Source organism: Typopeltis vanoorti, chromosome 20 (assembly GCF_054136105.1).
Source record: "Typopeltis vanoorti isolate ZY-2024b chromosome 20, IOZ_Tvanoo_1.0, whole genome shotgun sequence".
Taxonomy (NCBI): Eukaryota; Metazoa; Arthropoda; class Arachnida; order Uropygi; family Thelyphonidae; genus Typopeltis; species Typopeltis vanoorti.
Genome location: NC_143568.1, coordinates 63,860,313 through 63,932,401, shown reverse-complemented (window position 1 = coordinate 63,932,401; position 72,089 = coordinate 63,860,313). Strand labels below are relative to the sequence as shown.

At 35.2% G+C, this 72,089-nt stretch overlaps 2 protein-coding genes across 2 annotated transcripts in view; both read right to left on the bottom strand.

Moving 5' to 3' along the window:
- LOC150095502 (cytochrome P450 3A8-like) overlaps positions 1-3,032 on the bottom strand; it is a 46,880-nt gene extending 43,848 nt beyond the window's left edge. Inside the window, exons 1-2 of the mRNA XM_090410004.1 lie at positions 2,829-3,032; positions 1,015-1,111 (exon numbers count right to left, since the gene is read on the bottom strand). Coding sequence (XP_090266130.1) covers positions 1,015-1,111; positions 2,829-2,911 — 180 coding nt within the window. The 5' untranslated portion in view covers positions 2,912-3,032. The remainder of the gene's footprint in view (positions 1-1,014; positions 1,112-2,828) is intronic.
- Positions 3,033-19,783: 16,751 nt separating this feature from the next.
- Positions 19,784-70,450, bottom strand: LOC150095501 (cytochrome P450 3A8-like). Its single transcript, XM_090410005.1, has 14 exons — positions 70,279-70,450; positions 68,390-68,486; positions 65,852-65,904; positions 51,630-51,726; positions 48,379-48,495; positions 43,666-43,754; positions 41,687-41,832; positions 40,729-40,844; positions 38,315-38,441; positions 36,081-36,241; positions 34,070-34,158; positions 30,147-30,290; positions 26,939-27,101; positions 19,784-20,176 (listed from the first exon to the last, which is right to left on the bottom strand). The coding sequence occupies exons 1-14, from the start codon at positions 70,359-70,361 to the stop codon at positions 20,072-20,074; spliced, it is 1,587 nt and encodes a 528-aa protein (XP_090266131.1). The 5' UTR covers positions 70,362-70,450; the 3' UTR covers positions 19,784-20,071.
- Positions 70,451-72,089: the final 1,639 nt, after the last annotated feature.

Genomic DNA, 72,089 nt, shown 5'->3' with positions numbered 1-72,089 from the left:
GGTATCCTATGACTTTAGCCTGTGTGTTCATGGGGCCGATTTTCTTGCTTCGGGATGAAAAGCCCTGCTCCCTATGCCCGAGATCGTCTAACTTGGCTATGGCAGATCCGTGAACTCCTCACGTCTAATGTGTCTTTTAGACAAACTGCTCTACAATGATTCTCAACTGCAGAGGATCTTCCCTTCTTCATTTTAGTCCACCGAAATTTAGAGGTGTTACCTTTGAGTTGTCATTCTCAGAGGACCATCAGCTACATGAGGACCAATTGAGATAAAATCTCTGAAATATCTCAGTCGTTGACGGGAAACGAACCTACGACACTCCTTCCCCAGGAATATGGATGCGAAGCGCATAGCCACTAGGCTAACCTTGCGGACGACTTACATTTGCATTGCTATAATTATTAGCTATTCATTTCATTATTGAAAAGTGATAAACTGTTCAATTAATGTAGGAACCTATTGCTGACTTTTTCCGCTTAATTAGTGGTAAAAGGCAATTACTTCACTTCAAGAGATTTCGAAGTCTGAATTCTGAAAGTTATTCAGCATGTGATTCATCTGAGATATCTCTTTAGAGCATTAATTCGATGAAAGCACAATAATTCCTACTGCCCTACTTAATAGATCTCTAGGAATTAATGGTAATTGAATTTATTAATATAACTGAAACAATATTTTCCTAATTTAGATTCCAGTCAGGTCTAACTAACCTACTCACCCCCCCCCACCGTAACATTCATACATATACGTATAATTGGGGCATATACCGTAGGTATATAACTGTGGATTCTTTTAAACGCAAATCTCGTATCGCGTCATTTACTGTTTATCACACGAATATTCTTTTTATCATATTCGTTTTCACCACTTGTCTGCTTCATGAAGTTTAAGTCAGTCAATTTTTCAATCAAAACTTTTATCAACTTAAATAGTTTTTTTTCTTTAATCAAATAAAAAGCAACATTAATCTTAAACCGTTAGGACTTCTCGTGAAAACATCAGGCATCTTACCTTTCCAAATATTTCAAGAAATGTCCCAACTAGTGGATAAGGTTTCAAACATGGAATGCCTTTTGACTGCCAGTAGTTATGGGTCTTGGTAAGATAACTGAAATAAAATAGAAAAACGACATCTGAGTAGATAAATCAGATTAGATTCGAATTATCTAGCGTTTGACGCTTGTGGTTTTGTTATCAGAGAAAATTCTAGCACTCAGCGAAGAAGAAAATTTTCAAATTTACTGACGTTATTTTTGTTACTTAGTGATATGTTGTTTCTACTGTAAAACACTGCTCGAATTTTATTCTGAATTTTGCACTCTGAACAAGTAAACGTTTAACGTCAACCAGGTAACTGTTCTTAATTGTGGGTTTCATGCTATCACGGTAATTGGCTTACTCTTTTGTAAATAAGATTTTGTTTTAGTGAGATATCCATTATTTTTTGAAACGAAGTAGGTAAAACAATCGAGGAATAAAATCTATACATTGATTAAATGATGCGACTTATAGAGGTGTCTACAGGGGCTGTGGTTGATGGTTGTTTGGAATTACGGTCGAAACAGTTATGAGGAGTGTGTTATGGGTTTCTCTGGTAGGTTTCTCTATTTCGCAAGATAAAAATAATTGTTTCCGAAAGGAAAGACTTTGACAGCTCCAGATCCGACTGGTTTAGTTTCATTGAAGATTTCTTCATAAAATGTTTCGCCCTAAATGGGTTTCTAAATCAGCTGTTTAGAACTAATGTGTCTTTTAGTCTAACTGCTCTACAATAATTCTCATCTGCAGAGAATCTTTCCTTCTTCATTTTAGTCCACCGAAATTTAGTGGTGTTAGATTTGTTGTCATTCTCAGGGGACTATCAGCTACATAAGGACCAACTGAGATAAAACTTTGGTAGAAGTTCAGCTGAATGAGGCATGTTCACGATGTGTCAAGGAGCACGAAGAGAGGAAGGTAAGGAAGAGAAGGAGATGGAGGAGAAAAAGCCTTGAGACTGCGATTGCAGACAATCATAAAAAGGTGCAATTAGTTTCGTAAATTCAGTCTTCTATATAATAATATTTTTCATTTTCACTCCGCTGACCCAGAGTTGTTTCAGTCTATACATTAAAGACATAATTTTGTTTTGCACAATTTTTCTATTAAAATGGTTCAAATGAAATGAAAAAAAAAAAAAAAACATAACTATATTCTAAATACTTGCCCTTAAATTTCAATATAAACTCGAAAAGTATGGCATGACTAATAATATTGAATTCCAATTCAAATTATAATATTTGGAACAATTTCGACTTCATTTTTATTAATTAAGGATTATTAATTTGCACAGTGTTGAATTTGCAATAGAATTAAATTCAATATTATTTTACCCACCACCAGAGGTCAATACTGGGACATTAAGCGAACGCAATGAAAGGTCTGAATTACTGGCTGAAGTAAAACCACAAAAGAAGTGAAATATTGATTCCTAAATGATATCATGGTTTGTCGTATTTGTATAGTATTTACAATAGAGATACAGTTTTATGAATAAGAATCTTATTAATCTGTTCCAAATTGGGATTTTCATCTTTACGTATTTTCATAATCCTTATTTATTAATTTTATTTTGGGTAAAGCAGTAGACTCGTGAATTATAAATGACATTCATAATTTATTATTAGTATTAGCAGTACTTCATACCTGTTTATATTATGCTTCTGAAAGTTTAGAAGGAATTAGGGGATGCGGTCGGTATTTGCTTTTTTTTTAATATACTGACACACATACGTTTCGTTATAGTAACGAAGAGAATTAACTGTAAACAGGAAGCTTTTACTTACAAGTATGACGCAATCAGAGTCGCCAGCTGAACAACTACTGCATATAAAAGCCAGTTTGGAATGCTAATTTCGAATATCTCCATTGCGAAGGCTGTCGTCCAACTCCCTGTCGTGTGTAAAGAGTTTCTGGGAATAGTTAACAATTCTTCGCCACCAAATGAGATATCAGGTTTGTGCTTATCCACCCGTGACAGCTGTAGTGTATCACTTGCACACTCGATTTATATAGCGTATGTGTGCGCTCTGTGACGTCACTACGTACAACACACGATAGTTGACATCGCATTTAAGGAAAGTTGCATCACATCCCTTTTTTTGATGTATCAATGTGGAAATTGCGACTGAGTTCCTGCTATGAAATTATCAGTTGTGATAATGTTGTCTTAGTAAAATATCCAAAAAAGGTGATATTATCGTTTCTTATACCATTCCAAATGAGATAAATTGAGAGTATCACCGAGTATAATGGTAAAGAAGTGTTCCTTGGACTGTCGGTTGTCAGTACTTCTCCAGACGTTTTTTTATTTATTTTATTTATTTTTTTATTTTAATTATAGGTTTATGCAACTGTTTTGCACAATTTCTGTAATATCAAGTTTCAAAAATAGTTTGCAAATAAGTATCTTCTTTGCGATAATTTTCGGCTTTGATTTAGACAGATCTTTCTTCCGAGTTTTAGGTGTGTTTAAAAAAAAAAAAAAAGAAAGAAACAGTGGTCCCCAACGAAAATAATTTCCCGCCTACATTAAAAAATAAGTGATGTGAAAAACCACTATGGAAGATTGGATTTTGTATTAAAAATGATGATTCGTATCAAACGGGGCATAATTCTTTGATAATTTTCTTAATTTCTTGGAAGAATTCACTAACATTTCTGAAGGCGAGTCGATAAGTTGCTGTTTTACTTAAGAACACTGCACATTTTTCTTCGCATGAAGACAAGTGCACTTATATCACAAAGATGTGCTTCGATGAATTTGTTAAATTTGTAAAAGATTTATTATAGCGGTAATGGAGAGATTGCGTGTTTAGTTTATCATTATTGAAGAGTAAAAGGGAGTATGCACAGAATGGAGGATGGTTTCGTATAGCTAGACGTGATCGTAGGATAATGTCGTTTATCCCAATTGTGAAATTCAAAACAAGAAAAAATGGAAAGAAATTAGCACGTCTGCCTCAATTAGATACTTTTCTACAACACTGTAGCAGTATTAACTCAAGCATCTAAAGTAACTGCGAATTTCAGAAGCACTTTGTATTAAGGTAGATAAGAAAGGGTATTTCAGGAATATAATGCACGATAATCTCTTCAGATCCAATAAAGTAATCGCTCGATGGACAAACAGATTACCTCCTGATATCGAAATCGACGCAACAGTATACCAGTATACAATATATATATATATATATATATATATATATATATATATATATATATATATATATATATATATATATATATATATATATATATATATATATATATAAGAGAGAGAGAGAGAGAGAGAGAGAGAGAGAAAGAGAGTAATACTATTAGTTCTAACATCAATTTTTTTGAAATGTTTAAAACAAGACCTTTAGGCATAAAATATAAAAATAAATAACTTACTTCAATTACGCCAACGATCGACTAACTGGGAAGGGGCTCTGAAAGGCGTAGAAAGAGTTCTGTAGTCATCAGTTGCAATCGAACCCGTAATTGGCTTTCTTCTGGAGTTCTTATTATATTTGTATTTTATTATTATCTAATTTTTTAAAATTATTATATATGTATGTATATATAAATCATAGACGTAATTAGTTCGTACGAAATGCAAGAATTAAATTAGAATGTGACTGTAAATTACTGTATACGAAAGGTCGATACAACGGATCAAAGAGACGACTGTTCCTGAGGCGAAATTCTTTGTACATCTGAAAGATGAAGCTTTTAAGACATTTCATCTCCTGTGAAGAATATCGCCGACAGTAATTATACACGACAAGCCCATTTCTGATGAAGATTCACTATAGTGACAGTTAAGCTAAATACTGTATTAAGTGTTTGTGATTCTATTATTACAACAATCACTAGGGTTGAAATGTATTTGCAATAACAATGTAGAACAGTATCAATTTGACATCATTATTCGACTGAGTATTCAACAATTCACATCTTTTAAAATTTGAATAATAATAATAATAATAAATATATTGCAATTTGAATTTCAATACATATAGAAAAAAGGTTCCAATTTCTTTTATTTATTTGGTTTTTTTTTTGTATTTCTGATCTGCATCATAGGAATGTATATAAATCGATTTAAATATTTAATAAATGTAATTAAATAAGTAATAATTTATTGCATTTTTTAATTAAGTATCTAATTAAGCTATAGGTATTTAATTAATGTAACTACTCTCATGATGTTTGCTACAAATTTGCATTACTCAAAAAATTATACTGAATGATTATTTTAGCAAAATTACGAGGAATGTATCGAAAGGTAGAGTTGTTTTAACAATAATCCGCTTTCGGTATATCTTCTCTAGTGTGGTGTAGTTTGGCGAAGCAACTGAGGTTATGAAGCTGTATTATGTCTATCGATGAGGTGAATTCCTGTAGTACGGTTTGGTTGGCTCGAGAGATGAAAACTACCCGTTTTCGAATGGAAAACTTCAATCTCCATACGAGACGAGGAAGTGACCTCCAGTTGAAAACGTTCCCTATAAAGGTTCACAGATTCTTCGCGTTATAAACGAGATTCTAATTTAGATCTTACAGGGTAAAGGACATCGAATATAAATAATCGCTATATTGCTTTAATTGTGACGGAAATCCTCACTTTTGATTACTCGAAAGAAGTCAACACCAAAGGTTACCGAGATGGACAGGATCACCTCAGCAAACAGTTTTTCGCAACGCGTGCTGCAGCCCCAATGTGTGGTGAATAATGTTTACTAATAATGTTAAGATTCATTCTAAGGCTACAGTATCAGTGCATTGGTGATATAGAAGACCATCTAGAAAGCAAGTGAATACGGCATAAAGTGATCACACACACACACACACACACACACACACACACACACACACACACACACACACACACACACACACACACACACACACACACACACACACACACACACACACACACACACACACACACACACACACACACACACACAAACCTACTTTTCCATGAGTAGTTCAGTTGTTTGTTGAAATTATTCTAATGTTTACAAATAAATTTCATGTTAAAAAAATTTATTTATGTCACAAAAAAGGAAAGTTTAGTTTGGAGTGTTTCTTTTAAGAAAGTCACTAACATTAGTGCTTCTACGTGTGCCTGTTGCCATTTCTGAAATAAGCGTTGTCTTAGAAACATCAGGAAATTAACCTCTCTTCGCCCAACAACAGGCTGAAAACTGTGATTACTTTCTCTGCTATTGTGAAAGAAAAGAAATATTTCCCTAGAAGTGCATCTAAGAGGACAAGCAATAATAGCATAATACATCAGCAATTTTTTGTTTCGTTTTCATCCCCGTGATTGGCTGATTATTATGATGTGTCATTATACGTATATTATACGCGTACTACAAAGCATTTTTATGTCATGCATGATTTCTTTATACAAACATAAAACGAAAGTATGCAGAAAAACTGAAATAAGCAAAAATGGCTACTTATGTTACTTTTTTTTCATGGCAAAGGAGTCAATGTGTTCTACTGGTTCCTGTGAACTCGGAATCAGTTATAGCGAAATAGCATTATTTATGTAGAAATAAACATGAATCAGCATGATATTTGCCATCAGCATGATATGAATTCCTGTGTTAGCAGACAAAATAGTTGTTTTATATCTCATATTGCAGTCGTGTTCAACCTTTTTTACTACGCGAGCTACTTTTCTACAAAAAGTTATTCGGCGAACTACTCTCTTATATAGATCACGTTCCCCCCAACCTGATATCTGATTACGCACAAATAAACAACTAAAAATTTTATTTGTGTATTTAAAAATTTATTTATCACTTTTAATTATTTCGATACAGCAAATATTTTAATACAACAAAAAAAAAAAAAAAAAAAAAAAAAAAAAAATATATATATATATATATATATATTAGGATAACCAAGCAATTTTATATGCTTGGTTATTTTAGCTCCTAATCCCAAGTATGCAAACAATTAAGTTTGCGCCTGAAGTTTGCATACTTGGGATTAGGAGCTAAAATAACCAAGCATATAAAATTGCTTGGTTATCCTAATATACAATATACCCAAGTTAAAAATTTATTCCCATATATATATATATATATATATTGGAATAAAATATTTATTTCTCTATTTTGGAAAACCAAAGTTAGAAAAAACAACAGATTGATTACAAACTCACAAGTTACAGGAAATGCTGCTTGATTAAAAAAAAAAAAAAAAAGTTAATGTGAAATTTGGCATTGTTTGGACCTCGCAATATTTTCATAGTCAAGTTGATATGAAGAAGTGGCCAATCGCGGACAATCATCCAAATGATCATTTGTAATTTGGTTTCTTAATTGATTTTTTATGACGTTCATATTTGAAAAAAGCGGATTCTGACAAGTATGTCGATCCGAAACACGACAGAATTTTTCGTGCAATATCAGTTAATATTGGGAATTTTTCATGTGCATACTTCCAAATGACTTCATTGTTTATTGATTTTAAATGTAAACTATTCTGAATGCTTATTATCTCAAGTTCTACTTCAGCTTGGTTTATATCAAACAGCCCACTAATTTTATTTGAAATTTCTGTGATGTTCAAGTTTTCTTGAAATGGATTATTGATAAAAGATACAATCATTTCAGTTTTATTAAAATCTTTAAATCTTGAATTTATTTCTTCCTCAACTAATTCTATTTCACGAATAAATTCTTTTAAATCATAGCGAAGCATTTCTTGATTTTGTTCAAAAAATGTTAATAAATATGGGAGATGTCTAAATTCGCGGTCATTTATATTTTTCTTTAATAAAAGTAAGTATTGTTGGAAAGTTTTTATTGAACTTAACATGTCAATTAAATTTTTATCTCTACCTTGTAAAACTAAATTTAAATTCTTGCTTAATTTCGCACAGAAATCTACTAAAAATGATAAGTGTAATAACAATGTTTTATCACTCAATTGTGGATAAATATCTCCTTTTTCATCAAGAACATTTTTATATCGTTAATCAATACAAGAAATCTTTCTAAGAATTGACTTCTGCTGAGTCAGCGAACATTATTGCACAACAGAAGTTCCCTATTATCATCTGCCTGTAATTTAAATAGCCGCCGTTGCAGGGATTTTCCTCGAACAGAATTTACAATTTTAAATGTAATATCCAAAACATCTTTTGTGTTTAATCTTTTACTACACAGTACTTGTTGGTGAATAATACAGTGGTACGTTAAAAAATCTGGATATTTGTCATCGTTTTTACATAATGAAATGAAGCCTGATTTATTACCTATCATTGCAGGAGCACCATCAGTAGTAATAGACACAAGTTTAAAAAGCGGAAGTTTGTGTTGTTTCACAAATTCATCAAATACCGAAAAAGTATCTTCTCCCCTCGTCCTTCCCAATAATGGTATAATTTTCAAAAGTTCTTCTTTACTTGAATAATCTTGAAATACCATGCGAATAAATACCATTAACTGAACAATATCAGTGAAGTCGTTTGATTCATCAAATTGTAATGAAAACGCAGCACACTGGTGAATGTCTGACATTAACCTGGCCTGGAAACGTTTCTCCGGCAATTGGAACTCTTCCTTTCGGCAATTTGAAACCTTGTCTGCGGCATAGAAGTAGTCTCTCTTTCTAGCGACGTCTCGAACCGAGAAGCTCCTTTCTGGAAGCGGGAAACTCCTCTCGCAAGCAACGTGGATTCGGGCAGTCTCCTGCAACTGCAACTTTTCATTTGAAACTCAAAATTTGGATGATTTCTCAAACCCTTAATTTTTTTTAATAACGTCTTTAGCTTCTGCTATAACATCTAATAACATCTAGTCTTAATAACATCTAGCTTCTGCAAGATGATAGAACAGCTATGACTTCAGGGTGTGTTGGAGGGTACTTTTAAGACGTTCATAAATAAAGGAGGGCTATAAATCATGGAAATTAGGTGATTTCCATCAAAGACCAACTCTCACAGATTTCAAGAATTGCACCTATTTATGCATTCTCATAGATTTACTACTGATACTTCAGATTTTTTCTTACTTCTTTCTTATAGAGGGCATTTTGCCGCCTCTCTGTCATTCACCTTTATACTCTCTTATTCCACTGGTCTCTATCATATGAAATTAGCCCACATGCAACCTATTCCTAAGAAGGATGACAAATCTTTACCTTCAAACTACTGTCCAATTTGTTTTAACTCAGTTCTTTCTAAACCAATGGAAGGAACCATGAACATCCAACTCCTGTGCTACCTTGAATGCTCTCAACTAATAAAAAACAGTCAATATGAAGTTCATCAGCGGCAAGCAACATGGGACCTACACCGGGGGAAAATGTGACACATTTCAAGTGGTTGTCCTTGATATCTCCAGAGTTTCTTGACGGAGTCAGCTCAAAAGTCTGTTAAGAAAAGTTCCATATCTGGACTTTACTTAGTGTCAGCTTTCTCACTGGAAGCTCAGTTCGCCTGATGGTGAATGCTCCCTATCTTATAACTACACAGCTAATCCTGGCATCCAGCTCCTTTAGCTGACTACAAACCCAAAACACTGTTTTGCTGATGACATCAAGTTGCACTCCAACTTTTCATTTGACGAATCAAACCTTTCAATTCACAAATCTACAAAATTCTCTTCTTCAAACATTCATCAATGGGATTTGGATAACTTTTTTTTTTAATTTCAAAGCTAGCAAAACACAACTCTGTTTTATTTTCCATAAAAATTGAGAACCACAAATCCGTCGGACCACAAAATATTGTTCTCAAATCTGGGGAGGTCTTGCTAAGTGCTTGCTAAATTACAGGATTCTATACAGATAAGGGCATTTAGTTTGATTAATAACCCCATCTTTCACCCTACTCACTTTTTCACCAGAATTCAGTTTCAATATAAATACTTTATAAATATATAAATAGTATATAAATATAAATTCAGAAACTATATAAATACTTGTATATTATTCATCAAAATTGGCATTAATAATTCATCCACTTTGTCAAATCTGCCCAAACGAATGAAGCAGGCGATCTCAGAAAGTGTGCACATATCTTATTTTCTTAATCTGAGTAAGAAATAAAGGAAACCAGCATATTCAGGATATTTCACGTTTCAAAAGAGTAATCCAATAATATATTATACATGTACATACGGACGTATTTAAGCATTTAAAAACTCACGAATGGCAGCCAATCGTTCCAATTTCACCATTCTTTTCATCATTTCTTGTCCCTTTAAATAAAAAGCTTGATACAAAACACAGATTGCAGAATATTTCAGAATTTCATGTTATGATTCATTTTGAACTGATAGATGGCGTTTAGTTACCATTAATCGAAACATGTAAGTTTTTTTCTAATTTCGAAATGACGTGAATAAATTAATACGTAGCAGTACCATATAAGCAAAGCACCTCTGGTCCAATAGGTACTCTGCTGTCGTTTCATTAACAACTGTTTTTCTTAAGTAAACGGAGAAAAGCCTCAGAGCTGTTAGAGTATAAATGTGTACACTGGAAAACAGTTTTGTGCTAAAAGTGATAATCTATCATAAATCACCAGAAACGATGACAAAAAACAGGTCTTTCATGTATCATAACGAATATTAAATGAATATGTTTTAATTACTTGAACATATTTAAGTGTTTAAAGCCAGTGAAGTCGTAAATAAGATCAAACCTCGATCTGAGCATTTTAAAACAATTTGTTCTGTATCTGATAAAGAGATTGACACAAAGCAAAGAACGCACGGGATTTCAAAACGATTTCATGTTGTGGTTTTTGATAACAAAACTATCTGGTAGCAGATAGTGCTTTTTTCCTGATAAAGATTTCACATTTCGTTAAATGTTTTGTTTTGTTTTCTAAACCACATAATTTTGAAGTTACTTGCTAACTTATTTATCAACACTACATATTGTGAATAAGGCTTACTACCGAATTCACTCTGCTGTTGTTTGTACATTAATTGCATATTAAATATGTAACAAAATTAGTTGTGCGCATTTATACCTCTATTGAAAAGAAATTTGTGCAATCAATCAATTGTGACAGTGTGAAAAAATACAGTGTATCGAGTAAAATGGGTTTGTCAGGTGCTATTCAATAACGCTTACACGACATGAAATAGCAAAAGTTTTTAATTTTTTTTGAAATCACTTGATTACCTTATTAATTAGTCATGTGCTATTTAAACGAAGGAATCCCACTGCAATAGCCACTATCTGTCATTAGTAAAATAAATGCCTGTTAATTTAACACACGCATATCACTGAATTGGAAAGAAACGTCGTAATAATCAGTGGTTTCTGTATAGACATGCCATTGCCAATATTGATCCTCTCCAATTCTCTGCGTATAGTGTGAGAGATGCGTCGGGAACAGCCTTCCTTAAATGCTTTGGAAAACTGATGCACACAGAAATTCTGTTTGTCCGCACCTTTTCAGACGATGGCGAGATCGTTCCCGACAGATTGTCTTAGGACTACAGTTAAGCCGCTTAGACAAACAAAGTTCATTATTTTTCCACTGATTAAATACCTTGGTATCTCATCTTTTGAGTAACCAGTCAGCTCTACTGTTTTCAAATTCGTGGCTCTAGTCAGACGTCACCCACAATACGTCCTTTATTCAATTCCGAAAGATCCTTCATTTTTCCCGATGTGCTCAATACTATCGATGATTACTGACCGACAGCATTCTTAGTTGCCTAGAACACGTGATGACACACGTGGCCAAGTATTTTACATATACGCTGCGTATATGTAAAATAATGTAAGTACTCGTACGTAAGTGATGTTTACGTACGAGTACATCTGCATAAAGGGTTTTAATACATACGGACGCTGAATCACTCGACAACTCCTTGAAGAAATGTCAACTCTGTGAGTATGTTTTTAGTAACACATTATTTTATGAAATGAGCAAAATAAATATCACGGAATAATCTCATTTTTCATTGACTATGAATCATTTTCCAATCGTATACCATCCACTGCACATCAGTGTAATTTTGATATAAATGAAATTATTGTTAATACCGATTCCCTATGATTTGGTGAGAGTATTTATCAAGTGTGAGGGTATTTCGTCTACTGGAGTGAAAAAGGTATCTTTGCTGCTTTCTTCTCTTCTAAGAGAAGAAAGCAGCAAAGAAAGAAGGGGAGGGACCAGTCTACAGATAATATAACAGATGTATATTACATGAAGTAAGGCATGGTCCAGTATCAGGTACCTCTGGTTTGCCATGCCCGAGATTGTTGTTGATTTTATATCCATTTATTTTATTGTCTGCTGGTTGCTTTAAACTATACCTTTCTGCATGCTGGATATGTATTTGATGATCAGTACGCATTGTTGATGTTTGAATTTTATCTCGTACTTAGGGAATAAATTGAAGTGCAGGAAGTAGAAAAGTATTTCAAATTATTCCGTAAATTCTCAGTATAAAAATCATTCTGAGAGCATTTATAAGTAATATTCCAACAATTATATTTAAGTGATGCAGTTTTAATTTAAAACAATCTTAAAGCATAAAAGAAATAAAGTTCTACAATGATAGTTTGATTTTGCTAATACGAATGATGAGAATAGGATATGGTGACGTAAATAAAAAAAAGAGGATCCGTTAACGGGTCTCATGGGAGAGGTGGAACAGAACATTTGGATGATTTGAATAAAGTGGCTATGTGGGCTAACTGGGGGGTGTCAATTTAACATCAACATGTTAAATTCACATCCATGCAAGTATCATATTGGAGACGTTGTATTAGAGAAGGTGGGGAAAGCGAGAGATCTTTTGATATCGTATATAAAGAATTGAATTTCAAGGGACATATTGCAAAGTTGATAATCATAGCACAAAGAAATGCCAGTATGTGCATAGATTCGGTCATCTGCGTTCCTGGGTGAGAAGTAAGCTCTGGAAAACGTTCAGAGGCAAATAACAAAAGCAATGTCGGGATAGTGGAATACTGACTATGAAGACAGGTTGAGAGAATGTAAATTACAGGCGCTTGTCAATAGGCGGAAGAGGGGATATGATTGAAACATATATTGCTAACGGGTACTTATCAAATAGATCTATCTATCTATCTCTCCCTTCCATCTGATTCAGACGGATTGGGTCTCCTCCTAATGAGGAGTCATGGCGAAATAATGCAGCCGGCACGCCACTCCTCTGCTACACCTCTATTGGGGGGGGGGGGATTCATGACTGTAGTCCGTGTGTGTTCAAGGGAGGTTTGCATGCTTGCGGGATGAAAAAACCCCAGCTTAACTGGGGGAACCCTACTGCCTGCGCCCAAGACTGGCTATCTTGGTTATGGCTGAGGAAGCTCAATCCTTGAGCTCCTCACATCACCGAAGGGAATCGAAACCTAGGACACTCCTTCCGCAGCTATATGGTTGCGAAGTGCACAGGCACTAGGATAACCGCTCGGACTATCAAATTGATACTCAGGATATTTTTCAAACGGTTGAAGGAAGGATGGAGAATAGAGACAAGAGGCCTTTCTTAGAAGTTGTCTAAAGGTGTGGTGCATAAGAGAGTGCAGAATGACTTTTTTGCAAGGAAAGTGATTGATGAGTGGAATTTATTGCAAAATGAGGTGGAAAGTGCGCAATACTTGAACCAATTTATGATAAGGTATGATAAACATTATCTCTGTTATAAGGAATCTTACTATTGCCGCCCTACTATTACTACTACTACTACTACTACTACTAATAATAATAATAATAATAATAATAACTAGAAAAGTTACAGTAGAAATGAATATGGCTATATTAGAATAATCATGCAATTTAGAATTAAATTAATTAAATCAATAGTCCAAATGCCAAAAAGCAAAATATAGATTACCAACAACAATATTTTTTTTTCACTTTTTGTAAAACAAAAGTTTGTACTAAAAAGTTTATCAGTTTCTAATAAAAGTAGAAACTGATAAACTCTTTACATTTTTTTTAAAATTTAACTAAAAGAATTAAATACTGTTATCTATTAATAAATGAAGTTTGAAAAATTATAGAAATCATAAAGTTTTGAAAATAGCACTTTTTATATCATTCATTCATTCATTAGCTTCTTCTGGAATTTGTCACTTCTGCTCTTCTTCTACCGAAAGAAGTTCCTTTAACTGTGATGGTGAGAAATGACGTGCCAGCACCTAAAGAAACCAGAACGCGATGAATAATACACAGTTATCGAAATAAAGGCTGACACTCATCAGGCCCACCATATTAAATAGTATTTCTGTATCTGATATAATATCATATCCAATGCGTGGATTCCCATATCTCGTACCGACTTGGAGAAATTGCAACAGAAGTGGCTTAGAAGACAGAAACATAAGACCTGATAATATTGGAGTCTTGGTATTTAACAGACTGATTTGGAGGAAAATTGTAGATAGGAAGTTAGTAATGATGTAAATTTTTCATGTAGTACTGTCATATCCTGTACACTCCCTGAGGGTACATGGCAGGAATTGGATGATGGTGATGACGATGACGAATCTCTTTAGTGTTAATCACCCTTCTGTTTATTTTTCTGTTTATTACAATAAATATTTCGAAATATTTATTGTAACATACGTCTCATTTTGTTTTTATTAACGAATGATTTTAATTGTTTGATTCAATGGATTTTGACATTAAGAATGTCATTTTTTTAGTTTCTTAAAGTAAGTTAATTTTCAAAAGTGTATATGGAAGTCATTTTTTTATAAAATTGCAAATTCATTACAACACACTGTAAAGAAAATTCAAAGCATTAAGGAACTTTTGAAATTTATCATTAGCTATTTAAAACCTGGTATAATTTTGAATAAAAAATAATAAGAATAAATAAATTAAAATAAAATAACGCAAACACACTGCTGCCCACAATAAAATGGTATTTCAAATTTGATTTCCTGTTTGTTTGTTTTATCTTTTTCATATTGTTATTTCTCCCCTTTTTGCGTAAAATAAAAAAAGTAATATATTTTTAATACCGATCAAGAAATCGTAAAACATCACAGGTCAGTAATGACATCGAGTGAGTTAAAAATACTCACTATTCATATTTTATGAATACTATGTACTTTAACCAAGCCCCGTCTTACCGCATTGCTTGGCTAAAATAAGCCATCGTCCACCTTGCTGTTAATGCGCTCCATTTTACAAACATAGCTCTGGTAATCCAAGAAACCACTGTCGCTAAGGAAACCTTAGTCTAAACAAATTCCCTCAGTTTGCATTTTCAATTTGAACAAATTTAAAATGCTTCCTTTAATGCCGTGTTCAGTCTCATAAAAATCACTCCATAAAATCTGCCACATGCATGGCCGTGGCAGATTTCATGGAGTGACGAAGCGCATTTTTATTTGAACGGCGATATTAACACACGCAACTGTCGCATTTGGGCTGCAACTAATCCGCACGTGTGTCTGCCTATCCACTCGCCCAAAGTCACAGTGTGTGCGGATTTACGGCATCTTTTATCATCGGTCCATACTTTTATGAGGAAAATCGCCAAAATGGACCAGTAACCTGTTCCGTCAATTCTAACAGATGGTGCACCATCTTCATGCAGGATGGTGCATCACCCCACATCAGACTTCAGGTACAGCGCGTTTTGCGCCAACATTTCTCTGACAGAAGAATCATTAGTCGTGCATTTCCCAGGCCATGGCCACCGAGATCGCCTGATCTCAAGCCTTGTGACTTTTGGCTGTGGGGATTTCTTAAAAGCCTTGTGACTTTTGGCTGTGGGGATTTCTTAAAAGCCTTGTGTATCAAAGACATGTACCCGATATTCCAACTTTGAAAGATCGATTACACGTGAGAAAAATCAATTCCGATATGTTCCGAGCCACTGTGCAAAATATATATATATATAGTAGTATAGTTTGGGAAATTGTTATCCTCAATTGTATAAAATAAATTTATCAATTAGAATTTAAGTTAATTTAATTACAGCCGAACAGTTTTTCCTTAAACACGCTATTGTATGCATTTTATTTTAATGTTGGACCGGGCCCATATACGATAGGTTGCCTGGTCAACCTGTAGTACTTCGGCAACGTACATGGGTGTGGGATGGGAAAGGAGGAACCTGTTAACATTCGATTTGAAAGCCTGTATATTGTATTCCTTGGGACATACCTCAGGGTGGGGGTCTGTTTCACAGTACAGCAGTAGTAGGGATGAAGGAGGAGGAAAAGAAACTTGTTTGTGGATTTCAAGGTGTAATCTGAAGGGGGTGTTGGGAGGTGGCTGTACGTGTTCCAATGGGTTAAATACAGAGTGGGAAATTATTGATATTGTTTCAGATGAGTATTTCCCATGAAATTATTTGTAGAATATGCAAATTGCAGAGACCAAACGTCTATGTGAAAGTGGGGGGGGGGGGGGAGAGTGAGTCTGTAAGAGATGGATCATTTATCAGTCTAATTGCTCTCCTCTGTATTAAGTCAATCATTTTGAGGAATCTTTTAGGAGCCCCACTCCAAATATGAGAACACTATTCGATAGCTGGGCGGATTTGTGATTTATATAAGGGTAACAGCTGTTTAGAAGTGAAGTAACGTATTGAGTGAAAGAGAAAGCCTAGTTTTTTGGAAGCTGAGTATGCAATGGTTGTGATGTGTTCATGCTAGGAGAGGCCTGATGTCATGGTAATTCCGAGAAGAGAAATTTCGTCTTGTCTGGGGATGTGAGTATTATCAAAAATAATACTGGGGAAAATGGTTCTGTTTGGTGGGAAATAAGACAGAACTGGGTTTTACTAGCGTTAAAGTTGACGAGGTTATCTGAACCCCATCCGAGGATGTTTTGGAAGTATGAGTTAAGGGAAGTTGTGGATATGGAGCCAATCACCATTGCACATAGTGTGCGTCCAGACAGGAAGCTGGTAATCCATCTTCAGAAGTCTTGAGACAGTCCAAATGATGGAAGTTTGCTTAGTAAGCCTTTGTGCTCGACCCGGTCAAAGGATATAGAGATATCAAGTACTTGGGATTCGTCAATTTTTTCCATCGTATATGTCCAGAGATTTGTGATATATGAGAGCAGGTCACCTGTTGATCGGCATCGGCGGAATCCTTACTGGATTCTGCCGACTGGTCGCTTAATATCTGGGTACCTTCAAGGTAGAGTAGTAGTTGAAAATTGATGGTTTTCTCCATCGCTTTAGATAGGATTGAGGTGAGTGAGATAGGGCGGTAGTTAGATGGCAGCGATTTGAATCCCTTTTTGGGAATGGGTTGAATATAGGTCAATTTCCAGGCTTTGGGATATATATATACCAGTGGAGTAAGATAGTGTGTACAGACAGCATAGGATAGGAGTCAGTTCTGCTGTACAGACCTTCAGGACAATTGGAGGAATGCTATCAAGGCCAGTGGCTTTTTTTGTGTCTAATTTTGACAACAGGTTTATGATCTCTTTCTGACAAAAGGATACGGCGGGGGGGCATTGTATGCTGGGCAGTTGGAATGACTAGGGGCATTTGCCATTGTCGGTTATGCGTGCATTTCAGGCAAAGTGTGAAGCCATGATATTAGCTTTTTCTGTGGGTGATGTTGCAATTGAGCCATTTGGGTATGATAGGGGTGGAAGTAGTGTAGAGCAAAAGTTGCGACCAATTGCTTTGTCAAGAGACCAAAAGGCATGGCTGCCGCTAGGAAAAGCTGCAAGTTTCCTGCTTTTTGCTCGTTTAAATTCTGTCTTGGAAGCATTGATATATTTTGCATCTGTTTCGGGCTTCAATATAGGCACTGAAGGAGAATGGAGTTCTTAATTTGAGCCAGTTGTGGTATGCCTGGTTTTTCATTAGTACAGCCTTGGCACATATTTTGGAGAACCAGGGTTTGTACTGGGGACGACAGTTCAGTGTGGTGTGAGGAATGTATGTTATCATTGCCAGTGAGGATTACTTTGGTGATGCGTTCAGTGCATATGTTTGGATTGGAAGACTGTGGAAGACAACCATGGGAATGAAGCATAGTAGTCTCGGAGGCTGTCCCATTTGGCACTTTTATAATGCCAGACTACTCTTGTGCAGGTGTGACTGTGTGAGCGTTGTTGCATTGGACAGAAGATGAGCACTAGGTTGTGGTCAGAATTACTCAGGGGGCTCATTACATTCACTGTATATTTGGAAGGGTCATTGGTAAGGAAGAGATCTAGGGTATTTGGGGAGTGATTTGGGTTATCTGTTATTCTGGTGGGCTTGTGAACTATTTGTGTAAGGTCGTTGGTGATGGCAAATATTTCGGCGTCTCTGCTTGCAGGATCTGTTCAACTGGAAGAAGAAAGCCTGTTGGCGTTATGGACAATAAAATCACCTAGGAGGATGGTTTCACTATTGAGATAGTGGGACTGAGGAAATCAACTTTTGAGGAGAGGAAATTAAAGAGCTCGGAGTGTTTGGTATTATAGGGAGAGCGATAGCGACAGCAGATGAATTTTACTGAGTGGGGGAGGGATATTTTAGCCAAAGAAGGTCAATTGTAGGTTAGGTGCTCTCTGGCAGGGTATGTTAGAGTGGATATATGCGCACACACCACCCTTTGGTCGAAAGGATTTAAATAGTGAATAATTTGGATGGTTGAGATGGATGCTGCTAGGGGAAGGTGAAATTTGAGTTTCTGTTAAGAAGAGTGGGTGGGGTTTGTTTGACTGTAGATGATAGTGAACACTATTAAGGTGGGAGTTGAGACCACGGATGTTGGTGTAGTGGATATGCAAAAGTCTGTGGGACGTGACTTTGACCACAAGGGTCTTGCCCGTTTCCCATGCAGTGCCTGCATACTGGTCTCCTTGGTGGCTACTAGTGGCGTCACTTGCTTTTTGCTCTAGTTTGGTTTGTTTGTAGTCTATGGTCCAGCTGTTGTCTCAATTTTTGGCGTTTTTCTTCTAGCTGTCTTCGGAGTTGGCGTCTTTCTTCAAAGGTTACGTCAGGTCGAGCACGTACACGCGATTGTTGGCAACTGTCCTTTAGCTTGCTATTTATCCCCGTTATTAATTTGGAAGTGTTTGTCGGTGTATCACAGATCACTTTCACTAGACGTGGAAAGTTCGTTCCGTCCTTTCTTTTGTTTATGGAACCGAAGCGATTACATTTGATGATATACAGTGCCTGAGATCAAAGTTGCATTCACCTGCTACTTTACTAACTTCTTCTGTTAAAGATTTACCGTTTTCCTCCGGAAAGTTCAGAAGAATGGCGTTGAGTCTCCTGTTTTCGATCTCGAGCGACTCGTGCACCATTGATGGGATTAAATCACAGAGATAAATCTTCAGTAATGTTAGGTATTGCTACCGAACGCTTTTAAATAGTAGTTTTCAAATAAAATGACTTTTAAATAAAAATTATGCTCGTCGTACATGGGATTCCAACCCAGCTCTTTGTAATTAAAGGACTTAATTTATACCGACTTAACTATGCAGGCCCAATTCGGAGCTACAAAGAAACAGCGTGTCGGAATTATATATTACAATAACTCTCTGACATAGCGTAATTAAAAGGTTTCGGTGAATTATTCATCGAACGACAAACTAGATGATTTGTGGTTCGATGAATTGTTTATTCGATGAGTTGCCTTTTCGAAGAATTGCCATTCGTTAAATTGCCGTTCAGTGAATTGTTTATTTGGAGAATTGCTTTTTCGCTAAATTGCATTCGATGAATTGCTTTTTCGCTAAATTGCATTCGATAAATTGTCTTTCAATGAATTGTTTTTCGGTGAATTTTCATGGAATGTTCACTCATAACATTTCTATTCGTTCTTTAATACAAAATGAAACACATAATTACATACATATTTCAAGACATAAAGATGATTAAAACTTGTAGAGATTTATTGCTATTAAACGTTTTTAAAGTTGTGCATTTGACATAAATCAACTTGTAATTATTAAAAATAATCAAAAACCACAGTATGCAATTAAAGTCACTGGTAATTACATTATATTACATAGAAAAATATATTTCATATCGTGTGCTTTCTGAGTTCATTAACTCAACCTTTCGTTTGCTAACTCTGCATTTTTCAATCATTACATTGATGTTTCTTTAGTTGATGGAACGTCATTTCGAGCTTTCACGGCTAAAGGTATCGCTTTTGGTTGGAGAAAAGCAGAATTGAAAAATTCCGGAACAACCTGTGAAAGGATGTCAAAATTGCTGATTAAAAAACTCTAATTTTTCTATAATTTTCAAACTTGATTTATTAAAAGGTTAATTAAAAATGCATTTATTTATCAGTTGCTACTAAACCACGGATCGTTGTTGGTAATCTGATTTCTTTGGCCTTTGAATTAATTTAATTAATAGATCTAGGTTATGCAAATACAATTGTACCACATCGCATAATAACGTCTTTGCAACTGGATAAAGGGATAATGAATATGAAAACAGAAAAAGTCATCAGTATAAATCCTATAAAACCCCCTTTAATAATTTAAATGCTTCTATCAGATTGCCTCTCTTACACATATCAGCTAATTTTTGAGCCCAAGACGCTCAATCTTTCCTCATATGAAACATTCTGCAGACCTGCAACAATCCTTGTCACTCGCCTCTAGATCCATCCTCTCCACAACTTCATCAACAAGGAATCAAGGTGACCAGAGATGTGCGCAGTAGTCCAGATGTGGTCTTATTAATGCCTTATAAAGTGGAACGATTACTTCCCTGTCCCTGTTTGCCAGTATGTTTTTCAACTGCCATGTAACCTGATGTGATGTTTTGCCTTCGGAATATGCCTTCTAAACTTAAGTTCTATCTCCACAATAACCTCCAAGTTCCTTGCCTTCTCAATTTCTTGAGGTTCATTTCGATTAATATAGTACACATTACATCCTCCAGAAATGTATCACGTTACACAGCCACGATAAACTGACAGCCCGCTACCTTATCGCTGTTATTCCTTAGCCCATGCTGCCAGTATATTTAAGTCATCCTTCAAGATATCTACATCAATTTCATTCACTATCGCTCTTCCCAAGTTTGCGTCATCAACAAATAAGTCGATTTTCTTTTCAAATTATTTCCAATATCATTAATGTGCAAATTAAACAACAGAGGACCAAGTGACGAGTCCTGAATTACACCACTAGTCACATGCCTTCTACTGGACTCAGCTCCTCCATAAACCATTCTTTCATATCTGTCCACCCTCTAATATAGATCACAAACTTCCGGTACATTTAACAGAGTTCCTTGTGGAATCCTGTTAAATGCCTTTGTAAAGTACAGCAGTATCACTGAGTAAGAATTTCCTTTGTCGAACTACACTGTTACTTTATTATAGTAATATAATATAATATAATATATAGAATTATATTATATTTTAGTAACTATGTTAGCAGGGCAAGCATATCCTTCACAAAACCATTCTGTCCCTTATATTTCTATATAAGGGACAGAATGATTTTTTTCTGTTTCTATCCCCCATTCCGGATTTCTAATTTTTATCAATTTCGCCAAAAATTTAACCACCACTCCTAATATTCGACTTTTCCTGTAATTTACTACTTCTATCATGGAGTCTTCCTTATGCAATGGAATTATTTTCCCTCTTTCCATTCTACTGGAACTTTACCAGAAATGAGGCTTAATGAAAGAAAACAGCTTGGTCAAGGGAGGTGCTAATTCTATTGCACATTCTCGTAACACATGGGCCAATATGCCAGCTAACATTGTGGCAGTGTTCATTAAGGTTCTGTAATATACTAAGCACTTCTGTTTCTTCTATTTTTAGACTCTCATCAGTTAGTGACACATTCGGCACTGCAATATTACAACCAAGATGGTACACGTTCGCAAAATGATCACTAATTAAACTATTTGATTTGCTTCCATTTCCTACCTACCTACCATCAACACTTTTTAAGGTCAATCTTCCATAGTTATTCTCATTTTACTTGCCACATTGCGAAAGAACTCCTTAGGATTTCGTTTGGACTCATCAGCTAGATTTCTCTCATAACTTTGGCCTTCCTTGCCATACAGGTAACCCACTTTGCCTGTACTTTATACTGTTCATGGACATGCTGATCACTTACTTCTTCTTTATACTTCTCCGCAACTCTTTGTCTGCAACTCCTGCGAAATAATACTATTCACACTTGATTTCTCCTCCTGAATCTGAGAATACAGTCTGATACTACTTTCCTTAGACACTCTGTGATAATCTTCCCTGCTCCATCAACATCTTTCTCCAACAAAATTTCCCATAGCACTGCTGAAAGCTGACTTCTCCGTCTATCATAAACCAGACTTGTAACCACATATTTACCCTTTCTTAAGAATATTCAGCACTCCTTACAATCTTGGTGAAGACTACATTATCGCTTTCTCCAAGTGCAGACAGTTTAACTAAATTAGTTATTGATATGTTCTTCGACGCTATGACCAGATCCAACACTTTCAAACCTCTTGTCCCTTCCATTACATCCTGTCTCAGGTAGTTATCTCTCAAAAACTATATAAACTCCATTTACTTCCTTATTATCATTCCTTCTTTCAGTCTATGTCTCCCATAGTTAAAATCCCCAGTAATAATTACTCGACCGTTATTCATCATGCTAATTTCCAAATGCATACCATCTGCATTCTCCCTTATACCTCCTGGATTATAGCAGCAATCGGTTAAATGATTAAATATTTCATCCTGTTGATCTCTACTTCACGCCAAATAGCCACAAATGAACTGACCTCTACATACCTGCCATCTTGAGGCATTTCTATTCATTTTGATTACGCAAACCACTCGGCCTGGTTGGCCGAGTGCTTAGCGTATTTGCTCTCCAGCCAAAAGGATGCGGGTTCGAATCCCGCTGTGGGCATGGATGTTCGTGATTATCTGTGAAAATACTAGTGGTCGTGTAGATGGTGTTGGTGTAGATGATGAAAGTAGTAGCGGAGACTGAGAGTTGTGGGATAGTTGCCCTCCCTTGAAGAGTCATTGCACTCCCTGGAGGTGTCATGTAATAATAATAATTTCATCGTCTATCATTAGCAAAACGCCTCTCCCCATTCTGTGTTATCTGCCCTTCTTAAAATTATCTTTTCTTTTGTTCATTTTATATTACGTTCTTGTCATTATTCTTATTCTGAATAGCTTTAAAATTTCTCTATAATTATGCTTAGTTTGATTAATGATTTTTTTGTATTAAATGCCACCTGGTTGTTCTTAAACTTCCTGGATTGCAAAGCAAGAAGAATACATCCATTAAGAATGTTCAGTCACCAAACGAAAACCTGGGGTGCCATCTCAGTTTGCTGGAGGCCCTGTAAGTAGTCAGTTGGCGACCTATAAGTAACGAAATATGAGTAACGAAAACGGGTTATGAACGCTAACTAGATGTGTTTTTTTTGTGTGTTATTGACTAATTCAATAAACCTTTGATTATATTGAAAAATATGTCAGTCCAGTGTTCTTATAAAAGAGCTTCCGTAGCTCAGTCGGTACAGACGAAGCCTTTGGTGTGTGGAAAAACTTTGGGTTCGATTCCGGTCCATGATGACGTGAGGAATCTTTGTCTGGTCTGTTTCGAGTAAAGGTGATTTAACCTGTCTTATACGGAAGTGAACGGTTTTTCATACTTAAGTTCTGATTTCTGGCACCTCAAAATATGCAAACCGGCTCCGTGAACACACACACACACACACACACACACACACACACACACACACACACACACACACACACACACACACACACACACACACACACGTACAAACGGATCTAGAACCACAAAAAAATGCATACTTAAACCTTCATTAGGAGGGCTCAACTCGTCCTGAGGGACGAGGTAGAAAGGGGAGAGAACCTTATACGAATAATTAGATAATTCTTATAAACTGATTCCACTTTAAGTACAAGCAATAGAAATTTTCATTTAAGCACAATAAATGATTGTATTAGAATTGCATGCAAAGAGAAGTTCATTTCTGCTCCAATTTTTAAAACGGGTTATTTTGCGAACATTTTTAACCTCTGAGCTCAGGTGATCGATGTCTTGAAAAAGTATTTAGAGTATGAATATTTTCAAATAGAAAAAAAATATATATATATATAATATTTACACATGTTCAATAAATCTGATACACTTCCTGTTATGTCTTTATTGTGCTACTGATTTAGTTTCATTTTTGCAATGCAGAGTAAACGTGCAAATAAATTAATAGGAAGAAGTTTATTACCGCGACACTTGTTAATACTTTTTTGTCATGTTCTCATGAAACTTTAGGTTTCTCCTCTTCTACGGAAAATAGCTACTAACGTACCTTGTAGACCAAAGATTTTCAACCGGTTTGCCGCGAGAGGTCTTCAGGTCTACCCCGAGATTTGTGAAAACAAATTAATTGAAAGAAATAATGTCTTAATTTGCTCACTTATTTATTAGTGTCTGGTCTTCCATCCGCACCTGAAGCTCCCTTATTTATATTTTACGAAACTTCCGGTTGGTGAATCGATTTAAAATGGCGTGTTAATTAGCTTTAATCTTTTGATAAGTGTTCACAAATAACTTCATTTAATTATCTTATTTTTAATGTAACTGTAAGAGTTATTTTATTTATTTTTTTTCATTCAGTTAATTTTATTCAAGTTACAAAGATACAAATGCAGTCCATCTTTTTGCTTGAATAGTTTTATCATTTACAAGTCTTTTAAAATATTCAGCCGGTTTTTCGCTCAAGTGAGAATGTTTAGATTGTAAATGTCTTTTTGATTTACTTGGAACCATAGCGTTGTTTGCTAATTTTTCGCCATAAACTAAGCATGTAGGACGTGCTAAATAAATCCGAAAAAGTCCAAGACGCCAGTTACACAATCGCAGAAATCGTTGCTAAAAAAATGAAATCTCACACAATTACAGAATCTGTAATTCTGTCAGCATATTGTAGAATTGTTAATATCATGTTTCTCGAGGAATGTGAAAAGGAGATTTTAAAAATTCCTATGTCAGATAACACGTTTATCGATATTCACGATTTCGCCAAAGATTTCCATTTTTAAGCGGTATCTCACATTAAAGAAGCAAATATGTTTGCTGTTCAGTTGGATGAATCAAGTGATGTAACTGGTAAAGCTCAACTTCTAGCCTTCAGTAGATTTATTTATAAGGAAGATGTTATAGAACAGTTTTTATTTTGTCGATCACTCCGGAAACAAAGAAGGGCCAAGATATTTTTGATGTTGTTGATAATTACTTTAATTGCCATAACTTGTCTTGGGATTCTTGCATCAGTATTAGCACTAATTGTGTCCGCTCGATGTCAGGAAATGTAAAAGGATTTGTTACACTGGCTCAAAATAAGAATCCTAGAATTATTTTTACACATTGTTTTCTCTACAGAGAAGTACTATCGTCAAAATCATTGGTACCTGAACTTTAAAAAGTACTAGACGAGACTATCAAAACTGTCAATTATACAAAAGCCAGGCCGTTACAATCGAGATTGTTTGCAGCATTATGCTCCGCAATGGAAGCTTCTTACACGCAGTTGTTAATACATACAGCAGTGAGATGGTTATCTCCTGGACGAGTTTTATCAAGATTTTATGAACTAAAGAGGAAATTCTAATTTTTTTTGACAACCCAACAATGTGCGTTATCAGATTTTCTTAGCGACGAGCTTTAGTGCAGTAAGGTTGCCTTTCTTGCTGATTTATTTCAATCTTTAAATACACTTAATAAAAGTATGCAGTGATACTGTGAAAACATTCTTACTTCCACTGACAAAATTAACGCATTCAAGGAAAATCTAATACTTTGGGAAGAAAGAATCAGAAAATAAAATGCAGTGAATATGTTTGAAGTGGAAGCTGAATGAAAATATAATTGATCTAATTTTACAAACCTTAAGATTACTAAATACAAATATTAAAAAACATTTTCCCTCACTTTACATATCATTCTTCGATTGGATAAGAGATTCGTTTATCTTAAGCGCGAGTAAATTGGTAAATTTAAAGATTACAGAAGAGGACGAATTAACAGGTATAAGAAATGACAGAGGTTTAAAACTAAAACATTCACCAATAGATACTACTTCGTTTTGGTTATCTCTAAGAAGTGAATTTCCCAATATCACCAAAAAATCAATAGAAATACTTCTTCCATTCTCCACGTCATATTTGTGCGAATCAAGCTTTTCCGCAATGAACATTATTAAGAACAAAAAAAAATCGCGGCTGGAAGCCTAGGAAGATGTTTATTTAATACATTTAATATTCATTTAAAAAAATCAATAAAGATTTTTTAAAATAATTTTGAGTATTGTTTTTCTTACTCAATGTTAATAATATAGTTTAAATTTTTTTTGGAACAAAAAGGATAAGTAATTACTATTATTAATATGTTTTGTGTATAAATCAATCAAAATTATACATATTTTTTGCCTGATCGTCAAACAAAATATTAAAAAAATCTATATTTAGTGTGCTGCAGAATTTGAATAATTAGTCTAGGTGTGCCATATTATGAAAAAGGTTGAAAATCACTGTTATAGGCTGTTTTCGCTACTTCAATATCCACCTTATTCTTATCATCCTTTACTCCTTAATATAGAAATGATTGTTTCATTTGTGGTGTTTAAATCATAAAATGTTATTTGTAGATGCTCTCAGTATGATTTTTTTCATAGCGAACTTTGGGAAAACTTGAAATATTTTTGTGCTACTTGCCCTTCAGTTTATTCCCACAATTTATGAAATCCAACTATCAGTAAACGCACGGTGATCACGAAATGAATTAATTATCCAGAATGATATCGTTTTAGGCGCAGTGTAGGTGATAAAAATTCAGATAAAATCATTAACAACAACTTTAATCTCCATTTATTACCGTTTATGAAATATATAAAACTGTAAACATAGTGAGCTGGTACCAGAATTGATTAACCAGACTTACCTTCGTCTCAGGGCTTACAGAGAATCTCACATAGCGTAACACCTTTGCTAGACACAGTTTTACTTCCATTAATGCGAATCTCATGGCAAGGCAGTGCCTTGGTCCTGCTCCGAATGGTAAGTAAGTAAACGGATGTCGATTGGCTTTGTTTTCGGGTTCAAACCTATAAATGATTTTAGAAATGTAATTTCAACTATCAACGTTCAAATTACGACATTTTCTTTCTAATAAATAATCAAGTTTAAAAGTCACGATTACAACAGTGAACTGAATCTGATTTTAGCAAATAGACTTCCTAATACTTGCTTTCCTCATCTTAACAAGAAAATCATAGTAAGGTTTTTTACGGAAATTTAAATGTTTTAAGGAAATTTCATTTGTTTCTTTAGTCAGTGGCATGTTATCTAAGGATAATTAATTTCCTGTCTCTGATTCCTGGGATCTATCCACAAAACGAAAATATACGTTTGTTATATGTATTTTATTAGATATATTAAAGTTTTGAGACTATCCTTTTGAGAACAGTTCAGCGGGATACGTATCGATGACTGACATATTTTAAATAAGAAAACAAAAGATTCTCACGAGATATTAACCAATTTCGCATAGGGTTTTCATTCATCTTAACTGTGTTTAAAATAAAAGAAATTCCCGGATGGTGATTTCATTTTGGAACCATAAACAAAGAAGGTAGTTCTAAGGAACAGTATTAAAGGATGCGAGCGAAGAAGAAAGAGAAAATCATCGGCAAATTATAGATATCACTTCTGATGAACAGCGACCATGGAAAGATTTGCAGGTAAATATAACATAAACTGAAGGTCACGATATCTCTACTAAGCAAACCAATTTCTGCTGATGAGAGCCGATTTAAGAGAAACATTTATCGTATCTCAGAAGTAAAATATACCTAAATCGACTGAAGAAACATAGCATCTTACATATTGAGATGAAAAGAGTTGCTTTCTTCTTTCAAAAGAAGGCCATTCCTTTCATCAAAGCAGAAAAATCTCTCGGCTTGTGTTGGTTTTTTTTTTTTTTTTTTTGTGTGTGTGTGGTTATAATTATCAGATGAACTTCTATGAAGCCATTGTATTATTAACAGGCAAAATGGCCAAAGCAAACTTGCATTGCATAGAAATTCTGTTATTTTCGTGGCCATTTTTTCTGTCAGAGAGAGATTCATCATGTCCTGTTAGATTAGATTCTAACCAAGATTCGTCCATCTTTCAATCCAAAAAGAAATGTCGCGTTACACTTGCAACAGCAATACAGAGACTCACTTACTTTAATGAATATAAGTTACACATGAGTAAGGAAGAAATTTTTTTTTTTTTTTTAAACCGGGGTAGTGTTACGGTTGTGTTTTCAGGAGCAGTTTGGAAAAATTTCGCGAAAAATGTTTAAAATAGTTGGATGATTGGTATTTATCATAACTCTCATAACCTGTAGCTTTGTTCATTTGTGCAGTGCGATGTTTATCAGATAATAACGAGAATCCGGCATTGTTCTGTCAGATAAACTGTGAAGAGGATTCGCTTTCATTTCTAGAAATTTTTCATAAGTTCTGCCACATGGATGGGAGTGAGAGAGAGAGAACTAAATCTCAATATCTCAGAATTAGATGTGCAGTTTAAGGATGAAGATCCAACACTAACCTCAAGTTGAAAAATAAACAGACCACAGTACGCAACTTTTTTAACAGCACTTTATGCGTAATCTAGAAATTAAGAGAGACGCTTGAGTTTCTGCTTTCGTTTTCAGATGAAGACGTCCATTTCGCCGCATTTTGTGAGAACAAAGCCCCTCTTATTGAGGTTTTAAAAAGCAGTTAAAAGTTCTTCATTTGGTCTGTAGAAGAGTTTCTGAATTATATTGAAGCAATACCAACACAATACTCATGATAGGAGATTGAGAAGCAGGAGCGGAAGTTGTCTGTATAAATTACGAAGTCGTCCAAGATTAAAATTTGACATGCGTATCAGTTTGATAATCGCAGGTTTTGACTATGCATTGACTTGCGGCATTTTAAACATATCGTCTCTCTCTCTCTCTCTCCTTTATTCGAGGCAAAGGAACAAAAATATATTTCGATTTTGTTAACCCGGATAACGTTTTGACCTTTTGTGCCTTTCTTCCCCTTCAATTTGATAAACTCTTTCTTCAGGACACACACACATACACGCACGCACGCACGCACGCACGCACACACACACACACACACACACACACACACACACACACACACACACACACACACACACACACACACACACACACACACACACACACGTCGAAGTATACAGATGACGGACGTTTTGCATGGGAATATGCGGTATGACATCAGGAGTACAAATACGAATTCATCTATTATTAGAGGAGAAAATCGACCGTATAACCCACATTATTTCAGACAGTAACATATCCTGTTATGCTTGGGTACCAAGAGATGGCAGCACTTGTTGGCCGGTCTCTTCACCGGTGGCTCCCTATAATTAGTGAATGACATGGGCCACCTATCTCTGATTCGCTACCGTTGGAGATTGATTATTGAAATTATTCGCTTATACTCCATATAAGCGAATAATTGGCGTTAGCTTATTATTATTATTATTATTATTATTATTATTATTATTATTATTATTATTATTTAGTTTTTTCTAGTGTAAGCTTATAATTTTATGTTCAGTAATCAAGTTCAGCTGGAATATGTTTCATTGCGATGTTATTTTGTTTCACTTACTGAAAAGCACCCCCCCTGCCCACTATATTTACGTAGTAAGGTTGTATGTGAGGGTAAACTTGAATTACAGTTACGGTGCAAAACACAATAAATTTTATTAAATTTTACAGATGAATTATGTGACACATTTCATCTAATAAGACTATCTTAATTATTTAATCACAAATAAAATTCCAAGAAGTAATTCAAGTAATCCCAGAATTCCAAGAAGTAAGTGTTTTCTATAGAAAACCACACTCGATTCTTTGGAAACTACACTTAGTTATGTGATGTGATGACTCGCGTGTGTCTGTCACAAAAGGTAGGTCTAGAAATTGTTCACAGATGTCACTATATTGTTATGCTTCAAAGTTTCCTTAAAATACAGCAGTTAACTCATGAGTATCGAAAGAAATTCTAAATTTATACAGCTATCATGAATCCTGAAATATTTTAAACGCAGGGGGAAAATTTGGATAATCTTACCTTTCTGGAATAAACTCTTCTGGATCAGGATAGTATTCGGGATCGTGATGCATAGCATACACTGGAACACTAACAATCATGCCCTTTGGGATAACAATTCCAGTGTCGCCTAATTTATAATCATACTCGGCTCTTCGTTCCAAACTGTAGAGAAATAAACAACGTAATTAATTTTTTTAATTAAAATTGCACAAACTATGCATAAGAAGGCAGTAATATTGTGAGCTTTTCATTTAATCGTATTACAGTATCCATTACACCTGGTGAAAGTACGAGTAATTTTTGTTTGTGTACGTCATACTTTTTTAAGGGAGTCAAGAATCTGTCAGTTACCTCTAGCTCCTCTACAGTAAACTTGAGGGTAAACTTGAATTACAGTTACGGTGAAAAACACAATAAATTTTTTTAAATTTTACAGATGAATTATATATATATATATATATATATATATATATATATATATATATATATATACTGGGTGTCCCAAAATTTACGCATGAAGTAATTTTGATTGAAAACAAAGGTTTTTAATTAAAATTTGTAATTTCTTATTGATTCATAAAATATACAGTATAGGGTTATGCATGGAATAGCATTTCGGGTAAATGGCCTCCACGGCTTTGCTGGAACATACGCACTCTTTGTTCGAAATTTTCCATGACCGTTTTGCATAAATGTGGCTGAATTTCGTCGATACAACGCTCAATTTCCTCCTTCAAGGCGTGGGTGGTCGTGGGCTTCTTGGCATAAACCTTAGACTTCAAAAAACACCAAAGAAAAAAGTCCAACGGCGTTAAGTAACATGATCAGGGCGGCCAATTCTGATCACCAAAACGGGAAATTACACGACCAGGAACTGACTCATGCAGTAATTAATTGTTTCTCGGGCTGTATGGCATGTGACACCGTCTTGTTGAAACCACATGTTGTCTACATCCATATCTTGCAATTTAGGCACAAAAAACTGGATTATCATGTCGCGATAGCGAGCACCATTAACTGTTATTGCCTTACCAGTCAAATTTTCGAAGAAGAATGGACCGATGATGCCTCCAGCCCAAAATCCGCACCAAACAGTGACACGTTGTGGATACATTTGTTTCTCAACAATCACTCGTGCATTTTCTGAACCCCAAATGCAACAATTTTGTCGATTAACGAAGCCATCAAGATGAAAATGAGCCTCATCGCTGAAGATGATTTTGTTAGAAAAATAAGCATCCACTTATTATTGTTGTTCCATAATCCATTCAACGAACTCTCTTCGCTGTGTGTGGTCAGCAGGCTTCAGCCCTTCAGTCAATTGAACTTTGTAAGCATAAAGATGCAAATCTTTCGTGAGAATACGCTGTAGTGAGCTTCTCGAAATGCCCTATTCAAGACCACGGTGTCGAATTGATGTTCCTGGACTCTCAGCAACACTCTCACGAACTGCTTCGATGTTTTCTGTTAAACGACTTGTTGAAGGACGGCCAGAGTGTATAAGATCACTAATTGATCCAGTTTCCTTGAATTTTTTAATTAATCTTTTCACAGTTGATGAAGTTAAATCACTATTCCGACCATATTTTGTACGTAAATTGCGAATTGTAGCTGCCAAACCATCCTTATTTTTAAAATATTGCTCAACAATGCGTTGAAAATGCGTTGTTCTGTCGTGTAGCGCTCCATTTTTAATAACCCTGAACTGTCAGCTGTCACGCGGTCTTTTTTTTTTCTCGTTGGCAACACAAATAGCGCAAATAGCGCTAAATTTAAATCTTGCATGAATTTTGGGACACCCTGTATATATATAACTGTTATTTCGATTGAGGTGTCATCGGTGGGTTGTCATTTTGGTGGCATATACATACGTGCCATTGCCGCTGAACTGCAGCAAACAAAATCAACAAATGGCGATGCTCTGGCTTCACTAGTGCAGGAAAACACCCAGGGCTGTTGCCGAAAATGACTGACAGTGTGTTCAAACGGCATGCAAAAATTGGCTACAATCGGCACAATCGGATGAGTTTTTGAGTACAAGTAACACCATGCTGAGAACTAACACTGTACGAAAAGAACTCAATTTACTGAATTTCCAAGAGTGAGGAGCGCCACACAAGCCGTCGTACATCACAACAACGAACAAGGCATCCCATATGGCCTGATGCAAAGAGGGTGTGAACTAGACAATTCATCAGTGAAAAATGATAATCTGCAGCAATGGATCAAGATTCATCTGTTTTTCAGTCCAATGGCAGGGTGTGGATTCTGCCTGGTGAACGCTTGTTACCACAGTGTGTTTCGCCCACAGTAAAGTTTGGTGGTGGAGGAGTAATGGTGTTGGGTGCATTCAGCTGCTGTGGAGTGGAACCACTGGTCGTTGTCTGGTTCCATGAAGGTAACTCACTACCTTGATATCTGGATAATCAGGTGCTGCCTACACTGCGGAGGTTTTATGGAACAGACCCAGGTTACTATCAAGGCGACAATGTCCCATTCCACAAAGCTGCAGCTGTTATGGAATGGTATGAAGAGGGACGGGGTGTTAAACTCCTGTGCAGAAACTCTGACTTCCATCCCCAGTCGAACACCTGTATTCGATGGGGATTGAGGCGGCGATTGATGTCCAGAGCAGAATGTCCTCGATCTGTCGCTGAATCAGCTCTTTTTTGAGGAAAATGGAGACAAATTCCATCTGATGTCTGCTGCACATTGGAGGAAAGCCTTCCTCATAGGGGAAGGAGGTGATTAAAGCCAAAAGTTGATATATCCAATATTAGGATTCACTTGCTTTTATCAATTGTAAATTCATAAAGTGTCCGGACAGTTGTTAGTAGATAATGTATTTATTAAATAGATTCGATTATATTTATGCCGACTGCTTGAAGAACCATTCATATCCCATTTTTATCGGACCTTTTCTTTATTTTTAGGAATTCACTTCAAGTTCCTTTGCATAAGAAACGCAATTATACTTTAATAAAAGAACATGCTGTTACTCACCAAGGTAGTCAAATGTTTTCGAAAAAGTAACCAATATAAGCTACAGTTATGAGAAACAACCGCTAAAAGGGTGTGTGTTCTTATAAAAGGGCAACGTAATTACAAAGGAGATGTAGATAATTTAAAAAGCATATGTAAAATAAATTTATAAATTAAGAAGGAAAAAAAATGCGTCTTTAGAATATATAGATCGTTGGTATGAAAATTTTAATTCCCGAAAGAAGAAATGTAAGAAACCTGCTTGATAAACACTTTAGTTTTGGACGAGCTTACAAATCAATAAAGTGTCTCCGTATTTAAAAGAAAAAAAAAACTCAATGAGTAAACTGACGTAGTAGGTGTTGACGTATAAGAGTAACATGATCCTCCTCCAGCAATAGCATCTCAAATTTCTTAATAGTTTTCAAAATAAAGTTGCAATTTTTTTAAATAATTATAATGTCAAAATTTATTATATAAATTACAGTATGTTGTTTTGAAATGTAAATAAGTAAAGTAGCATGAAATTGTGGATGAAAATAATTTCCTTTTGTTTTCCACTAATAATATTCATTTCGTCATAAATAAGCCAACAGTATATAGATATCATATGAATTTTATGCATAAGCTAAAAATCAACTGCATTCATATTGAAAAAATCAAATAAGTAGCATAGAACTTGATAATAAAATTAGAATAGTTATTGCTATTCCATCGGAGCGAATAAGACCATTAATGAGAAAATGCTGTACTATCAGTTCACAGTAATAGACATACAATGTAGACAGTGACTACATTTTTGATGTTTCATAATTTGCCTTTTCTTCACTACTATAATTAGGATCAGCAAAACTCATGTAAGATGATTTGATATTAAAATTTGAAAATCACACTGCCACATTTTTCTGACACAAATTATAATAACAATAATCTCAATACTCAATAAAAATGTAGATTACTTTACTGCAGGAGGAAACACGCGTAGAGTTTCGGAAACAACACAATCCAAATATTTCATTTTGTTGACGGTGTCATAACTGAATTCTCCCTGGAAGTAAAGAAAAATAAATTATTAGTGAATTCTAAAGTTATAAATTAAATCTTATATTTTAGCAGTATGGATTATTAAATTGATCATCATCTGTTTACAGATAACACATATTAAGAATCAGTAAGAATCTTAAGATCAATTGCATTCATTTGCTATAGGCCTTGTGGCCTCTTGTATGTGGATTGTGCATATACAGAAAGTAAATATGACGCCTGCCAAGCTGATCAGACTTTAATGAAGTTTAAAAGTATAGATAAAATACTTTGAATTTTAGACTATTTTTCTAATCTGCCGTTCTTTTTTATGCTATGTCAATTATTGATGCTTTTCAATAAGCACAATGAAAAGTCCTGCATGTTAAATTAGAGCCTAATTATGGCTGCTTTTCTCCAATCCAAATAATAAAAATCTGCTTTGGACAAACAAAAGTTTCGTTTTTTGCTGTCTTCATTTGCTATTATAGAACTGCATCGATGCTAATTTTGTATTCAGAGATACGTTTCCCTTTACCTTTCCATAGGGATTGTCTCTAACCATATTCATAGGAAAGATATCATTTCCTTCATTGCAGATTTATTTGGATCCATTTACAGCTTAGTCGTGTGGTTTTAATTCAACCTGACGAGCAAAACAACTACGGTTGGGAAAAACCTGGATTTGAATCTAGTCTATAACCCCAAGAACTTTTATATGGCTCGTCAAATGATGAGAAGAGTCAGTAGCATATATACGCAGAGCGAAATAATCCTATCAGGCAGGTTTATCACCCCTCAAGACAGGACAATCAGCCAAGGAATAATCAAAAATAACAGACTTTGCAGATTGCAGTCATAAGAGTTCGTTATCCTATTGAGAGAGGAATGATTTTTTAAAATGTGCATCATACACATACACTCACCATTGCTCTACGTGCAAGTGCAAACAGATAATGAGGATGATTTTTCCTATTATTCGTTGATATCTTGCGGAGTGGCATTGCCGTACTGTTTTGATTCAAGCTGAAACTGAAGGTTTCACATTAATTCCCTAAGAAGATTCATCTTTTTGAAGATTCTTCAGTTGCATCTAATCTACGATCTTGTTCGTAGGAAGCATATCGAACTTTTCATGAATGTTTTCTAATGTTGTTGTGATAACAAGTTAGGATATTAAATTCAGGTTTTTCTGGTATTACTTCTCTAATATCGCGTAACGGATGAAAGCTTTTTCTGTAATAAGAGTAGCGTGAGGGAAGACAAAGGATATACTTTGAAATTGAGTATTAGATCTTGCTCTGATCGTCCCATATGATTCGAATTTACATTACTGAATAACGACGTGGCGATGAATAGATTCGACCATAATGATTGAATTGGCTCATAATTCAAACTCCTTCCTTCGCCTGTGCATCAATAGAGTTATGACGCTTCAGAAACCAAGGAGAATTACCTAACTTTTCGGGAAATGAGAAGTGTTTTGATGCACAGCTTCGCATACAGTTGCTTACTTTTGAACACATTGTAGCTAAACAAAGGCCGTGAATAGGAGGCCACATGCTCAAGAATTAGAGAAGAGAAATCAGTTGTATTTGTAAGTTTTTATTTATATATGAGGCTTTTTCAAATGGCTTGACAAGTGCCATGTTTGGTGATTAATTTACGATATTTGTAGAATTTAGACTTAAGGTAAAAACTTGGCTTATTTACTTCTCAATACAATCCTGTTTACCTTTGTAACATTTCAGTGTTTCTTCAATCGCTATTATTGCTTCGAAAAGAAAGTTGTACACTAGTAAAACTAACTACATTTGAAAATGACGAAGGAAGTAATATCAAAGTAAAGTATATCTTTATTATAATCTAGTCAATTAAAGCTCCTTTGATAAGACACTTTCTTTGCAATTTAATTATGCTTGAGGGAAAGAGCCAATAGATACATACGTATTCGTCGAAGATCCTATCCACTTCCTCTATAAGCTTTTCCTGACATTCTGAATTTAAAGCCAAATTATGTGCAGTAAAAGACAATATAGATGTGATATTCTCGTATCCAGCAATGAAGAACAGAAAACAATTGGCCACCAGCTCCTCGTGAGAAAGGTCTGTAAGTTTAATAGCTGATTTCACTGTGTTGCATGCAGCGAGTATAAAAATTGTTCTATGCATCACAATTTTTTTTAAAACAAATACTATATTACTTCATATTGTTTTAACTGAATTAAAAGTAGTATGAACCTAACTTATTTATGACCTATACAAAACGAAGACAAATTAAAAAGTAAATTGATAATAAAATATCTTATAGAATTCGAAAATATAAAATGCATTTTTGATAATTATAAATTAGGAATTATCCTGTTACAAAATTTTAGCCTTAAAAATCCTAGAGAAACGCTGTCAGAGACCGAAAAAATATACCCAGTTCACTACTTATATTTCAATATAATAACATTTCTTAAAAATACGGATTTATAGCTAGTATTAGAGGAAATTCTAAATAGAAAAATAAAATAATACTTAAACGTAACAAACACAAGCGGTTTGATATAGGTAAGATTCCAGCACAAATATCACTGAAATAATCATCTTGGTAATATTATCTAATATTAAAATAAATCATGATGATATAAAATTGATTAAGTTCAGTGGAGTTGCATATAACATGCACTTCGAAATTAAGGACCTTTTCAGAATTATTATGGCAAGTACTAGTAATATAATGAGTACTATTAATGAGCCGGCCTGGGTGGCCGAGTGGTTTGCGTGTCCGCTATCCAGCCAAGAGGCCATGGGCATGGATATTTGTGATTGTCTTACAAACTTTGTGAGGAAAGGTAATCTGCGACCCTACCATTTATTCTTAGCAGAAGACATCATGGCCCAAACCATGTGAGGTACGGTAGTGACCATACGGCATCTACGGACATCAAATGTGAAAATTTAAATCAAGTACTAGTAATGAACAATCTTTTCACCCGCGAAATGTTTACGCAACCCCATGTATATAGGTATATAAAATAGGCATACAAACCAAACATTTACTGGTAATAAATCATAAGAAATTTATTTTAAAACAGTTCTTTGTATACATATAATTTTACCATTTACATAAAGAATTTAAAACTACATCCCCAAATCTAAATTAATTTTTGGTCGCTGAGCATTTACTGGCAACAGTAAAAAACTTTTTACTGTTGCTAAATGTTTTAGCAAGCCCCACATTCGGTTATGCGACCCGATTTGAGGTCGTGCCCCACAGTAGTGATAACATACAGTAGTACAATTTGGTGATTTTAGTGTGTGTGATATTACATATCTACATCTCATAAGAACAGACAGGGATGAAAATGATATTCCATCCCCACTCCTTTAAACTTACTCCTATTTGGTTCTTGGTGCCAGAATTGTATTAAGGGATAAAATTACGAATTGATATATACCAACTTCTAAGAATAGTTATTTATTATTATTTCAACTGAATATTATCACTGTAGTATACTTTGTTAACTTCCATGTTTAAAAGTTCCAACATTCAAAAATTTAGACTATAGTGTTATCTTTATGTAAAAGGTGACTAATCATGGCTCTTATCCTCCCTTTTGATTTTTATGTGGGGTTCTTCTGTGATGCTAATGACATTAAATTCTGATTGAGATTATCAGTTATCAGTTCTGGGTTTTCGAGTATATGGACGAAATGTTTACAGTGTTGGTTCTTAGTGACGGACTTGTATTTTTCAGTATTTAGGATACCTCCGTTTTAGAATGAAAACACACACACACACACACACACACACACACACACACACACACACACACACACACACACACACACACACACACACACACACACACACACACACACACACACACACACACACACACACACACACACACACACACAAATTATATATCCTATTATCGTCTTATCATCCATGGTCTACATGGATATGTATAAAGCAAAGAGATGTTTCTAGAGACTAACTGTGCATCTGTAGAGTTCGAAGGATCGAGGCATCCTACAAATGCCTCGATACTCCTAAGATCTTTCCAGCCACATAATGGATTCTTCAAACTAACTACAGAAGTACTCAAAATAAGGCAGCTTTTATACTTTCAAACAGTACCATGATAGGCGTAATAAAATGTTTTCAAATAGTAGAATAAACTTTTTACCTTTATATTTAGGTTCATAATGAAACTTTGTCTGAAATTTTTCTGCTTCGGGTTCTATGTTTTCGACTTCTTCGATTTCTGTTTCCTTCACTGCTTCCATCATCATCTGAAGGAAGTCATTTTGAGGCTGAAAAAAATAACGAATATGCAGTTTTGCGCATAAAATGAATGTGTATTATTTTAGTTTATTCTTATACGAATCGAACTTTAATGTAAATTTTATGTTAGTCACTGTTATTCAGAACAATTTTAATAAAATACGCTGAATTCAGATACCAAGCGTACGTTTTGTGAAAGGAACGATTGTTATTTAAATTGAATGTTGTTATCTGGATGTTTTGTGAATGTCTTTAAATTATAGATGAAATCAATATTCGGTGTGAGGCCACTGAACTGCTTATTGAGACCTGAATGGTCTTAATCCATGTTTAGCTTCTACATCAAGAAATGTTTTTCAGTATCTAATCATTAGCCTACCCAGAGAACAAAATATACAGGAGATTTAAAACTTTTTATGTGTTAGTCTCGCATAAAAAACATACCACACGAACTTCTTTTTTTTTAAATCCGAATACGGAGATTAATCAGAGTACCTGCAAATGTTCATGAAACCAAATCTTCATAACTACTGCATTTTGGAGATCAATAAGAATGCTGGAAATTCAGATATGAATTACAGATTTAACAGAGACAACAGCAAAACAAGAGATGTTTTGTTGTTTTCTCTTCGCTAATTTGAGAAGTTTACCAGTGCAAATGTACCAGAATACATAACGTTGCAAAATATGTGATGCCCCTCTCTTTGATTATTGGCACTGGCCTTTCTCAGGAAATGAAGGAACTTAATCTAAGATATAGAATTATTGCAGGAAATTTACTTTAAAACAATACATTAAAATATCTAAGAAACAAAATTCAACAAGTAGATTTAATTCTACCGCTCCCGTATGATTTTCAATAGCTGGTAAATTAAATCGAAAATTGGTATCGATAGATCAAAGTGGTATCAGTAATTCAAATTGGATTTAATTTATGTGCGATTCATATAAGTAATGTTAATTCACTCCGATCATTACACCTGCTGCACTTCTAGTTTACTGAACCTTCAAGGTTTTTTGATGGCAGACTGCACTCTTTTGTATTCCAGTCCATGGCACCATTTCGATCTCAGGTAAGCTTTTTTGGATGTTATTCTCCAAATGTTGGCACAGTGTTCTTCTTCTGGTCTCTTTTCTACATGTGACAGTCATCTCAGTGTGCAAGCGTTAATTTAATTAAGGTTTGCACTCTGAGATGAGAGTGATTTCAACTTCGTATAAAAGAATAGGTCAAAATGACTGTCGCGTTTATTTGTATTTTAACTCTTGTTCAAAGAATTTTGGAAGGTGAATAATATTCACCTACTAAATAATAATAATTTTAAAAGATTCAGATCTAATTCTCTTTTAGCCAAAACTATTCGTTACATATAAGTATTTCAAATTTCGATTAAATTTATTATGTTATGAGGTATTCCAACTTTATTTAGCACACTCCAGATTCTACTCCATAAAAGTTATCATGTTCTCGTCTAAAGTCTTGATCACATTTCATTTTTACTAATATTTAGTTTTAGTAGTAATATAAAAATCTTATCAACAGCAGCAAATCTTATCTTCAGAATTCCGTTTAATACTCATCACTGTTTTCAACAGCACATGGTAATATTCTTGTTAGTTTTTTATATTTATTTACATTAATTTATTTATTTTCATATGTATATATTGGTATGATGAGCAATTACTTCCATTCCTCAGAATGGAAGGACATTTATGGAGGTTTGCCGTTCTTTAGTTAAATCTTGATCACTATATTTGATTAGTTTTGCTACTATTCCTCAGCACCTGGCACATTCTTGTTTCTGAGTTTTCTTATACTTTCTTCTTCTGATAAAATGTTTAAATATTTCTTGACGACAAATATGATTGAACTTTTCAATCCTTTATTACAGAAATTCCACACGCTTCTGGTTAATTTTTGTTACCATATATCTAAAGACCTGGAATTTTGTAATTCTTTACGTTTAGCAAGTATTTAATTATTATTTTTAAATATAAACTATTTAGTGCAAAATGTTAATTTACTAGCTAAAATAGGTTCAACCTCGATTTGGATTCAGAATAACAACGGAAGCAAACGTTGACCAAGATAACCAGGAAATATGTAAAAAAAAAAAAAAACGCAGTAACAACTGAAAGAGTGGCAAAGGTACATAATCATTTTATAAAACTGATATTAAAATAAGTCCATGTCAGGAGTTCGTCGAGAGTTTGCAACACGTAGAGATATTGTAACGAGTCGTATTTCGGTTATTTATCGAACAATCTGACTTAAATTATTAATCTGAAATTTAATTTAGTTGTGCCTATCATTACCTTCACTTCTTTTTTCCTTTCATTGACCACTTGCAAGACTACGTTTTGAAAAAAATTGAGTACTTCTCCTGAAAATAAGGACATACCGAGTAGCTTTCCAATTGACGGGAGCAGAACTAAGGGAAGAAATATATTTTTTTGATTAATCTGCATGGCTGATAACTGCAAATCTTGTAATTTGGAAATTTCAGAAAGAATTCAGCAGTAAAAAGCAATAAAAGTTTAATATTTTTATCATAAGCATATTCAACATTTTATCACAAAATTTTAATAATGTTTATAAATCTGCTTTATAAGTTGTTCAGATCAAAGACCAGCACGAAATATAAATACCTTGAAGACTCGTGTTAACTAGCTAATTATGTTCTAGAAGCGCGATTTATGAAGCAAATTCCAGTAAAGTCAGCGAAAACAGCAAAGTCTAAAAGGCTTAATCAAGCAGTTTTTAACCACACACTGTTTGTCTTCCGGACTGCAAACTTTACAAAAGTGTCGAGAGTAACCTCCTGAGATTTGCCAGTGCTGAAATCTCTTTAATCAAGAGTATTAAGTAGCAAATCTTAGAGCTTTTAGAAAGAGTTCTGTGTCATTTAACAATGCAGAACGAAGAAAACCCCTGACGGGATTTGTATTTCTGTAATTCCTAGTCAAGTTCAGAATTTTTTTTTTTAAGTTTCAAAGAAAAATACTATTTGCTTACTTGGCTCTAAAACACTAAGCAAGCTCAGTGTTTTAGGATAAGTAAGATTAAATTAATTATTATTAATTACGATTAAATAAAGCGAAATGAAACAGGAATGAACAGGTGATCTAAATGAATGATACAATCGATTGCTATATTTGTTACGTTTTTCAAAAATACAAATTAATATAACACACAGTCAGAAAATATTAGGCTCATGTTATCGAAAATCAAACTGTTGTCTAATAATACGAAGAAACAATTTATAATTCTTACAAGCAATTAAGAAAGCTGGAGCAATATCTCTGTTGAACATTTTCCTCGCATTTGCGACCACTGGGTTGTCAGGGTCATTGTGAGAGTCGATCTTTACTCCGAAAGCACTGCAGCATATGGCATCCATTGTAAATGCTCCGAATAATCTGAAAAAAAAAATGATTGAAAGAAGTTAAGGGTGTACCGTATGAGCAGGTGAGTAAATAAATTAAAAAAATATACTTAAAATATGTTGATTGAAATACTCAATTTACATAACCTCATTAGTAATGTGATGAGTCATGCACTTGAATCGCAAAAATATTATGAACGCAGGTTATTTTATTCTGCGTGGTTTGTTCGAAATTATTTTAAACGAGTTTGTCTGTTGAGTACATGGGTATCTTTAAGATAACTTTGTCCAGCTATCTAAGCATTTGTTATCGCGGTATGCAAGGACCAGTTTAAATAAAACTGCATGTTCTCTTCAAACGGTGAAATAACTGGATGTCTCTGCTCAAAAAACAAGCGAGATGGATTTGACTGAGCTTTGAAGAGCAGACAACTTACACTCACTACTTGCCTCAGTAGCTAAGTCTATTAATATTCTACTATGAATCTTCTTACGAACCAAGTTTCGAAGATTTGATTATTGTTTTTAAACTCCATTTTTTCTCCATTGATATTTATATATTTACATCTACATTTCTCTCAACCTTGTAAGTTTTTTCAATGTTAAATTTCTTTTATTCTGCTCATGAATTTATTCTGACTTGCAATCGGATGGCGATTTAAATCCTTTTGAGCTACAAAACCAACTCAAGGAAGCCCAAAAGGAATATATTTCATTACAGTACCATTTGGAACTGAAGAAACATCAAATACCAAAGTTTAGAATGATAAAAGAATGAAGAATGTTTATTACAACTAATGCTTGTGTTAAACATAGTTGCCTACTGTTGGTGAACAATGTTATTAGGAGGAGCTGGTTAATCAGGCTCTTAGAATAGCTTACTAGCAAGTATTCAGAATGGCCATCAACTTGATCTGCTGTTTGAAGTGAAATCGGTTGGTGTTTTGATCACAACTAAATATCTAGCAGTGTTGTACGACCTACTAGACGTCCTCACTATAGAAAGAAACTATTTTTGCATGTGGTTCCTTTTCTATCGCACGGTGATTATTAGCCCTTTTTTGGCGGTAGACGGCATGGCATATAATCTAACTACTCTTAAATTAGTCCAACACGTAGACCTCATTCAGTTCTTAATGAACGAAAAAGCATCGAAATTAAGAAAACACTAAATATAGTTGGAGACTAATCAGGAAAAAACAAATTTCCAGTCTCACAAAGAGAAGGAACAACATTTTGGTTAATTATTATGCAAAACGATTTGGTCAATCTTATTTTATTTGTATTCTGCACTTTGTTTATGCTAACTAGATGACACTAGTTCATAACAGTTGATAGATTCAAATGTTTATTGTATCATAATAATTATTTGCAGAGTCCTTTACGCCTCATTAAACGATTGGCCTGGATCGTTGTGTAAACTCAGAAATTAGGGTTAAGATACACTTACAATACATGCACAAATATCCCCCTTTCGGGATATTTGTGTGTGTATCGTAATACATTCATTGAGAAAGTATCTATGCTACCTAGCTCCTCCATGGATTTCACGCTCCTAAATCCAAGGAATAGTCTTGGATTTATAAGGCCATTACCGATTAATCTGGAATGTTCTGATTGTGATTACTGATGACTCATAGCAACCTATTACTGTTAGTATTTTTTATAAATACAATTATTTGTTACTAATTTTTTTCGCCTTTATAACTTAAATTGTATATAAGTATTTTGACTACTGGTACATTTTTAAGTGGATTATTGATTTTATTAACATAAAATATTTCAGAACATGAACTATATTCTGTTAAATAATGTGTATTCATAACATAGACAAGAATAATATAGGGGATATCGTACTTTTACTTACTTCTTACAGTCGATTGTCTTTTCTTTCTTAGCAGCTACCAAGAAATTCCGTGTTAAGGTGTCACTACATTCATTAATAATCAAAGCTATCTAAATGAAAAAAATTAATTCGTAAATGAATATTTTTTCCTACATATATAACTAAATTCCGTGGTATATTTTATGATAGCAGTACTTAAACTAGAGGAAATAAAATCTGTAATATTACAAAAGACATGACGTATGTACGTAATATATTCACTATATTGGAAATATTCGTAAACACAAACTACTATAGATATTATCTTTATATATCCCATTCAGAGATATTAACTCTGAGTCTAACTCGTAATCCCCAACAATAATGAATCGTATTGTGTAGTACGTGTGCATTCTATTGTATTAGATCCTTCTTTATTCATTTCCTGATATGGATTGCCGAGTGGATAAATAACACGATCTGCAACCAATCAGCTATTGGTTCAAATCTCACCGTGAGCATGAATGTGTGTGTGTGTGTGTGTGTGTGTGTGTGTGTGTGTGTGTGTGTGTGTGTGTGTGTGTGTGTGTGTGTGTGTGTGTGTGTGCGTGTGTGCGTGCGTGCGCGCGCGTGTTGTAGTAGTAGTTGAATTTCATCAAGCAGTGTGACACCATCACATCATTGATGATCTTGAAAGTTATGTATTTTGCCTTTAAAGCCCGGTTTTCGAATTATCTAACAGCCTGCCTATGGTATTAATACTGATTTACTATTCATTTACAACCATTCTTTGGTTTGATTCACATAAAATATTGTCATTTAGTATGCTAAAAAAGGGAGGATAAATTTCAAGTTTAAAAAAAGAAAAAAACTTCGTCTACCATTTTAATGACAATCACTTTATTTATTTCTATGACATCCTCAAATGATTATCCATAAATCAAAGCCCTACACCTTCGATTGTAGTTGTTTATTTATGAAGGATAACAATCGGTTATCCGTGCGGTTAGCCTAGTGGCTACGGGCTTCGCAACAGTATGCTTGGAGAAGGAGTGTCCTGGATTCGATTCGCGTCGGCGACGTGAGGAACTTAAGGATCTTTCTCAGCCATAGCCAATTTGGCCGGTCTTGGGCGTGGACAGCAGGGTTTTTCACACCAGTTTATCTAGGGTTTTTCATCCCGCAAGCAGGCAAACCGGCCCCTAGAACACACAGGCTACAGTCATAGGATATAACACGGCCAGGAAGGCTACCGTAAACCACCTTGCTCATAATCATTTCCCTGGATGGCGGCGTACAGTATATACAGGGTGTCCCTGAATTCACGCCCAAACGTGAAGGGATGGTAGTACTCACCGAAACCAGCAATATTCGCCATAGAATATGCCACCGCAAACGCAGTGAGGGGTCGGAAATGAGGGGCAGACAACACAGGTTTCCAGAGTCACATTTATTGGAGATAATTACAACAAAAGCTCCAAATCCGCCCACCAACGTTGATACACGCGGCACAAGGGTGGAGTAGTGATTGGCATACCTGCTCGTAAACTTGTTGCGCACATCGACGGCTGCGACGGACAGTGAATCGTATTGCCCCCTACCGGCACCGGGCTGCGTTTGCGGCCGCATATTCTATGGCGATTGTTGGCGGTTTCGGTGTGTACTATCATCCATTCACGTTTGGGCCATCTATTCAGGGACACCCTGTATAGCTACCCTCAGAGAGCAGTAAGGCTAAATACTATCATCAATCAAACAATCGGTTATTTGGTTGGCCAGTCAGCGATATGAAATGATCCAGGTATGCAAGAGCGGACCTTGCTATTTGGAATTGAAGCAGCGATTGAAGCAATAAGGATGAGCAGGCTATGTAATATGTCTATTAATATCGTATGTTCTTTTACTTTAGTTTCTGGAATTAATGAAACCTACTACTCCATACGAGATCTACTAATTTACGTACAATATCAAAAGCAAAATGCCTTTCTAAAAATTCTAGTCCTGGACAGGATTTGAACCCAGGTCTTTGCAACAAAACGGCATCGTCGATATTGTGTGTATACGAAATCACGGTAAAAGAGCAGGAAAGAATCCTGGCAGATGTGACTGATGGCGTTTAATGTTATTAAACGTATAATACACGCGATTGTCTTGTATAAAGTCTCGCTTGTATAGTGATTGTTCGTTTATTTATGCCACTGTCTACCTTCTTTGTAAAGTAATTAACAGCAGCTGGGAGAGGCGAGTGCTTACCTTTCACTACTAATGTGTAAAACTGTTTATTTTTTTAACTAAAAACAGAAAAGAAAACTCACAAGGATATCTCATCTACAAAAGACTGTGTTTATGTGATTCTGGAAGCAGAATCAGTCTTGTTGCCACGAACACTCCTTGAGAGCCCCCCCCCCCAAAAAAAAACAAACAAAAAAAAAGACAACTCAAGGAGGTCATCTGCAGTCCCGCTGATTAAATTGACAAGGTTTATAAATATTTGCACTGCATCGGGGCAACTTCTAATTTCCAAATAATCGTGTAAATTGGTCTTCAGAGCGGTTTAAATTTGTATGCATACAGATTTAAAAATGCAAACAGTTTCCACTGTTTGTATTTTTTGAAATTTCTGAAATGGACGATTATGCGACATGGTAAGATCTGGTTAACAAGAGGTTCCTGGACAGCATCTGGTAAGTCAATTTTTATATTTCTGTAAGATAACCATACACTATTACAGAATTTTAAGTTATTATTCCACATGTAATAGCCTCAGTAGCTAAGTCGGTTTGAACGAATCCCTTAGGTTGTAAAGGCCGAGGCTCGAAGTACTAAAGGTTTTAAAGGCCTAGGACGGGATGTACTTTTATCAAAACATTTTATTCGACGGAGTGTGCGTTAGCCGATCACATACGATAATGGAAGAATTTTTCCACTAGGAAACTCGGGATTTCGATTCCTGAAACCTGTTAGAAGAATAAATAAACGCAATTTGCAAACAAAAATATCTAAAATATATTCACGCATAAGATTAACCATCTCATCCAGAAATTATTGATACGAAACTGAACTATATCGACGGCGGGCCTTAAAGTCCTGTAACTATTGAAGATTATTTTCGTTATTATGATTTGACATGTAGTTCGGAAACACGAATGACCTAGACCTAGCTGTAAAAGATGTTTATCCTTCCAGGATATAGCTGTACAATAGAGGTCATACCTTCAACTAACCTGGAAGATGTTCATACATATTATTTTTGATGCGATATTGTATAGAGGTTTCCCTATTAAAACAAATTAAAGAGGACTTACCAAACACAGTTTGATCGGTCCTTTATAATCCATAGACAAGAACAAGGATTGCTTAAAGAACTGAATGTTTGTCGCATTACATTTGCTAATGTTGAAAAAGTGTTTGCGCTGATAACTGATCTGTGTCTCCTAACCCACTGTGAAACACTTATCGAGCGGAAAATATTGTCAATATTCTGAGACAAAACAATTTATTAGAATTTGTATTTTGTTCGGTATAACCCAGAGGGAAATTTGAAACTCAGATTGGTTAAACCGATAATAATTCTGTGGAGACCAAACAGTATTTTTGAAGCCCAGTCATAAGAGTTTAAAGTCTCACATAGGGCAGTGAGATACTACGTCAAATAAAGAACTGTAACAAACTTTCCTATTCAGTACAGTTCAAACCAACGTCTTGTGGACTGAATAGCAGAGACATTATCCAGACGGCAACCTGAGCCAGGTCTCTATATCTATGCATCAAAGCTGTTATTTTTTCAGATTTTCAATTTTTTTTTTCGTGTTTGATTGTAATTTTATGATGATGACATTTCAATTTATATTTTTATATCTAGTCATCAGAATAAAACTGAGGAATGAAAGACGGAACTAATTTACTGATTTGTGACTGAGTTGGCACCGAAAACATCCTTTGGTGGAAAACCCCAAAAAACCAACGATACCCTTCGTGTTTCAGATGGAATTTGAACCTGTCTAAAATGTGAATAACGTTATAATGCCTTTTGAACAGAAGATAGGTTAAATAATTTCACAGACAGACGGCGTGGCATCTCCTCTTTGAAAACGAAGGTTTTCCACAGGAAAAATATCGAAAATTCAGCCCGAACACACACACACACACACACACACACACACACACACACACACACACACACACACACACACACACACACACACACACACACACACACACACACACACACACACACACACACACACACACACACACACACACACACACACACACACACACACACACACACACACACACACACACACAACTAAAGTGTGCACTTCAAAGGGCATACTATGCAGCAGGAATAACAGTACTAGTTGCCTATCAAGAAAGTACTCTTTGGATTTTTATGAAGCCGAATTGCCATTGTACGAACTTTTCTGACAGGACACCGAGTGTCTTCACACATTAAGCAGAAAATGCATAAAACGATGACGAATGTTTGCATCCTATCTTGTAACTCAGCAAAATAATACACTTTGATAACTCTTTAATAATGAAAGTGTTCAAATATAAACCAATCTTTATTCGGAAGTGATGTCCGAGTTATTACAATAATGAGATTTGTCTTCCCTTGATAATCTTAGTATTTTCCACTTCTATCCCCAGCCGACTCTTTTTGTGACAGTTTGCGTGATATTTTTAATAATAAACTATTTACAAGGAACCAATAGTGATCTTTATAAAGTATGAATATACAACATTAATTACCTTCTTCATCTTTCCCGTGCTAAATGCTGGGCTCATGATAGTCCGTACTCTTTTCCATTCTTCTCCTTCTTGTTGTGACACCATTTTATCTGCTATTGGATTGCCAAACTCAATATGCTAAAATCGATAACGATTATTATTAAAATAAGTAATGAATTATTTTACAATTGTTAACTTATTCTTAAATGTAGTTTATTCTGATTATAACAGCAGATAATGCAGTAAACAGTATGCATGTGTTTTAAGAAAATAACATCATAAACAACGCAAAAAGAAATTTTTATATGAAAGACATTATTCTGATGAAATTATGATTTATAAGTCTATTTAGGCATACATTAATATGAATCCTCTCTACGAAAGATTGACAAAAAAAAGAAGTTATGCAGAGTAAAATAGAACATGGAAATAATAGCATATTGCTTATCGATGTCGGTTGCAAATCGCTTGCTAGTGACGATCTCTTTCAGTGATACAAAAGCAAATTACTGGATTCAAGATTATTATTTTCAGATGAAGAGCTCATTCGAAGAGGTGATGGTGAAACCCTCTTGTAGCTGCACAAGATGACTTCACAGGGGTATCGTTTGAATAAACCTAAAATACAAATGCTTTATTGGCCCAATCTGTGAAAGATGCGTTTTCATGTACAATAGCGAACAAATTAATCGGAATGAGTCGACTTTCCGTCAAGTTTTTGGTTTCGGATTGGCTTTAGTTTCAGTCACAATAACTTGAATTTGGTTTCGATTTTTCTTTGGTTCACTGTTTTGGCTGAGTGCTGCGTGTTTCAACTGTCCCTACAATGTTTAGTAAATATGTTGTGTTTTTAATAATGTAAACAAGTTGACATTCGTAGTGTGGTTTGTTCATTTTCTGTATCTATTAAATGGATTCATCTCCAAGAAAGCTCTGTGTACTCTTTCTCAACCTCATCCGCGACTCAAAGACAAAATGTCAATGAGTGTGGTGTTGATTTGGGTAATGTTAATGCGTTTTAAAGAGGTTTGGCGAAACAGGTTACCTTTTTTTTCCCTAAAACAAAAACAAAAATATGGGCGAAAAATGAAAACTTCACTTACTCAAGATCGTTTACTAGTTAGGAAAATCAAAATGAATCCGACATTGTCTGATATAGATTTACATAGACTTGGCAAATATTGAGATTGTTTTTGACATGACAGTCCGTCGAAGATTGTTGGAAGTAGGGAAACTGTCCACAGGCCCAAAAAAGAAACAGCTGCTGACAGTCACTATGCAGGAAACGAGACTTCAGTGGGCAAAAGTGTACAAAGATTAAATTTCTGAGTAGTGGAAGAAGATCATATTTTCAGATGAGAGCCATTTCTTTGTCCAAGGAGAGTGAGTACAGTAAGTGCACAAATCAGCGGCTGAGAGAAGTTTCCCACCCACCTTCAACAAGCTTATAAAACCCCAGCTAAAAAGATGTTCTGTGGTTGTTTTACAATGACTGTCCATGATCACTTCTTTCTCTTCACGGTATGATGAAAATGACCAACACCTAAAACTATTGGAAGTGGTCCTACAGTTCCAGTTAGAAAAAGAACTCAATTGCCAACAGGATCTTGCTCCATGCCACACTTCAATAAGAAGTGAACGAGTTACTCAAAAATCACAATATCCAATTGCTTCAGCGGCCAGGGAACTCTCCTGACATTAACTCAATATAAATTTTGTGGGCTATAGTGAAAAAGAGACTTGAAAATTAAATTGTGATCGAAAGGATAACTTAATCTAAGGATGGAGAAATATGAAAAATGTGTTCCACGTTGGTAAAGTCCATGCCAAAGTGAACTGATGAGTTTACTAGGAACAGAGGAGTACATATAAATTATTAGGTAAAGTTGGAGTATAATTTTTGAACTTATTTTCTTGCGAAATTAACATTTTTATTTAAAATGTGAGAAATCGGATTAATTTGTTTGCTACTGTACAATGTACTGGTACCTTATTTTCCGAAATAAAATTTATGAAAGGTTACTCGATTATTCAAACGTTTGTTTTTTCACAATAGATAGATCGGTGTTTCTAGGATTTAAAAAAAAAAACAATTTCTGTTCCACATTTAATTTTTGTCCTGTATTATTAGTTCTGTTTAGTTTACTCATTGAAGGTGTTTCTAATTTTAATTATGAAAAAAACCGACTCGTGTTCTATAATTCGTTTGGTTGCATTATGCTTCATTGTAAAGCAGTGAGGATGAGAAATCGCGCAACATCATTCCAAAAAAATCACTTCAAAAAGGGTAACCGTCAACCAGAATGTTAACGTTTCGAATTGCCAAGCAGAAGGAGAACTGCAGCTAAATGAGAAATCGTTTAGCTAATCAAGAGAAATTTATTCTTTTGATTAGATGAGCTAATCAAGTGGTCAACTAAGAAGCAAACTGAAGAGGAAAAAAAACGGAATATAAACATAACCACAGAAACTCGTATTGATAAAGTCACTATGTAAAATTATAATTAGAGAAGTAAAAATTATACAGAATAATAAAGAAATCTATTAAATCATGAAGTAAGTGATTAAACCGATAATGATAGTTTTCCTCTATTTAATTCGAAGTTTAATGGCTCAATCTCTTCATCGATATCAGACCTAGATGCACTCTGGAAAGTGTTTAGAGAAAGAATGGACAGAATGAGCGAATTTGTTTTTTCTGTAAGCGCGGTAAACTATGGTTCATCACAAAAATTACGATACAGATCGCAGACGAATAGTGCACCCTTGGTAGGATCAATATTCTTTTGTGATCTGTGTCGAATATTATGTTCGTATTTTATGTGGTTCATCTCGAGTTCCATTATTCAGCACTAAGAAACGAAATGTAAAACTTGGATTCTCAAGTGTATCTAAGAGCAAATAAATAATTAGAATTTCGTATTTAATGAAAGAGTTTGAAAAGCTCTGTCTTACTCGGTTTGAACATCCTTTCTTGTTTCCATTGCTATAAAAATGTACACTTCTTAAAAAAACATGTGCTAGTAGGAATTTAAGAATTCTGAAGTGGAAGACGTGCATAAAACCGAATACTACATTCCCCACTTTCCTTTTATATTATCCCAGTGTTACATTCTTTTATTTCAACTATTGGTCTAACTTATATATTGCTCTAATTGAAGTTGAGATAAAATTATAAACATGAGCGGAAACTTAGGCGTTTGTCATTCATTTGCATCTCGATTACAACTCGAGGTTTAAGACCATTACACAAGCTATTTCTTTTAACTTACCCTTCTGTTTATGAAGTAGTTAAAATCCTTGACTAAGATATCTTTAAGGAGCTCAGGTTCGGCAAGAATAAGAGCTGGGCGTCTGCCTTCGTATGTCCTGTAAAACAAAATTATAAAATTGTTATGCTTCACACAAAACTTAGAAACTTAAATATTCGGTAACAAAATACAAATTTCGCTGCCATTCTGATATCACATATAAATTTCGAAACCAAATAAGATATTGATGCAATTCAACTGAGAAAAAGAATTTAAATAAATCGGGCATCATCCCACATTTTCCCCTAAGAAGTCCCTTTATCATCTGGCTACCATCCATCGTACATTTACGTCTCTCAAGAAAGTGTCTGCCTCCCTTCCCACTGGAAAAACATTTGATGAACGTTCATATTTTCCGTTTATGTTTAATTTATTTATTTGTCCCTCAATACAAATTCAAACAGCGTTAAAAAAGCGTTTTGTGTTGTTAATAACTTAAAACGAAATCTAAAGGTGTTACTTCGCAAGTCTCGCTCTTCGTGTATTCTTTTTCTTCTTTTCTCTCTCTCTTTTTCTATATCTCTCATCCGAAACTATTTTCGCACATAAGTAATGACGAATAATAGGCATTTTGTTATGCAGCAAACAACTGGGATATCATCATAACAGTTCTTTAAACATAATGAAGAGATATATTTTTGCAAAACACAACACCGAAAAAGGAAAATTAAACAGAAAAAATTAATCTTCATCGTACTAACCAGCATTACACTATTAGCTGTAAACAAATGAAACGTTTAATAATTTTCCTAAACGCTCTCAACTGCCACCAGAAACTACACGAATTCTCTCTCAGAGTTACTTACTCCATTTTGGAAGTTACCGCTTTCAAATCCGGGGGTCTTGCACCAAAATCCTCCTTCCGAATGTTATATTGAATGGAAGAGAGATGATCCACTCATTTCATAGATGTTTCTTCTCTCATTGACTCCTTCCAATCGCTTTCTTAGAGAGGCTCTATTTCTGAATTGTCTTTTTATAGCTATTTCCACGGGTTCTGCTCTGTTGAACTGACCGAGACTATTCCTCCTCTTCCCACTAATCATTTGCACGGGTTGCTACTAGTCGACATACATTTACTCTTTAATTCCAAACTCTTCGAACAACTTTCATCTCTCTCTTTAATATAATACATTGAAACAGTTGTCCCCATCCACTCTTCCTCAGCACATACAACCTGCAACAATGGTTTCGAGATGTTTCGTCTACGAGGTTAATAAGCAATTTTCAGCAAATGATTTGTTCCGTTTCAGTAATTTATAAAATCACAAATATGTTATATCGAATATTATCGCGAGAAATGAGACATCAAAACCGAATAAATTGCTTGTATTTGAACCCTCATCACTTGATGACCTGAAAGCTCAGTCGGTACAGAGGAACCCTTTGACTGAAATTACCTGAGTTCGAATCCCGTCAACGACGCAAGGTAACTTTTCATTGCTTTTCGTCTAAATGCCAGCTAACCAATCTCATACGGATGACAGGGATTATCCTCTCTGAAACTCATGTTTTTCGTCCCAAAACCAGGCATACTGGACAGCGGAACTCAGCGCTTTACAGACAAAAATTCATTACAACCGATAGTAACATTATTTCACATGACGCAGTGCCGAATGCCAGTGTGGACATCAATGCGATATATAATCGTACACCAATAATAATAATAATGCAATCGGCAGTGGTGCGAGAAACACTAGACAAGGAATCATCATAAACGAATGAATAAACATAGATGACGTCATGTGTGAAACTGCAATTATTTCCTAAGTTCAGAGCGCTGCAATCGCTTTCTTTGTGTTCATTAAAATTTAGATAAGCGAGATGTATTTTATTTCAGGATTTTTAGCACCATCACAACTCAGACAAAATGACTGTTGAAGTACAACGGATCTCTTGAGATGCTCCAATTATTTGCTGCACTGTCATCCCAAGGCTTTCAAAATCACCAACGGCTATTTGGTAAGCTGTCGTATATATATATATATATATATATATATATATATATATATATATATATATATATATATATATATATATATATATATATATATATATATATATATATATATATATATATATATATAACTGAACGTGCGAAGAGAATCTATCATAAAGCTAAATTAGACCTACTGTCTGAAAGAATCTCGGATACTAAACGAACTCTCGCTTTTCTTTTCAATAAAAAAAGAACCATTGCTGAAAAACTGGAAGAAACTCTAGATAATGACAGTTGGCATACCTTTAATACATACTGTGAATCTCAAGCAGCCAGAATAATATAATAACAAAGTAAATCTTATAAGTAAATTTGAAACATTAAAAATAATACAAAATAATAGTAACTTCTCAAAACCACACATCAATATTGACAAAGTCGTTATCAACAAATCTTCGTATATACTTTCAGATGTAGAAAAAAGCATCCTTAGTAAAGGTCTAAACTTTATTCCTTCCCCAAAATTAATACCAAAGGAGACACTACTTACAAAAATAGAAAAAGCAGCTTCTTTTCTCCCTCCACAAGATGCAAATCTTCTACGTATTGAATCAATCTTTATTATCAATAACGCAAAACCACCTGCAGACAACATTACTTCAACTGAACGCAAAGCTATTAAAAGTTTAAAAAAACAACAGAGATATAATCATCCTCCCTGCAGATAAAGGCAATGCAACATTCATCCTTAACTCTGAAGATTACCAGAATAAAATGCTTTAATTACTACATAATGATACCTACTCAATACTTGAGAGAGATCCAACTCGTGAACTTCAAAATCGTGCAAACAACTTATTAAAAACAACAACTGAATTATCCCGAAACATTCGTTTATCTCTACGCTCTCTCCATCCGTTAATTCCTCGCATATATGGGGTTCCTAAAATCCATAAAGGGAACACCCCGTTACGCCCAGTTGTAGAAGGTATCGATTCTCCTACGTACAATCTTTCAAAATATCTTGCCAAATACCTAAAACGTTTTTCAGGAAAGTCACCATCCTTTATCAAGAACACTACAGGATTTGTTACATACATCAAGGATATTACAGTTAATGAAGATGACATCATGGCTAGCTTGGACATAACTTCTTTGTTTACTAATGTCCCAACAGATGAAGTCCTAACATTACTCAAGGATAAGTTATCCAAAAAAATGTTAGCCTTGCTTACACATTGCCTCAGGTCCGGTTACTTCAAATTTCAAGATAATATATACAAACAAAATCATGGACTGGCTATGGGTAGTCCTTTATCCCCTGTACTCGCAAATATTTACTTAGGATTTTGAAACCAAGGCTATCTCTTCCTTTATTTTAACCTAAAGTTTGGAAACGTTATGTGGATGATGTCTTCATTGTTTGGAGCCATGAACATGAATCCCTTATGGTTTTTCTCGAACATCTCAATAGCCGACATCAAAGTATTAAGTTTACTTCCGAGCTTGAAACGGATAATTCCTTGCCTTTTCTTGATGTCAAACTGACTCGCTCTTCAGGTAAACTCAAAATATCGATATATAGAATGCCCACACATACCAACAGATATCTGCACAGTCAGTGCCATCATTTCCCTCCTCATAAGCTAGGAATAATTTCCACCTTGGGACATAGAGCCCGTTCTCTTCTTGATGACCCAAGTGAACTTCTTACGGAAATAAACCATCTGAAAACTTCTTTCGAATTAATGGATATTCCAAGAAAATCATTGACAAATTCTTTCTTAATCCTCCTAGACATCACTCAGAAGAAACAAATAGATTCAAAGGCAATAGATCTATTCCTTACATAAGTACTGTTTCACATAAATTAGCAAATGTTCTAAGAAATTACAATATTAGAAACTTGTTCACTCCACTTCCAAAGATCCGCTCCTTAATTAGCCACCCAAAACCTTGTCATCATCATCATCAACACAAATACCCTGGTGTATATAAAATATTGTGTGATTGTTATATTCCTTATTTTAGGCAGACAGATAAATCTCTCGAATTGCGTATGGAAGAACACATGAGTGACATTACTTATAAGAGACAGCGAGCCAGTGCATTATCAAGTCATATCCTTTTCTCTGCTAATCCTAATGATGAAAACCAAAGCCACAAAGTCTGCAGGAAAAAATCTACTAACATCATCCGTTGCAGTGACGAACTAGAGAGAAAAATCGTGGAATCTATAGAAATCATCTTCAATCCTGTTCATCTAAATAACAACTTGAGCTACAACCTCCCAGATAGTCATTCAGCTGTAATCATGTACTGGCGTTCGCGTGATGCCGCAAACACGCACTCTCCCAACAATGCAACAAACGAAAGAACAGCTTCAAATACAACTAAAACGTTTTCATGCTAATTATGTATAGAGACTGTCAATGTTGTTCATAGTCTTTTAACCGTCAATGTTTAGTGTTTTTTCTTCTTTTATAATGTCACCTGAAGAAGGCTATTATATATATTATTATATATATATATATATCGAATGTTGATTTTGCCCAAAAAAGGGCAAGAAATGTAATGCTAAAAAAAGCACCCCAGGCGAGAACAAGAAGATTAGCCCCGCTAATGAGATTATTAGAGGAGATTAATGAAAATGAATTAACCACCAAAAGAGCGTAGTTGAAGCATCAGCGAGACGACGCGAGATTTGCAAAATGTCGAGAGGCGTTTAAATAAACAGAGGGAGAAAAAAAAAACATGAAAAGAAGAAACAACAAAACATGGAAACAGATAAGTCGGGAAATAAGGGAAATCATGTTTGTAAAAAGAAAGATGTTATTTCTTATGGGTGATTCTATAATAAAACATGCTATTGATGAGCGAGTTATAACTTCGAGTTTTCCTGGAGCGAAAATTAAGAATATAAAGAAAAAAACAATTCAAAAACAGAAGAGAAAAGTAAACAAGATGGTAACTGTAGTAGGTACCAGCGACTTAACTAACGATAAGATCAGTATGAGAGAGGACATGAAAGGGTTGTTGGAAGAAGTGAGAGTGAAGAGTGAGAAAGTGAAAATCGTCAGTATTTTACCTAGCTATGATAAAAATCAATTAAGAAGAAGGGTTATGATGGCAAACGATTCGATGCGTAGGCTATGTAGAAGGTATGGATGCGAGTTTTTTGGATGTGTCGAGTGAGTTTGAGGGAAGATTGGATTTGTATAAGAGGAACAGCCTACACCTGAATGCGTATGTATCAGGCTATCTCTTCCTTTATTTTAACCTAAAGTTTGGAAACGTTATGTGGATGATGTCTTGATTGTTTGGAGCCATGAACATGAATCCCTTATGGTTTTTCTCGAACATCTCAATAGCCGACATCAAAGTATTAAGTTTACTTCCGAGCTTGAAACGGATAATTCCTTGCCTTTTCTTGATGTCAAACTGACTCGCTCTTCAGGTAAACTCAAAATATCGATATATAGAATGCCCACACATACCAACAGATATCTGCACAGTCAGTGCCATCATTTCCCTCCTCATAAGCTAGGAATAATTTCCACCTTGGGACATAGAGCCCGTTCTCTTCTTGATGACCCAAGTGAACTTCTTACGGAAATAAACCATCTGAAAACTTCTTTCGAATTAATGGATATTCCAAGAAAATCATTGACAAATTCTTTCTTAATCCTCCTAGACATCACTCAGAAGAAACAAATAGATTCAAAGGCAATAGATCTATTCCTTACATAAGTACTGTTTCACATAAATTAGCAAATGTTCTAAGAAATTACAATATTAGAAACTTGTTCACTCCACTTCCAAAGATCCGCTCCTTAATTAGCCACCCAAAACCTTGTCATCATCATCATCAACACAAATACCCTGGTGTATATAAAATATTGTGTGATTGTTATATTCCTTATTTTAGGCAGACAGATAAATCTCTCGAATTGCGTATGGAAGAACACATGAGTGACATTACTTATAAGAGACAGCGAGCCAGTGCATTATCAAGTCATATCCTTTTCTCTGCTAATCCTAATGATGAAAACCAAAGCCACAAAGTCTGCAGGAAAAAATCTACTAACATCATCCGTTGCAGTGACGAACTAGAGAGAAAAATCGTGGAATCTATAGAAATCATCTTCAATCCTGTTCATCTAAATAACAACTTGAGCTACAACCTCCCAGATAGTCATTCAGCTGTAATCATGTACTGGCGTTCGCGTGATGCCGCAAACACGCACTCTCCCAACAATGCAACAAACGAAAGAACAGCTTCAAATACAACTAAAACGTTTTCATGCTAATTATGTATAGAGACTGTCAATGTTGTTCATAGTCTTTTAACCGTCAATGTTTAGTGTTTTTTCTTCTTTTATAATGTCACCTGAAGAAGGCTATTATATATATTATTATATATATATATATATCGAATGTTGATTTTGCCCAAAAAAGGGCAAGAAATGTAATGCTAAAAAAAGCACCCCAGGCGAGAACAAGAAGATTAGCCCCGCTAATGAGATTATTAGAGGAGATTAATGAAAATGAATTAACCACCAAAAGAGCGTAGTTGAAGCATCAGCGAGACGACGCGAGATTTGCAAAATGTCGAGAGGCGTTTAAATAAACAGAGGGAGAAAAAAAAAACATGAAAAGAAGAAACAACAAAACATGGAAACAGATAAGTCGGGAAATAAGGGAAATCATGTTTGTAAAAAGAAAGATGTTATTTCTTATGGGTGATTCTATAATAAAACATGCTATTGATGAGCGAGTTATAACTTCGAGTTTTCCTGGAGCGAAAATTAAGAATATAAAGAAAAAAACAATTCAAAAACAGAAGAGAAAAGTAAACAAGATGGTAACTGTAGTAGGTACCAGCGACTTAACTAACGATAAGATCAGTATGAGAGAGGACATGAAAGGGTTGTTGGAAGAAGTGAGAGTGAAGAGTGAGAAAGTGAAAATCGTCAGTATTTTACCTAGCTATGATAAAAATCAATTAAGAAGAAGGGTTATGATGGCAAACGATTCGATGCGTAGGCTATGTAGAAGGTATGGATGCGAGTTTTTTGGATGTGTCGAGTGAGTTTGAGGGAAGATTGGATTTGTATAAGAGGAACAGCCTACACCTGAATGCGTATGTATCAGGCTATCTCTTCCTTTATTTTAACCTAAAGTTTGGAAACGTTATGTGGATGATGTCTTGATTGTTTGGAGCCATGAACATGAATCCCTTATGGTTTTTCTCGAACATCTCAATAGCCGACATCAAAGTATTAAGTTTACTTCCGAGCTTGAAACGGATAATTCCTTGCCTTTTCTTGATGTCAAACTGACTCGCTCTTCAGGTAAACTCAAAATATCGATATATAGAATGCCCACACATACCAACAGATATCTGCACAGTCAGTGCCATCATTTCCCTCCTCATAAGCTAGGAATAATTTCCACCTTGGGACATAGAGCCCGTTCTCTTCTTGATGACCCAAGTGAACTTCTTACGGAAATAAACCATCTGAAAACTTCTTTCGAATTAATGGATATTCCAAGAAAATCATTGACAAATTCTTTCTTAATCCTCCTAGACATCACTCAGAAGAAACAAATAGATTCAAAGGCAATAGATCTATTCCTTACATAAGTACTGTTTCACATAAATTAGCAAATGTTCTAAGAAATTACAATATTAGAAACTTGTTCACTCCACTTCCAAAGATCCGCTCCTTAATTAGCCACCCAAAACCTTGTCATCATCATCATCAACACAAATACCCTGGTGTATATAAAATATTGTGTGATTGTTATATTCCTTATTTTAGGCAGACAGATAAATCTCTCGAATTGCGTATGGAAGAACACATGAGTGACATTACTTATAAGAGACAGCGAGCCAGTGCATTATCAAGTCATATCCTTTTCTCTGCTAATCCTAATGATGAAAACCAAAGCCACAAAGTCTGCAGGAAAAAATCTACTAACATCATCCGTTGCAGTGACGAACTAGAGAGAAAAATCGTGGAATCTATAGAAATCATCTTCAATCCTGTTCATCTAAATAACAACTTGAGCTACAACCTCCCAGATAGTCATTCAGCTGTAATCATGTACTGGCGTTCGCGTGATGCCGCAAACACGCACTCTCCCAACAATGCAACAAACGAAAGAACAGCTTCAAATACAACTAAAACGTTTTCATGCTAATTATGTATAGAGACTGTCAATGTTGTTCATAGTCTTTTAACCGTCAATGTTTAGTGTTTTTTCTTCTTTTATAATGTCACCTGAAGAAGGCTATTATATATATTATTATATATATATATATATCGAATGTTGATTTTGCCCAAAAAAGGGCAAGAAATGTAATGCTAAAAAAAGCACCCCAGGCGAGAACAAGAAGATTAGCCCCGCTAATGAGATTATTAGAGGAGATTAATGAAAATGAATTAACCACCAAAAGAGCGTAGTTGAAGCATCAGCGAGACGACGCGAGATTTGCAAAATGTCGAGAGGCGTTTAAATAAACAGAGGGAGAAAAAAAAAACATGAAAAGAAGAAACAACAAAACATGGAAACAGATAAGTCGGGAAATAAGGGAAATCATGTTTGTAAAAAGAAAGATGTTATTTCTTATGGGTGATTCTATAATAAAACATGCTATTGATGAGCGAGTTATAACTTCGAGTTTTCCTGGAGCGAAAATTAAGAATATAAAGAAAAAAACAATTCAAAAACAGAAGAGAAAAGTAAACAAGATGGTAACTGTAGTAGGTACCAGCGACTTAACTAACGATAAGATCAGTATGAGAGAGGACATGAAAGGGTTGTTGGAAGAAGTGAGAGTGAAGAGTGAGAAAGTGAAAATCGTCAGTATTTTACCTAGCTATGATAAAAATCAATTAAGAAGAAGGGTTATGATGGCAAACGATTCGATGCGTAGGCTATGTAGAAGGTATGGATGCGAGTTTTTTGGATGTGTCGAATGAGTTTGAGGGAAGATTGGATTTGTATAAGAGGAACAGCCTACACCTGAATGCGTATGTATCAGGAGTCCAGAAAAACTAATAACTGGTATGAGACACGCACAGAGTCAGGGAAACTAAATTATAAAGGAAGGAATGGTATGAATGTGCGTGTCAGAGCGACAATGTTATATAACCCTGTTAATGACGGGAGTGGGTTTTGTCATGGAAATGTTGGACCTACCAACTGGCATCGGGTGTCAAGGGTACAGTATTTTTAGGCAGGATAGATAGGAGGGGGCATGCTGCTAATGATATCGGATGACTTGAATCCAGTTAGTGTTGAGACCTATGATTGTAGTACTACTGCTACTACTATCAACATTTCATGTGGCAGCGAGCTTAAACCATCTGGTGTGAGGTGGAATCTAACAAGATCAATTACATAGTGAGATGTTGTTACAGACCTGGTGGATCGGTTGCTAGTGAGGAAGAAATGCATCACCAAATAAAAAAGATGATCGCGAAAAGAATAATCATAATGGGAGACTTTAAGTATCCAAATATTGATTAGGTAGCAGTAAAATCTAGTGATAAGAATGAAAATGCATTTATTGAGCTGTTGTTACAGGACAACGTCCTCAAGAAGCATGTGACAGAAGAAACTCAATGGCAAAGAATGTTAGATATGATTATAGTGTCAGAGGGCGTTTCAGTTAAAGACGTAACTATTCTGCCTCCGGTTGGTGACAGTGATCATACGGTACTCACTTGGGAAGTGACTAAGTTTATGAATGTTCCATCCAGAAAAGGTTACGTGTTGAACTACAATTCAAGGAAATTATGACCAACTGAGGAGTATAATGAGTTCAGTCGAATGGGATCGGTTGCTGGATGGAAAAAAATATCGACAGGTGCATGAGAAGCATTTAAACAATATTTAAATGATGCGATATCAGAATATGTTCATAGAGTTCGATTTTTAAATACAGCAGAAGTCAAATAGATGAGTAATCTTATTAAGCAAGATATTCGTAAGAAAATTACAATGTGGAAAGAATACCGCGTGCATAAGGATGACGTCCGTTATTCACATTAAAAGCAGCAGGCTAGAATAGTCACAACTGTTGTACGGATAGCAAAGTCTGATTATGAAAAGAAAGTAGCTCTGCGTGCTAAAGACAACCCACAAGAATTCTATCAATATGCTGCAAGTAAAAGAAAGAACGAATATGAAAGAATAACTCTTCTAAATTATGATGGCGTGAGGGTGCAGAATAGATTGTTCAGTTGATGAGTGCCCATTTTTTAAAAGCTATCAACCTGGTTTAGCAACATTGAGTTCACTGCTACCTCTTCATTAGATGAAGAAACGCAGGTGTGTGAGGACGAGGTATTAGAGGTGTTGCACACATTGAATAAGAATGCGGCAATAAGGACTGATGATATATCAGCACGTGTGATAGACCAATTCGTATATCAAGAGTGGTGGTGGTGGTGAACCATGACACTTTTGGATTTTGCTAAGGCTTTTGACAGAATACAGCATGGTAGACTTTTTCAGACTTTAGACCTATTACCTCCCCTGTGTTACTTAGGGCCTATCATAAAATATTAGTTAAACGACTTCAGCAACATATACAGCATGATCATAGACAGAGAGTTTTTGTCGCCTCGGATGGCTGTGCCGAGAATATATATCTTCTCTTCTATCTGATTCCCGACGCCACCTTAAGCCTCTATATATGGCGTCGCTGGACCTCCAAAAGGCCTTTGATAGCGTCTCCCTTCCTGCTCTCCTTCGAGCGCTGTCTATTGCTGGATTTCCAGAACCTTTTCTTTTCTATGTTATGGAGCTATACTTGAGTAGCTTCCTCACTTTCACTACAGGATCCCGTGCAACTTATATTCCCATAGTACGTGGTGTTCGTCAGGGTGATCCTCTATCTCCCCTTTTCTTTAACTGCGTCATAGATGAGTTTCTTCATTCTCTTCCTAGCCATATAGGCTACTCTCTAGGCGCTTCTTCCTTTAATGCTATGGCCTTTGCGGACGATCTTATTCTCGTAGCTTCTACTAAGATAGGCTTGCAAGAACTCATTGGCCGGGCAGTTGACTTCTCTATTCGAAGACTTTCTATTAATGTAGAGAAGTCCTGCTCTTTAGCTCTTGTCCCCTCTGGTCGTGACAAGAAGCTTAAGGTCGAGACTATAGAGTTTTCCCTGCACGGGAGGCCGTTGCATGCTTTGACCATCCTGGAAGAGTGGAGATATCTTGGTATCATGTTCACTCCAAAGGGAAGGGCTTCTGTCTTAGAAGCTGGGATCGCTTCGTTGAGGAAAGCTCCTCTCAAGCCCCAGCAAAGACTGTTTCTCCTTTCCCACTATCTCCTACCTCGCTTTTACCGCAAGTTGGTGCTTAGTTGAACATATATCTCGGTACTGTCCCGAATAGACAGGGCTATCCGTTAAGCTATGAGATCATGGCTCCGACTGCCACCTGACACTCCTACTGCATATTTCAATGCGAAGGTGAAGTATAGTGGGCTTGGGGGGTTTCATCACATAGATGGCTGATCCCACGCCTGCAGCTGTCAAGAATCGCGCAGTTAGAACTATCTTCTTCCCCTATCTGCAGAGAGGCTTTCTATAGCCCATTAATACAAGAAGACTTTAGGCGGGCTAAAGGCTGGTCCCATTATTAAGGTACTTTAATCGAAACAGCATCCCCTGAACACAAGAGATGGGCATCTCTGTTGCACTGTTCTGTAGATGGTACTCCTTTAAAAGAGTCATATCTGGTGCCTCCCCAGCATGATTGGGTAAGGAACTCCTCCCTGGGTTCAAGTATATTGACCTTATCAGGACGAGAATCAATGCCCTGCCAACTCGAGCCCGCACAACTCGATGGGGTAGTGACGACTCAAACTGTAGGGCTGGCTGCCACTCAGTGAGACATTGTCTCATATAGCCCAGTGTTGCTTCCGCACCCATGGGGTTCGCGTGAGGAGGCATGATGCCGTGGTGTCCAGTCTGAACAACTGCTTTAAGAACAAAGGTTGGGAGACTACGGTGGAACCACATTATAGAACCTCCGCGGGTTTGCGTAAGCCAGATTTAGTGATTAAAAGAGGTGGTGACGGTTGAGTAGTTGATGCCCAGGTGGTGGGAACAGGACGCCCACTAGCCTATACCCATAATAACAAAGTAAATTAATTTAAAAATAACTCAGCTCTAGTTAGTAAGATACGGGAAGAGCATGGGGCAATTCCGAGGTTTACCAGCGCCACCATCTCTTTACATGGTGTATGGAGTGCAGATAGTTATAAGGACTTAAACCAGCTTGGGCTTACGCAGAAGGATATAAAAGGTCTTTCCTTGGGGCCCTGCAGGGCACACTGGTGGCATGGCGTTGTCACCAGAGAATGACTACTATGATAACTCGAACAGACATAGGGTGAAACACTTGTAAAGGCTTAGGCCTATATCAAGTCTGGACGAAATGTCTGGACGTGATATAAGGGTAGTACTGCCCATAAACAGTACAAAGATTAATAAAAAGTAAATCATAATAATAATAATAATAAAATAACAAGTGGTGTACCACAAGGATCAGTGCTTGGTCCACTGTTATTCAATCTGTACATTAATGATAATGGGAACGATTTGACAAACGACATATAGCTATTTGATGATGATGCAAAGATAGGTAGGGTAATCAGGAATGCTGCACATATGCAGTACTTGCAGAATAATTTGTATAGGCCGGAATTTGTATAGACTTGGGAAAGTGGGTGTTCAATGTCAGTAAATGTAAAGTAGTCATTCACTTTGGTCGGATTGGATATCCAATATCGTATTATAATGGTGGGATTATGCTAGAAGAAACTGATGAGGCTCGGGATCTTAGAGTGTTAGTAGATAGGAAGTCGAAGTTCAAGGGCCACGCGGCAAAGATTGAAAATACGACTCAAAAGATAATTGGAATGCTGAAATTACGTTCACATGTAAAGACAAGGATGTCATTCAAATTAAGTGGGTGAATCCAATATTATTTCAAAGCCGAATAGAGAAACTACAAGAGTTTCGTGCCGAATATAGAAACTATAAAAGTTTCGGCGGATCCAAGCGTAAGCAGACCTTTTATGACAGGGGAAAGTCGTAGTAAAGGTGGAGTAGGCTCGGATCACTATCCTTAGTATTTCCCATAATGTAAAACACATCTCCTAGCGGACATGTATGATGTTATACATTATGGGGGGCATTACCCAGACCGGTTTCGCCCTTTGTTGAATGGTCAAGTACAGGTCAAACTCCAAAAACTCAGCGTTGTTCCCCCTCAGTAACAGGCTCACACTGCCACTGAGAAGAACTCTCAGAACCGGTTGGCTCTACACGCAGGCTCACCCCACCACCGAGAAGAGCCGCTGATATCTCATCCAAGGCAGCAACAGCCGTGCCTCAGTTAACTTGACGGGCTATACCATTACCATTCATTACCCCCCCCCCCCACACACACACCCAAGAACTGGGTGACAGCAACAGCCGAGCCTCAGTTAAAATTTCATGGACTTCAGCATTGCCATTCATCACCCAAACTTCCACCCGGTTTCGACCTTTGTATAGGTGAAGAGGGCTCTAAAAATAAGACGATCCCGAAAGATCGCCCAACTCAGCGTTGTTTCACTCAGTCACAGGCTCACCCCGTGACCGAGAAGAACTTCCCAGCATTGGCTCTGCTCAGTAGCAGGCTAACCCCACCATCAAGGAGAACAATAATCTGTCCCACCCAGAGACAGGCAAAAACCTATCCCTAGCAGAGCTTCTCAGAGCCAGATCAGAACCAGATTCGACCTTTGTTCAGGTGTCGTCAGTGGGAGCCAGTCCCAGATGTAAATACTCAGGTTGAAGTGATGCAGAACTTATACTTTACCATACCAGTTGCTAAAAAATGGTCACATCACAAAAGACACCAAGAATTACTGAAATAAATAGCCAAAAGACTTCACTTCGGTGATGCAAAATTATTCAAATTAAGTGGATATTGAATCCAACATTATTTCAGAATCGAATAGAGAAACTACAAGAGTTTCGTGCCGAATATACAAACTATAAACGTTTCGCGGATCCAAGCGTATCAGTGCTCACTCCACCTTTACTACGAGTTGCCCCTGTCATGAAAGGTTTGCTTACGCATGGATTCGCCGAAACGTTTATAGTTTCTATATAAGCCTGAAACCAGAAGACGTAAATTATATGCTTACCACATTAAATGCTTACCCAAACATCCTTCCGTATTTCTGATACACTTTCAGTTGTTTAACATGAATATCCTACAAAAATATTTAATTAAAATAAGGAAAAATATCTTAGTATAATTAGTGCATCAAGATTATCAAAATAACAGAACTTTCGATGAAGAATGGTTTTTATTATACTGATAATAATAAATGAGATAAAAAATTATTTCATTATAGCTAGAATTATAAACAAATCAGATAAAACTAGATGTTATTGTATTCAGTCTAGTAATTCACGTGTAGGTAGATAAAAAGTTTTGAATGATCAAATGGGTTCAAAATATTTGAACAACAACTATATACATCCTTAAGAAAGAGACATACTGCTATCATGCTCGTAACACCATTGATTTTTGTAGTTCCGCAAAAAAGATTCTCAGTTTTCAAGGACGAATATAAAGTTACAACGTAACGAGATCGTAAGGTAAAAGGCAAATAAGTGCAGAGTGGAAAATAAGAAAACATTATTCAGCTGAATTCATCAAATGCATAGAACATACAAGACATCGATTCTAATAAAGCTGTGATCCTGATGGTAAATAAATTCCATGCGTGAAATCATGACCTTCATCGGGAGGCCTGCAATCGCTCTAAAGGTTCCATGTTTGGTGATTAGGATAAGAAAGCTCATTATCGCGTTCTTAGCGTATTGCGACACGAATGCATTGTAGGTTTATAATCTTCTATGGGTAAGATTCATATACACAAAACGTGATCACTCCCCCACAAAAGAAGGTGCGAAACCCTTATCAGAGTATTTTTGCGTACGGGTAAGACTAAAGAGGAACCCGGGTTTGTGAAGAAATGAAGGTTTTAGATTAAACTCTGCGGAAATATGTTCAAAACACACACAGGTAGAAGGCATGGAAGTGGAGGAGGAAAAGTTGGTTCAGGCGACTGGCAGTTGCTTTTGTGGTTACACGCAGAAAGGAAAGTGAAGATGCATACGACAGATATAGACGTCCGGGAAAAAGTGACTGAAGTGGGTAATTAGAGACGGGGGGGTCAACAGTTATTTGGATTTCCTTCTTTTGGATGGCATCAAGAATTTTGGAGGGATTTTGGTACACCCACCCGAAATTTGATTCGAAGTAGTCAAAGGAAGGATTTGTATTTATATAGTGTTAGAAGTAGTATTGATCAGAAGAAATATGGGGAGAAGAAAAGGGTTTTAGTTTTTTTCGGAGTTGCAGAACGTTGTGAATTTGAGGTACTCACACTAGGGAATGTTCGAAGTGAATGTCACTTCAAGAAGAGAGAGAGATGCACTGTGAGCAGAGATAGGATATTAGATTACGAAAGATAACGGCAGGTGCCGTGCTGTCTTTCTGAGTGAAATACGATAGAACAGTATTTGGTTAAAACTGAACTTGACATCGTAGTCTTCACCCAAATAAATATCGCTTGGAGATCTACTTTATAGAAGGCGTATTTATTATTTTTGAGTACCACTACTTGATGGTACTTTGGGTAAACAGGCCTACAAGCTTTCGGTCGATTATTTATCTTTCATAGTTAATGCTATTTAATGCAATGAAGTTTAATGTGAATCTCAATATGATATCATCAAATTATATGAGATCGGAACTATAAGATATCATGATAACATGTATTACGATAACTACTTGAGAGCATAATATCAAACTTAATATCACTTCACTTCACTAATAATATTAATGAAAATATTATGAGATTTACTTCACGTTGCCTTAAATAATATGCATATTAATTTATCAGGCCAAAAAGCGTAATATCTTCAATACTGTAAAAACGTACTTCAATCGCAACCTCTAGTTGTCCAATTGGCTATCTTTTCTACTAAAAATCGTAATGATGTTTGGATTTCAACCTATCGTCTCAAATATTTAAATTACTCAATTTGACTTACCTCTAAATTGCTGTATTATTAACTATTCATTTCCTCATTGAATGAGATAAACTGTTCAATCAATAGAGAAACGTATATCTGGCATTTTTCACTTAATTAGTTGTAAACGGCAATTACTTCACATGAAGAGATTTCGAAGTCTGAATACTCAAAGCTATTCAGCACGTGATTAATCTCAGATATCTCTTTAGAATATTGATTCGATAAAAGTACATCAATTTCTACTAACCTACTAGACAGTGCTTTAGGAATTAATGTTAATTGAATTTATTAATCTAATGGAAATAATAATTAACAAGTTTAGATTCCAGTCAGCTCTAACTAACGTGCATTCCCCTCCGTTAAACTTATACATATCCATATAACGAAATATACCATAGGTGCATATGTGTGGATTCTTCAGCATTTCAATCGCAAATCTTGTATCTCGTTCACTTACTGTTTAGCAGCATGAATATCACTTTTACCATATTCGTTTTCACCACTCGTTTGCTTCATCAAGTTTAAATCAGTCAATTTTTCAATCAAAATGTTTACCAATTTATCAACTAAATTAGTTTTTTTAATCAATATAAAGGTCAATGTTAATTTTAAACCGCAGACTTTTCATGAAAACATTAAGAATTTTACCTTTCCAAATACTTCAAGAAATGTCCCAACTAGTGGATAAGGTTTCAAACATGAAATACCTCTTGATTGCCAATAGTTATGGTTCTTGGTAAGATAACTGAAATGAAATAGAAAAACGAGACTTGAGTAGATAAATCAGATTTAATTCAAATTATATATCATTTCATACTTGTGTTTTTATTATCAGAGAATTCAAATTTACTGACATCATTTTTCATAATTAGTGGAATGTGCTTTCTACTGTGTGATCTCCTCGAATGTTATTCTGAATTTTGCACTCTGAACAAGTAAACGTTTAACGTCAACCACGTAACTGTTCCTACATTGTAGGTTTCCTGCTATCTCAGTACTTGGCTTTCTCTTTTGTATATAAGAATTTGTGTTTGGGAGATATCAATTATTTTTGAGAGGACGTAGGTAAAACAGTAGAGGATTAAAATGTGGACCTCGGTTAAATGATACGACTTCTACATGTGTCTACAGGGGCTGTGGTTGATGGGTGTTTGGAATTACGGTCGAAGTAGTGATAACCAGTGAGTCGTGTTTAAATTTCGTAGTTTTTTCGATCAGATTTGCTGTTTTACAGGATAAAATAAAGAAAAAAATATAGTTTTCGAAATAAAAGACTGTCGGTTCCAGATGAGACTAGTTTACTTTCTGATGAATACACGTTCGTAAAATCTTTACTTCCTAGTAGGGATTCGAAACCGATTTGTAGAACCAAAGTGTATTTTAGATTAACTGAGCTACGGTGGTAGCGTCTGTAGAAGAAGTGAACATTTAACCTCCCTTTTTCATTTTAGTCCACCGAAATTAAGAATGAAATCTTGTCTTTGAGTTGTGATTTTCAGGGGACTATCAGCAGCATAAGGACCAATTGTTATAAAACTTGGGTAGAAATTCAGTTAGATGATGTGGACAGCGGATATGTCAAAGAGCACTAAAATAATAGGGTAAGGAAGAAGACAGGGTGGAGAAGAAGAAGAAAGAAGAGGAAGTGAGGTAGCGGACTCAGGCAATCATAAAAAGGTGAAATTAGGTTCATGAGTTCATTCTTCTATGTAATAAACATTCTTCATTGTCAAACTCTGCTGACACAAAGTTGTTGCAGTCTATGCATTGAAGACATAATGTCATTTTGTAAAATTTTGCCATTAAAGTGGTTCAAATGAAAAAAAAATTTTTTTTAAATTAATTAAAATAATTGCAAACTCTTGTTCTCCTTATATTTTAGTGTAAATTCCCGAAGAACCAAATTTGTGTGGTAAATAATTTATTTCGTTCTCTGAAGTATAGAAAGACATGAAATTAAAATCCAGGATTCGAATTATAATATTTTGAACAAATCAAAATTTTACTTTATTTTCTATTCATTTAGGATTATTGATTTGTGTTGTGTTTTATTTGCAATAGAAATAAATTCAACAATATTATTTTTCCCACCACCACCACAACAGATTGACTGGAATATTAAGCGAACACGTTGAAAGGTCTGAATTACTGGCTGAAGTAAAATCACGAAAGATGTGAAATATTGATTCCTTCTTAATGATATCATGTTTTTTTGGTAATATGCATAGTATTTACTACACTAATTATAGTTTTCTGAATAGAAATCCTATTAATCTGTAGCTTTCTAAATTCCGATTTTCATCTTCATGTATATTAATAATCCTTATTAATTTTATTTTGGGGAAAGTCGAAGATAATCATAGATTATAAATGTTAGAAAGTATTAATTAATTTATTATTATTTCATATTTGTATTATAATTCTGGAAGTTTAGAGCAATTACGGATGCCCTTCTGACAGTTCCTTTTTTTAAATGTACTGACATACACGTTTCGTTATACTAACAAAGAGAATGTAAACAGGAAGCTTTTACTTACAAGTATGACGCAATCAGAGTCACCGTCGGAACCACCACTGCATATAAAAGCCAGTTTGGAATACTAATTTCGAATATCTCCATTGCGAAGACGGTCGTCAAACTCCCTGTCGTGTGTTAAACAGTTGCTGGGAATAGTTAACAATTCTTCGCCACCAAATGAGATATCAGGTAAGTGCTTTCCCACTCGTGACAACTGTATCTTTGCAATACACGCAGCGTTTGATTGCGCTCTTGAGTGACGTCACTCCGTACAACACAAGATAGTTGACTACATCCCACTTAAGGAATATTGCATCACATCCCTTTTTTTATGTGTCAGTGTGGAATTTGAGACTGAGGTTGTCATTAACGCACACTGAGTTTCCTGCTACGAAGTTTTCTGTCTTGCTAAAACTTTATCATATACGCTTCGTATCCATCATATATTTCAATGTAATACCAATGGTATTACAATTTTAATATGCACTTCGCATCTCCATGATGACCTTGACGTCTATACACGTCTTGAGCGGTAGCGTGGTTAAGAATATAAATGAGTAGAATGTTAACGAAGTATGCATTAGACTACTATGAGAACTTTAGTCTCGTCCAAAGTTGTTTGATGGTTTTGTAATATAGGTTCATGCAACCGGTTTGAACGTTTTGATAATATAAAGGTTCAAAACTTGTTTATAAATAAGTACTTTCTTCGCGTTAAGTTTGGGATTTATTTAGGCAGATCTTTCTTGTGCGTTTCGTAGCCGATATCTTTCCATCCTAAATAGAAGTTTTTCCCTTTTCTCTCTATATGCCTTATCTTTATAATTACATAGTAAATATCTAGTTCCTTTTTGATGTCTTCTTTTCTTATAAGGTCTAATTTTGTGCATCGTTTAATTCTTCATAAAAATCTCATTTGTGTATTTTTTTTTTATCTTCTTGTTTAACAGTTCATGTTTCTGAACTATACAACAGAGTGGGAGTGTTGTATAGTTCAGAAACATGAACTATACAACACTCCCACAACTCTATACAACACTTTACAAAGGCCATTACTTTGTAAAGTTTTAGTTGTTTCTCGTCTTGTTTTTTTTTCCAGTGTTATTTTAAATATTCGACAGATTTTCTGAATTATTTTATTTTATTTTTTCATCCATATTTTTTTCATATGTTATTATTCAGCATAAATAATGAAACTCTGTCATCTATTCGATTAACTTATTTTCTATACCTATTGTTGATCTCGACCTTTAAATGCCATGACTTTTATTTTCTTTTAAGAAATTTTTGAGTTGTATTGTTGGCTTATTTTGTTTAATTCGGACACTGATTTTTGAAGGCCATCTTCACTGTCTTGTAATATAAACTGATCATCTGCATACAGCAATATATTGACAACATTCCTTGTGGTTCACTGGATAACTTGTTTCATTGTTGCCTTCCATATTTTAATACTCTGATCAATATATATATATATATATATATATATATATATATATATATATATATATATATATATATATATATATATATATATATATATATATATATATATATATATATATATATATATATATAGGGAGAGAGAGAGAGAGAAAGTAATACTACCAGTTCTAAGGTCGATTTTGAAATGTGGAATTAAAACAAACTTTCTCATATTAATTAAAAAAAATTACTTCAGTTATGCGAACGATCAACTGACTGAGAAGAGGCTCTAAAAGGCATACAAAGAGTGCTGTAGCCATCAGTTATAATCGATCATATAATGAGCTTTCTTCTGGAGTTTCTATTATATTTATTTATTATTATTATTTAATTTTTTTAAATTAT

Bases quoted from the DNA above. Each gene is read 5' to 3' on its own strand.
- LOC150095501 (XM_090410005.1), bottom strand. From the start codon at position 70,361: ATGGAGATATTCGAAATTAGTATTCCAAACTGGCTTTTATATGCAGTG. The intron at 68,487-70,278 runs GTAAGTAAAAGC...ATTTCATTTCAG, and splicing joins ACTCTGATTGCGTCATACTT to TTATCTTACCAAGAACCATA. The intron at 27,102-30,146 runs GTAAGATTATCC...AATCATTTATAG, and splicing joins GAAGAGTTTATTCCAGAAAG to GTTTGAACCCGAAAACAAAG.